The sequence below is a fragment of the Neopelma chrysocephalum genome, unplaced genomic scaffold (genome assembly GCF_003984885.1).
Source record: "Neopelma chrysocephalum unplaced genomic scaffold, ASM398488v2 Primary Assembly neopelma1_139, whole genome shotgun sequence".
NCBI lineage: Eukaryota > Metazoa > Chordata > Aves > Passeriformes > Pipridae > Neopelma > Neopelma chrysocephalum.
This window is the reverse complement of record NW_020897801.1, coordinates 16,518-86,579: the sequence shown is the minus strand read 5'-3', so window position 1 is coordinate 86,579 and position 70,062 is coordinate 16,518. Positions and strand designations below refer to the sequence as shown.

General features: G+C 43.3%; 3 protein-coding genes and 1 pseudogene across 6 annotated transcripts; 2 read left to right on the top strand and 2 right to left on the bottom strand.

Moving 5' to 3' along the window:
• Positions 1-3,199: 3,199 nt before the first annotated feature.
• LOC113975577 (aldo-keto reductase family 1 member B10-like) lies at positions 3,200-11,232 on the top strand. Of its 3 annotated transcripts, none has more exons than XM_027699747.1 (10): positions 3,200-3,352; positions 4,676-4,843; positions 5,456-5,572; positions 6,827-6,904; positions 7,463-7,585; positions 8,708-8,814; positions 8,892-8,973; positions 9,441-9,524; positions 10,031-10,148; positions 10,652-10,734. In XM_027699747.1, exons 1-9 carry the CDS (start codon positions 3,287-3,289, stop codon positions 10,121-10,123), a joined length of 918 nt encoding a protein of 305 aa, XP_027555548.1. In that variant the 5' UTR covers positions 3,200-3,286; the 3' UTR covers positions 10,124-10,148; positions 10,652-10,734. The 3 variants fall into 3 exon arrangements, with proteins under 3 accessions (XP_027555548.1, XP_027555547.1, XP_027555549.1); XM_027699746.1 differs by lacking the exon at positions 10,031-10,148 and adding an exon at positions 11,015-11,231 and having other exon boundaries at positions 3,203-3,352; XM_027699748.1 differs by lacking the exons at positions 3,200-3,352; positions 4,676-4,843; positions 5,456-5,572; positions 10,031-10,148 and adding exons at positions 5,956-6,068; positions 11,015-11,232.
• Positions 11,233-16,621: 5,389 nt separating this feature from the next.
• On the top strand, positions 16,622-26,177 carry LOC113975575 (aldo-keto reductase family 1 member B10-like). Of its 2 annotated transcripts, XM_027699744.1 has the most exons (10): positions 16,622-16,757; positions 17,038-17,205; positions 17,725-17,841; positions 19,168-19,245; positions 19,643-19,765; positions 22,970-23,076; positions 23,225-23,306; positions 23,838-23,921; positions 24,719-24,801; positions 25,542-26,177. In XM_027699744.1, exons 1-10 carry the CDS (start codon positions 16,692-16,694, stop codon positions 25,582-25,584), a joined length of 951 nt encoding a protein of 316 aa, XP_027555545.1. In that variant the 5' UTR covers positions 16,622-16,691; the 3' UTR covers positions 25,585-26,177. The 2 variants fall into 2 exon arrangements, with proteins under 2 accessions (XP_027555545.1, XP_027555546.1); XM_027699745.1 differs by lacking the exons at positions 16,622-16,757; positions 17,038-17,205; positions 17,725-17,841; positions 19,168-19,245 and adding an exon at positions 19,489-19,500 and having other exon boundaries at positions 19,621-19,765.
• Positions 26,178-33,646: 7,469 nt separating this feature from the next.
• LOC113975556 lies at positions 33,647-43,231 on the bottom strand (annotated as a pseudogene).
• Positions 43,232-49,905: 6,674 nt separating this feature from the next.
• On the bottom strand, positions 49,906-61,116 carry LOC113975564 (ubl carboxyl-terminal hydrolase 18-like). The gene is made up of 10 exons (XM_027699723.1): positions 60,946-61,116; positions 59,484-59,580; positions 58,077-58,219; positions 55,019-55,098; positions 54,049-54,195; positions 53,128-53,223; positions 51,962-52,132; positions 51,107-51,238; positions 50,650-50,699; positions 49,906-50,145 (listed from the first exon to the last, which is right to left on the bottom strand). Exons 1-10 carry the CDS (start codon positions 61,049-61,051, stop codon positions 50,058-50,060), a joined length of 1,110 nt encoding a protein of 369 aa, XP_027555524.1. The 5' UTR covers positions 61,052-61,116; the 3' UTR covers positions 49,906-50,057.
• Positions 61,117-70,062: the final 8,946 nt, after the last annotated feature.

Here is a 70,062-nt window from a genome sequence, read left to right as displayed (position 1 = left end):
ATTACAGAATCAACCAGGTTGGAAAAGACCTCTGAGATCATTGTGTCCAACCTTTGACCCAACACCACCTTGTCTACTAGACCATGGCACTAAGTGCCACATCCAGTCTCTGAATCCTCCAAGGACGGTAACTCTACCACCTCCCTGGGCAGCCCATTTCAATGTTTGATCACTCTCTCTGTGAAGAACTTCTTCCTAATATCTAACCTAAACCTCCCCTGGCACAGCTTAAGACCATGCCCTCTTGTCCTACTGGTTGCCTGGGAGAGGAGACCAACCCCCACCTGGCTACAACCTCCTGTCAGGTAGCTGTAGAGAGTGATAAGATCTCCCCTGAGCCTCTTCTTCTCCAGGCTGAACAACCCCAGCTCCCTCAGCTGCTCCTCATAGGACTTGTGCTCCAGACCCTTCACCAGCTTCATTGCCCTTCGGACATGCTCCAGCACCTCAATATCTTTCTTCAATTGATGAGCCCAGAATTAGACACAGTACTCAAGGTGCGGCCTAACCAGGGCCGAGTACAGGGGCAGAATCCCTTCCCTGGTCCTGCTGGCCATGCTATTCCTGACACAGGCCAGGATGCTATTGGCCTTCTTGGCCACCTGGGCACACTGCTGGCTCATGTTCAGCTTCCTGTGAATCAGAACCCCCAGGTCCCTTTCTGCCTGGCTACTCTCCAGGCAGTCTGGAGACACTTGGCCTTGTTGAACCCCATACCATTGGATTCAGCCCATCTATCCAGCCTGTCCAGGTCTCTCTGCAGAGCCCTCCTGCTTTCTAGCGGATTGCCACTCCCCCCCAGCTTGGTGTCATCTACAAATTTGGTAATGGTACACTCAATCCCCTCATCCAGATCATCATTAAAGATGTTAAACGGGATGGGGCCCAACACTGATCCCTGGGGGACACCACTAGTGACCGGCCACCAAATGGATGCAGCCCCGTTCCCCACCACTCTGGGCCCGGCCTTCCAACCAATTCTTAACCCAGCAATCATCCCTATTCAATTTTAAATGATGCCACAAGAGCATGAAGATCTTGTCCTGATCAAAAGTTGAATAACTTGGTATGATAAGCTGTGATTGACAGAGCAGTGCTGACAAGAACAGTTGAGTAAGACAATTTGCTTACAAACAAGCCTTAGTGGACTGTGGTCAACAAGCAATAGGAGACCAACACCTGAAACTGCTGGAAAACTGTAGTGGTATCACTGTGGACTGATTTGGTTGGTATCCTGTGCTGATATCTGGCTATTAAAAACCCAGAGTAACAGAGACTGGGGAAAGAGGGGAGACAGTGTTTAGCAGGTGTCAGATGCTACATAAAAGTACATAAAAGCATGGTGGAACTGGAATGTGACAGTGTTACGTTCTCTCCACAGGCTATTCTGTGCTGACTGACTGGCACAGTAACTGGGACAGGTCTCTGTTAACTGTAACTGTGTGAAGCTTTCCTCTGACAAAGCCTATCCCTTCCGGTGGAAGATGCAGGTGAGCCTTGCTGGGGAGTGCTAGGATAGCTAGAAAGTGTTTTGATAGCATGGCATTTCGGGTTGTCATCCACTGACAAACGTGATACTTCTTTCCCAAAGGCCCTGCCATCATCTGACAACCCCAGACACACCTTCAGGATAGAGAAACAACTGTGTCTTGGCATTTTCTGGGCAAAGACTCACACCAACAGGCACAAACAACAAAGCAAAATGCAAACCTTCTGCCCAAAATCCTCTCTTAAAAGACAAACATCTCTCATTCAAGAAACCATTGGGGAAAATTAAGCACCACCTTCACAGGCTGCAGCAAAAGCAACACAAAAATCTGATAGATTCTTGTGGTTCCTACACTGAGACCTTCTACATCTGGAGTCAAAGCAGAACACCACTAGCTTGAGCATCCAGGAAATAGGAGAGCAGAGGCAATCTGGTACTTCATCTGCCCTGAAAAAACAAATCACAGGCATGACTCAACGTTTTATTTTGAAAAAAAGAATTGTGAAGTGCATGTTGCATAAACCTTACTAGTCCTCAGCAAAATTATGTTTTAAAACAGGGTGCCTTCTGTGAAGGGCAACAATCTTTGTCAGGATAAATCTCCACGTGACTTCTGCTAATAATTAAGGTCAAGATAGAGATCAGGCATGGAAAACTGATCTCTGAGCCCAGCTAGCACCACTAAGTCCACCTCCCCAACAGTATGCACTCTGTGCAGGTGCTCTGCCCCTCTGATAACCTTAGCTCCAGTCCTTTGCCCACCATCAGCAATGCTTACCAGGAATGCTCACCAGACACAATGCCATGACTGGCACAGAGAACTTCCCTTCAGCTCTGCAGATGGACAGTGTCCATTTTTCTGAACTGAGGGAGGGACAGTAGGAAGGAAAAAAGGAAGTGTGAAACCACCTAGACTAGGATGGCAGCAGGTCTCCCATGCAAACAGCTTTCTTTTAATACTGTCATCAGCACTCCTAGTATCACAATCTTTCCATTGATTTCATCGACCTCTGAACCAAACCCCATGAGTCTGAGCATGCTCAGAGCAAATTTACAGAGAAGGAATCCTTAAAAAAAAAAAAAAAAGGCAAACACTGCATTATATAACTATTTTGTGATGTAACTGAAACATCACATCCTGCTGAGGACGGCTGATGCTGCTGACAAAAAAAACAGTACAAAGCTACAAAGCAGCTGGACATCTGCTGTGGGAAAGGCACACAGAGAAAAATGCACCATTATAGTCCAAACAATGCTTGCACCTGAATAAATTCACCAAGCAGGAGCAATTAGCAAAGTTTCTTAGGTGGCCTTAACATCATCTATTCTTCAAAAAACATCGCAAGAAACCTCTCCCAACACTAAAAATAACATTCTTCTTTAAATTTCACTGCTTTCTAATTTACTCCTACAAAGCATCTCACTTTTCCTCTCCTGTTACCACAAGCATCATCCCACCTTCCGAGGGGGACTGAGGGCTGAAAGCTCCAGATTCACACAGACACTGCGGGAGCTCTGCAAGAGCCTGGACCACCATCGCTGCCGTGGGGACACGCTGCTCCAGCCGATGGGCTCAGAGCCCTTCCTCGTCCCGAAGCTCACAGCCCACATCCGCGGAGAGAGCAGCTCCGCGGACTCGGGGAGACACGGCACTGACCCGCCTCAGCTCGGTGTCCCGGCGGCCGTAGGGCGGTGGCTGTCCCGTGTGGGCAGGTCCCGGGACGGGGCGGGCACGGCCCGGCCGTCATTAAAGGGCTCGGCGGGCGATACTACTGAGCAGCATTCCCGGCTGGAGCTATGGCGACCTGCGTGCAGCTCAACACCGGGGCCAAGATGCCCCTCATGGGGCTGGGCACATGGAAGGTAAGGGGGATCTCGGCGGTGCCCGCGGTCGCGCCGCGGTCCCTTGCTCTCAGCGGGGCTTGGGACTGCACCCGGTGCGATCTGCTCCGCGGGGGTCCGGAGCGCTCTGAATTGGGGATGAAGCGGGGGCACCACGGCTCAGTTCAGCTCGGTGACCCGTCCCCACCGACACCCCGGGCCGGAGCGCAGCGCTGTCGGTGCTCCCAGCATCCCGCCCGGGATACCGCCAAGGATGCCCTCTCGCTCCGGTCGTCCCCGCAGGCAGAGCCCCACGCTGCTTTCGAAGCTGTTTTCCCTAGCGTGCCCTCCGTCCTTGCCGTCCCCCTCCTGCCATGGGAGAGAGTTGACTCTTGGGTCTCCCCGGCCCGGGAAAGTCGGCTCCCTCCCTCCCTCACGTACCCGGCAACCCCCTCCCCACGGATGCGCGGATCCCATCCTCTCCCGTCCCGGCCAGGCTCCCGCGGCTGCGGCCTTCTGGGCCCCTCTCCCTGCCGCTCCCCAGCCCTTCCCGCAGCCAAGGCTTCCGTGCCGCTGCAGTGGGGCACTCGGATTGTCTGCTGCTTCAGTGCTGAGTAACTTTAATCCTGGGCGAGGTCACTGGGAATCATCCGTAAATAAGATAGGGCTTTAGAAAACCATTCATGCGTTTCAAGCAAGTTCTGACAAAGCGGTTTGCACTGCTGTTACAATGACTACAAAATCAGTGATCCATACAATGCCTGAAAACAAACATTGCTAAATCTGTATGAACAAGATATGCCAACATTTCTTTGTGCACAGCTCCTACCCTTGTCAGGATATAGAAACACATACAAATGCACATCTCTTCTGTCTCTGAAAGAAGCAGCTTCAAATTACAGGTGGGATGTGCCCCAGCAGGAGCTGGGCTAGAGCATGGTACAATACTCAGCGATGATGTGGATGACTAAGGTGTAGACCACCGCCCTCCCTAGCTGGGCAGTTGTTGACTGTTTCTCTTCTTAGACACAGCACTGGGAAGTGAGCACTGCTAGGTGAAAGGCACTGCAGAGCTCCCTGGCACAAACCTTGTTCCCCTGGTCCTACTCTGGCGAGTTGCCCTGGTGTTGGGGGCTCTGCTCTACCTGGCTGTTGGGCTGAGCCTGCATGTGACTGGGGCTATATTTAAATGGCTGGAGGCTGGCTTCAAACCCATCAGCTTGCATCTGTAAGATGAATCTGGCTTTAAGAACACGGCAGGGAAGAACTCTACTTAAAACCCCATTGTATGTGTTTCTTTAGCATCTAAATAACTAGGAAATGGCCTGTATGTTTTGATTTGGGATCTTAACCTTCTGTTTTCAGTCTGCAGCTGGGCAAGTAAAAGCTGCAGTGATGGCTGCCATCGATGCCGGGTACCGCCACTTCGACTGTGCCTATGTGTACCAAAATGAGAGTGAAATTGGGGAAGGGATCCAGCAGAAAATCAAAGAAGGTGTTGTGAAACGAGAAGACCTCTTCATCGTCAGTAAGGTAAGGATATAGTGACCTAGGATCCAGGGGAAGGTCTGCTTTGTGTAGAGGGAACTTCAGAGCAGGGGGAAAGGTTGTGTGCTATAGCGTGGAGTAATTCAGAACATAGTTCAGGCCAATACTGATGAAAGCTGCTTTTTGTCACTGTATTTTGTATAGAGTTATCTAAGATATGCTTCACATTCTCCATTTTCATGGGATTGTTCAAAGGATGTGTTAAGCTTAAATGGTCTCAGAAAGTGTCCTGGTTTTTCCTTGCTTCTGCTGGAAATTTTATATTTGGCTCACCACTGAAACTATTAAATTAAAAAGAGCTCTTTAACCCATATCTGCCTGTAATAAGTGGCTTTTGCATATCTTGACTAATGGAACAGGATCAGTTTTTAGTTTACAACCCTTTTTGATCACATATGCCACCACAGCACATACTGTCCTTCGTATCAGTGGCCATTGCCCAGTCCTGCTTACAGAGCAAGCCCCATCTGAAAAGAAATAGGGTGGCCTAATTCCACATCACCTTCCAAAGGAAACAGGTTCTTGCTCGAACAGTACAGAAGGGTTCCAAGATATTTAACCCAGGAGGTTACAGTGTGACTTGTTTTTTGCCCCTAGCTGTGGTCCACATTTCACGAGAAGCCTCTGGTGAAGGGAGCCTGCCAGAAGACTCTTGCTGACCTGAAACTGGATTACCTGGATCTCTACCTCATGCACTGGCCTACTGGGTTGAAGGTACAGTAACAGCAATGCCCTTGGCTTTTCCTCCTGGGAGAGCTCCTCAAAACTGCCAGTAGCACTTGCAGCTCCAGAAAGAGCATGTGTCTGGTGTGTACCAGCACTGTGACAGTGCTGCCCATTCAGCTTTATTCTGGCCACGTCAGCTACGCTCCTGATCTCTGCCCCTGAGACTGTGGCTTGCACAGCGTCCTCTGTCCTTTTGATAAGGGAGAGGCAGACCTAGCACTAAGATCAGGCCTCCCAGCTGCAAGCTTGAGTTGTGCTGCTTTACTTTTGGCTAAATCATCCTTCCCTGCTTTGTGGGAAGGAAGGCTGTACTTTGCTACCTGACAGAAATTCTTTCCTCTGCATGTTACAGAATCACAGAACAAGAGACTTCTTCTGTCTTCCATTTCTTTCTTTAATCACTGAGTCCTTAATATAGTACAGATTGAGCTGACCTTTGCTGTAGGAGTCTTAAAGTTGTTACACAGACCTCGAATTTCAAAAGGTGAGATTTTTTTGACATCCGTGTCAGAATTACATAAAGTACATCTCATACTTCATGTACTTCAAAGGAGCTGATGTCTCAGTCTGTGTCTAGTCTTGGCTTTTCCTTTCTGCTACAAAAAGGTTAAGGCCTCCATCCTATCTGTTGCTTTTGACCATGTCAACTGTTTGTCATACTTTCCAAGCTGTCATGGTAGGTTTTATTTGAACAAAGACCTTGTGTAAAAGTGTCATGGCATAATACTCTGACATTTGCACAACACTAGATGTGCAGCAATATGGAGATACGGGAATTTATTTCTGAGTTTGCACACCTGGGATTTTCTGATTTTCCAAGTGCCACTTATTTAAACTGAAGCTCCCCTCAGAGAGACCTGTGTGTTTACACAATACATTTTTCAGGAGATATGGCTCACCCTAAACCTGACTTAAATGTTTCTGGGACCTTAACAGGCCCTTCAAAAAAACAGTTCTCTATTAAAGGCACGATAGAGGAGTACAGGAAGCTTGTTTGTTCCACTTTGTTCCTCAAGTGGTGTGATTTGTTTATCTGTGTGTGTTTTAGTGAGTCACGACTTCACTTCATCCTGTCCCTCCTACTAGGAATGATTGCTGGCAAAAGACCATAAACCTGCATGAACTATGTAGACAAATATTAGTATTTTCTCTACTAGTAGTTAAAGCTAATGTTGTCTTCAGTTGTCTTGCTATTAACTTCCCAATAATGAGTGTTTCAAGCATTTTCTCTCTCACTGACAGGCAGGAGAGGAGCTGTTCCCCAAAGATGACAAAGGCATGTCTATACCCAGCAACGCAGATTTTCTAGATACATGGGAGGTAAGTTCAGTCACAGCAGGAGAAGCATGTTTTCTGTCACTGGCAGTCTTTTCCATGCTTTCATTACCTTTAGCAGTCACAAAGTTATTATGTATTTATCAGACTGGATACAGTCTTGTTTTTTAAAACATACATGCTTAGTGAAGCTGGTAATCTTCAGCAGAGCTGCAGACCAGATTGCTTGACCATAACAGAAACAGAACTGTCTTTACTACCATTCTTAAACTGCTCAAATACACTTTTCTGAAATAAATTAGTTTGTGATTTTGTCCACAGCTGCAGTACAGCCCCCTGGTGCTCAGTCAACACATTATTGTTTATGATTATTAAGTAACTTAGTGTGAATTTCTGCCATTTCAAGAAGGAGCCTTTGGGTTTGGGTGAGATGGAAGACATGGCACAAATACACCAGTGCGCACTTTCCCCCAAGAGACAAACTTTGCAAATCCAAATAGTTGTCTTTCCCTTCCTGTGAAGGGAAACAAAGACAAACCAGGAATAATGTCTTCAGGCCTTGTCTTGCATACTGGATGTTGACTTTGCTCCTCTTGGTATCAGGCCATGGAAGAGCTGGTGGACTGTGGTCTGGTAAAAGCCATTGGAGTCTCCAACTTTAACCACGAGCAGATTGAAAGAATCCTGAACAAGCCAGGACTGAAGCACAAGCCTGCAAATGTCCAGGTAAGCTGCAAAGAGACTTCAGGTGACTAGTTTTTTCAGGGATTATAAGGATCTCATTACAGTTGCGTGAGGAGATGCAAGAGGGAGAAGAAAATAGACACAGCACAATAACACCTTCTGATTACTTCTGAGTATATGTAAAGATGTTGTAGATCTCCTGTGTCCAGATAGGGAATGAAGTTGTGGTACACAAATTACAACAAGAACTTCTTAAAATACAATACTTGTTCTCTTATTAGTGATGGCACCCATCTCTTATTAATAGCAGATAATTGCTCACATAACACACAGTCCTTCTCATGCAGCACGCACAATTCACTCAGTCACCCAGTTGGAAAAGGGTGGTCAGTTTTAACTTGTGCAGAAGCAGTGGCTTCCTGGTATCTGCCCTGAAGATTTTTTTATTTATATAAAATAAAACATAAAGTGTGTATATATACACATATCAAAAAAATTACCTAGTCTTTGCACACAAAGCTGCTGCCTTCTTCTATGCTACAGAACCTGCTGTAGATACTTATCTCTCCCAGGAGTATTACACAGACTCAGACACCTCTTGCAGTTCTGAATTCATTAGTTCTTGCAAGTTCACATAGAGTACTAAATTCACTCAGTCTCCAGAGCCTTTCTCTGCATGTAGTTATAGAAAAAGAGCATGCTAAAAGGGAAAAATGCATCTCTGTCCCAAACTACAGATATCTATGTAACACATTCACACAAACTCACAAGAAAGGGATTTTTATGACTAGAATACATAAGGAGTGGTTACAAAGCAGATGCTGCATGTCCTTCTAATCCCACTCCACATTATAGTTGAACATAAGAGGCATCAGGGTTCTCAATATTTGCTCAACTACTGCTTGGAAATCCAAGAAGCATCTGAGAATGTGCCTTCTTGGGGCCAAAAAACTCAGGGAAATGCTTTTTCTCCTGAGCAATAACCCAGAGATACAAGAAATCTCACTGTAAAGGTAGGTGCTGTAGAAAACTAAGACTCAATAATACCTTGCAAAGACGAGCATATGAGGACAGATACCAACCTTTAAGTGCATTAGGAGATAATCCCTGGAGTGAGTTACAGCAGTTGTACTGCTATCAATCTCTATACTCTTCTGTTGTTAGATCGAATGTAATCCATACCTTACCCAGGAGAAGCTAGTAAACTACTGTCAATCCAAAGGGATTGCTGTGACAGCGTACAGTCCCCTTGGCTCTCCTGACAGACCATGGTAAGACTGCTTTGCAAGGGAACTGGTGTGGGTTATGCTTGAAGCACTGAGACACTAAGTATCTTTCCCCTGTGTAGGGCTAAGCCAGAGGATCCTTCCCTTCTGGATGACCCCAAGATCAAAGAAATTGCAGCCAAGCACAAGAAATCCACAGCACAGGTACACAGATTCCAGACAGTGGGTATCCGTTCCTGTAACACAGGACAAGGTGGCATTTCCTTCCCTGTCACTCGTGGTGTTAGGTAGCAGTGCAGGTGTGTGTGACTTGCAGTGCAAGTGTCCTCTGACTGTCAACAAGAAACGTTTTCTTGGCCCATCTTCAGATGCTGTAATGTTTCAGTCTTCATCTCAAGTCCTCTGTTACAGAGAATAAAATCTTGATAGAAGTTTGGGTGGGTAAGAAAAGACTTGTTTGCCCCTAAACTGAATAGGAAAGGTGGTCTTTCATGGAGGCCTCCACCACTTCCCTTTTTGCTCTCCAGGCAGTGCTATCTGGGCTTCAGGGATAGGAATGATTTGAAATACAGCTCTGCACAAGAGGGTATATCTTAGGGAATATAACTGGTGGAACAGGCTCTGCTTCCTCCAGAGCAAGAACCATCCTCTTTCTGATTCTGTTCTTGCAGGTTCTCCTTCGTTTCCAGATCCAGAGAAATGTGACTGTGATTCCCAAGTCTGTCACACCACAGCGCATTGTGGAGAACTTCAAGGTGAGGCATTAGGACTGAGCTGGGTCCTGCCCTTCAGGGACAGCACAGCTTCTCCCTGCAGAGCAAACAGAGATCCTCTCTCACCTGTAGGAATAGTTATGCTTTCAGAAGAATTTGTAACAGGAAGGCTAGAAACTCATTTTCACTTAGGAAGCCTGCGAAGTGCCTTCAAGAGGGTTAGATGGTTTTTTTTCCCCTTCTACAGCCCAGAGGGGGTTGCAGAGAGAGCTATGTTATCTCTCTCTCTCCTATGCTGGAGAGAGATAACCCTAACAGACATGTACAGAGGCCTTGGGAAGGCAGGGGAGAAACAGAGATGATACTAAAGGCCCTGGAGAGGGTGGGAACTTGCCTTTTCCTCCCTAGAGCCCGGTCCTTAAATAGCACTGTCAGGAATTTGTACATTTCTTGGTGTTCTGGCCTTCTAAATAAACTTTTGAATTCTTTCCACTGCCCTGGCATTTCTGGGGATACCTGCGTATCTTACTTTACATCACCCTTCCCAGCTTCTCCTCGGACAAGAGGACGAGTTTTTGTCTGTCTACCTACACACTCTATTGAGGGCTACATTTAAGGCTACAGTTGAAAAGCAGGAATGAACCAAATTTGGGTAACAGTATGCTGGTAATTTTAGCAGTCACTTTACATGGTGTCTCCTGTTCTGCAGATGAATTGGCACATGGTGCTTGATTGGCACTTGAGTGCAGTAGCACACTACAAAAGGCTTCGCATTAAGAAAATAGTCCTGGTGTCCATAAACTGTGTTGCTCCCTTGTTAATTGACTGCAACTGGTCATTAGGGTTTCAAAATAGATAGATTGATGGATAGTCTTGTAGATGTTCCTTTGGATCAGGACAGAAAGATGCACAAGTGGCAGACACAAGTGCTTTCCAAGTGTCCTGCAACAGCTGGCATGTGTAATTGCAACTTTGGATATATTTTTTTTTTTATTTCCTCTGCTAATGCATTCTTACTAATACAGAGAGATGCCTTTTTCTCTTCCATGAAACAGTAATTTCAGCTAACAAGCTCCTCTCCCTTTTAGACGTGTTCTTTAATTCTGTAGATTTTGCTTACTGTCTCTGGTTTGTTCAGAGAAGTGATTTCCAGCTGTTTCTCTTGTTAGGTATTTGACTTCAAATTGACTAAAGAGGAGATGGCAACTATTTTCAGCTTTAACAGAAACTGGAGAGTCTATACCATGAGCACGTAAGTGGTAGCATTTAATATTTGTTTTTTTCCAAACCTTAAATAATGAATACTATATACACAGAGGTTTTACATCTAAATATTGCCTAGAATGTCGAGAGCCTGAATGATAAAGTGATTTGGATGCTCCAAATGTACAAAAACTACACACTATATGGGAAAAAATCATTCTACAGTTATAAAGTTCAGATCCCGCCTTGGTGACTTCTCTAAGCACTACTAGAGCTTGATATATTGAAAAAAAAATTATGGCTAAAATGAAGTCTTTTATTCCCTTCAGGGCCAAAACTCACAAGGACTACCCATTCAATGCAGAATACTGAAGATGGTTATATTGTGTCCTCCTTCAGAGCTTGGTTTGATATTCTTCCTATCAGTTTATCTACCTTTTTTATTGCATCTCTCCTCCTGCAGCAATGAAGTCACAGCATATGTATTTAGTGATTATATTTTGGTTGTTCTCTTTGAAAAAAAGATACAGTAAAATTGTTCTAAAATAATAAAATGTGGGCTGTAATAATTTTCATTCAAAATGGGGAATTATTAAGGAGAAAACAGGGAGAGACTTTGAACTACACCTTCACATTTATATTTTATCTTGTTTTATCTGGCTAAGGAGAATAATCAGCAGTTGTGAGCATTAGAATAAAATCTGAGAAATGTGAACTAAAGATTCACTTCCTCAGGATGAGTGAGATAACCAGCAGTTTCATCACTCCAGAACTAACTGAGAAAAGGGTTTTTAATACTTTAAAAAAAAAAATCCATAAGCAGAAAACACACAGGTGCGCAGTGGGCAGTATTTTTCCACAGGTTTTCTCCCGAATGTATGGATTTTCCCTGGGACAGCACAGCCCCTCAGCACATTCTCCAGCGGGCACCAGAGGGCAGCCAGCCCTCAGCGACCCGCCTTGTCCCCTCCCTGCCGGCCACAGCCCCGGCGGTGCTGGAGACATTTCAGCTGTCACACACAACCCCGGGGTCTCCTGGCAAGGGAGGCTCAGCCCCTCGGTGCAGAGCCCAAATTGTTGACCTCCCCACTGGCCCTGCCTCAGGGGCCAATTTCCCTGGCAGCATCTACTGCTGTGAGCCCAGGGATGATGGCCCATCTAGCTCCATCCATCTCCTCTGGCAACTCCCTTTCAGCCCAGTCACCCCATCCCACTGCTGCCCTGGCCCCACAGCCCCAGGGCTGCAGCTGGGGGCCCCAAGCCCTCTCACAGTGCTGCAGCATCGTGGGTTTGCTCATCCCTATAGTCCTATGCCCACCAACCCCTTCTGCCTCTCTCGCCCTGGCAGATCCCAGCCTGGTGCAGGGACACGCGTCCCAGCAACCCAGTGATAGCAGAGCCGAGCACCTGAGCTGCCCACACACCTCTACATGCATGGATACCCACTGTGGAGCCTGTCTGGCACAGGGGACACATGGAGAGTAGGTCTCAAGGAATTGATCCCCAAATCTCCTTTCTACCTGACACTCAAATTCAAGACATTAAAACAATCAAGGGTCCTTTAACAACACCAGGTGAGATGAGAAGGTATTTGATTTTGTGGCTGTGTCACCTTTCTGTTTCCTACTACTGGGCAGGTAAACAAATGCATAATCTTAGACGTTGCACTTGGGTTTCAAGAGAAAACAAGCACCTTAGGACCTTCTTTCCAAAAGTTCCACTTTCAATTCCTGAAAATGCAATCCAAAAACATTTGTTTGCAGCTTCCTAAATGAAGCAACCCCTAAACCCCTCAGCAATCCCCAAGCTGAGGTGAGAGAGCTCTACTGAGATCAAATACACATTTTTATTGAACAATAAAGGTACAATGCTTACTATGATGCAGGGAGAGACATGGGTTTAGACCACCATCTTTTCAGTGCATTACTTCTCCCACATGAGTTACCCAGTGGCCATAGTGACTTCAGGGGTTTCCTTGTTCAAGCATGAATCATCCACCAGCTGCCATCCTCTCAGAAGTAAGCCCTTTCAGCATGGACCTCCTTCAAAGAGTGCACCCATGTCTCCAGCAGTGTTCCTGAGTCACAGCACTGTGGGCTTAAATTCTGGCGTGAGACAGGGTGTTTATATCAGTTTCAGTGGTAGCTGGAATTGCTTCTGGCTGGCACTGAGTAGTTCATGGTCTGCACTCAGGTCGCCAATGCCATTCCCTGATACCCTCTGCAATTTATGTTCTTTACATTCTACCCTTCACTTTAATTGAAAGAAATATTAAGAATTGCTTTCACCCTTATACAAACTCCACCTTTAACATCATCACAATCTTAACGTGTATTCATTATAAACTCCATCCCTTGTCCCTGCAGACCAGTAGTTAACACCTCACCCATGTGAATGTAATATACATCACAAAGCCACCCCTTCCCCAGCAGTCCTTGTCTCTCTGAAGCCTCATTTGCAGCACATGGCAAGCCCCAGTGCACAGTCCCAACACAGCAGGACATTTCTCTATCCCATGTTTCATAGCCAAACCCTCTGCAGATCCTCAGCTAGTGCTTCTGGATCCTACGTGTGGAGACAGCGCTACACCAGGCCACTGGGGCCCAGGTGTGGAGGAAGCATCTGTCTATCTCTTCCCAGTCACCTTCCCACTCAGCAATGGTCGCCCCAAGGTCCCTCCTTTCTTCAGGTATTTGCATACTGTCTGCACTCACTCCTGGACATGTGCTGGCTGTGCCACTTCCCCCAGTGTGTATTGCCAGGATCAGGATCATGGCTCCTTCCACAGTCCTCATTACTCCAGTTTTGGGCCATGTCAGGGTATCACACACAATCTCCAACAGCTACTGTCCCAGGCAAAACAGCCTCATCTCAGGGCAATCTAAGATAATTTATTGCCAATTAACAAAAACTTTATTTCACCGATTCAGGTACTGGGGCGGGGAGGGAAGAACACAGAAGAACAAATCAGTAAATGCCTTTCTCCCCCTTCTCCAGCCTCTATTTAAGCCAAACACCAAACCCTGTCCTCCTCTCTGCTTCCCTTGTTTTCACCATAGATTACATCCAGGCCATCCCAATCCCTCCCTGAAAGCAAGGGTGGCTCGGAGGGTGATGCCGGGTGCTTGATGCTTCCCTTCATCACTCAGTCCTGCATCCTGCGTCCTAGAGCTCCTGAGTGAGCGGGCTGCTGGCCCCAGGGCTGCTGCTGCCCTGCCTGGCAGGAGTGGCCCAGCCTGCAGGCCCCTCAGCAACTCAGCCCCTTTGGGGTGAGGTGCTGCCCTCCTTCTCACCTGCCAGAGGGACTGGGGAAACACACACACAGGTGCTTCCCATCTGCTGGAGCTCAGTCACACCAGATGGCAGCACTGGCTTCATAGCCATCCAGAACTGGTTCTGGCCACCCCGGGGCAGTTCATGGTTTCCTCCTGTCCAGGTTTCCCCTGACAGAATAAACCCACCCTTCCCACACAGTAACCACCACAGGTGGATGGTAGGAGCACTTGCTCGTCCTTGCCTATGGTCGGGGCTTATTATTTAAGCAGGTGGGATTAAAGAACAAATACTAGTGTGAAGACAAAAAGCCTTATCAGCTCTGAGAAGATGGGAGATCCACCAAGACATGCTCCTAGACTGATTTGAGTTCAGAGTAAAAAATAGGCTGAGGTCTTCTATGGTCAGGGCCGGCCAAGCCCCTCAGATCTGCCTCCTGGCACCCAGAGATTGAACTGGAGCCCCCCATAGAGCAAGATAAATCTCCCATTTAAAGATTCCACTTCATTTCCCAGGGATTCAAGCTTGAAACCCACATGCTCTCACCTCCAAACCCTGGTTTAAGCTAAGCCTGTATATGTTGGTACCTCTGAAGCTGCAGACCCTCACAGCTCTCTTTCTCCCTCAGGAGTAGAGATTGATTGCACCTTGCAACTCTGTCACCTCTCTACTTTGTGCTTTTTCTGCAGGCCACTGAGTCTCTGGTAAAAACTACCCCCACAAGGACATACCCACTTCCATTATTTCGGGTCCTGTTCTCAGGTTCCAAATACTGCTGTGTCTCCAGTCACAAATTGTGGTGAAATTACAGTAACTAAATGCAAAGTCAGAAAAACAAACTGAAAACTCGTGATACCACACATCCTGTTTCAGTGCAACATCTCACACATGCATAAACAAAAAAAACCCAACAAAACAAAACAAACAAAAAAAAACCTGGAAAGGCAACAAAATCCCTCCTCCCCTGCACAGTTCCTCCTTGCCAGCTCAGTGTAAAGAAACAGTTGGCCATGTTATCAAGGACACAGTACATAAGATTTAGCAGGCTGGCTGTCACACAGTGACGCGTGCAGTACTTCTTCCTCCCTCAAGGCCCTGCCACCATGTGATGGCCCCGGCCAGACCCTTGGGAGAAGTAAACAGTAGAAAGCTGATTTCTTACAGCTGTGAGGGGGAAGGCTCCCACTCACAAGAGTGAACAGCAAAAACAAAATACAGAACTTCTACCTGAAGCATCCTGTGACAAGATGGAAGCATCTCCCTGAAGAGAAACCATCAGGGAAAAACAAACCTAAATAGTAAGAGATAAGCACCAAGTTGTGTACCAGGTAAAAACACATCCCATTCTGCCAGGGATGGCTGATGTGCTGACACTAAACAGGAAGAACATTAAAGAGGAAAAGCAATTACCTTGCTCATTCTTAGTTAAATGGAGCAAAAAATATGAAGCTGCAGAGAGCAGGGAGAGGCACCCAGAGCAAACACTCGCATCTGAAGAAACTCTCTACACGTGAATAAGCAGCAAAGCCTTCCAGGCAAGTCTGGTTTTTTCCACTGTGCTGTGACCTCTTCAGCAGAACAGCATCTGCTTGTCTGAAAAAAAGTCAAAGCCAGTTTCTGATGTGAGATCGCTGGACACTACCATGTATGATTACAATCATGCATTTTATTCTGAAATGTCCTCAGCACGTCCCTAAGGACAGAGGGACAATATGATCATTATGCCACTCATGAAAAAGTCACTGCTCCTCGTCTGCAACTTTCAAAGCACTTTAAAAAAAGTCTTCCAAAATTAAAAATAAAGTTATTTTTTATTAAACTCACTATATCATAAACTACTGAAGACAGTAGCCTGGAGAAGAGGAGGCTCAGGGGAGACCTCATCACTCTCTACAACTCCCTGAAAGGAGGTTGTAGCCAGGTGGGGGTTGGTCTCTTCTCCGAGGCAACTATCAGCAAGACAAGAGGGCATGGTCTTAAACTGTGCCAGGGGAGGTTTAGGTTAGACATTAGAAAGAATTTCTTTACAGAGAGAGTAATCAGGCATTGGAATGGGCTGCCCAGGAAAGTGGTGGATTCTCTGTCCCTGGAGGTTTTTAAGATGAGACTGGATGTGGCACTTAGTCCCATGGTCTTGTAACCACAGCGGTGTTGGATCAAGGGTTGGACTTGATCTCAGAGGTCCCTTCCAACCCAGCTGATTCTATGATTCTATACTCCTAAGCCACAGTTCGCACTGGAAGCTGCATTTGTCCCACTTGGAGCAAAGAACAGGTTCTCCTGGCTCTCACAAGCCAGACACATCGGGTTTTCTCCTGTCATTTCGCTGCATCAGCACACAGGGCCATAAGACGTCGATAAGGGGGACCAGCCTAGGACACCATCCCTGCGGCAGCAAAGGGCTCAGCCCTTCCTTTTCCCGAGGCACACGACCCGCCAACAGCTCTTAGGGCGACAGGTCTATGTCGTGCCTCCTCTATCATCCCCATCCCGGGGATGTGACTCCAAAGGACCGAGGTAATGCGGTGCGGCGGCACGACCGCGGAACGCTCTCCCCAGAGCAGGTCCCGCAGCCGCAGCCCCTCACACCGCTCCTCCTCCACCGCCGCCACCGCCCCGGGTTCGGTTCCGGCCCCGCCCCGACAAGGCCGCGCCGGGGCGGGGCGGGCCGGGCCGGCCGATATTAATTGCGTTTGAACGCGCGGGGGCGGTGGTAGTGGTGTCGGCGCGGCAATGGCCACCTACGTGCAGCTCAATACCGGGGCCAAGATGCCCATTCTGGGGCTAGGCACATGGAAGGTACCGGGGCTCGCCTTCGCCGGCGGCGGGGAGGGGGGCGATGGAAGGGAAAGGAGCGCGACCGGAGCGCGGCCCGGACCTTGCGGGCGCTGTCGTGACCCCCCCGCTGACACCCCGGCCGGGCCGCCGCCAGGGCTCCCTGCTTTGCATTATTTTAGTTGGAGATTGCTTCGGATGGGGCATCTTTCTTAATTTTATCTTGCTGTGAGAAAGGCTTTCAGTAATACGTTGATTAGAATTTTGGTTTGTTTTTTTTTTTGCCGTCGCTTGTTTTTTTCAGTCCCAACCGGGGAAAGTAACAGCTGCGGTGATGGCTGCTATCGATGCTGGATACCGTCACTTGGACTGTGCCTATGTGTACCAAAATGAAAATGAAGTTGGGGAAGGGATCCAGCAAAAAATCAAAGAAGGTGTTGTGAAACGAGAGGACCTCTTTGTCGTCAGTAAGGTATGGATCTGGTGATATAGGATACCAGGAGACACCTTTTTTTCCCTAAGTAATCTCTGAGTTCTTTACTTTCCTGCTCTGGGATGCAGTATTCAGAACATCACTTAGACCGTTCCTGAGACAAGCTTCTTACTTTACCTCATCCTGTATGGAGAATTATCCAGAGTATGTGTCACAAATGTAGGTGATGCTTTCAACTTTTCCTGGCATGAAGTTATGCTGTCCTTTTTCATCCAGTATATGACCATATAGTAGGTGGTTTTTAATTAAAGTCCTAATGAACGAAACAAGACTACTTCTGCTGTATGCCAGGACATTGTGCAGTGTGCTGCCACAGCACATATTGTCCAGTATCATAGGCCAGTCCTGCTCACAGAGCAAACCCCATTTGAAGAGCTGTAGGATGACCTAGTTTCACATCACCTTCTGAATGGGACAGGCACTCTCCTGAACAGTACAGAAGGGTTCTGAGAGATTTAACCCAGGAGGTTATAGTGTGCCTTGGCGTTTTGTTTCTAGCTGTGGTGCACGTTTCATGAGAAGCCTCTGGTGAAGGGAGCCTGCCAGAAGACTCTCGCTGCTCTAAAACTGGATTACCTGGATCTCTACCTCATCCACTGGCCTCTTGGTTTTAAGGTACGGTAACAGCAATGCCCTTTGCTTTATCTGTTGTGATTGGCAGTTTAGAAGAGCTGTATGGCTTTATAGCCTAGTGATTGCTCCAGCTATTACAGATCATCACGTGTCTGCTGCGTGCCAGCACTGCTCTGCTGCTCAGCTTTACTGTGGCCACGTGAAGCCAGGCTGTTGATCCTTACCTTACCAAGGTTTATGCTTACCTGGCACCTGCTGCCCTTTTGTTCATGGAAGAGGTAGACCTTGAACTAGGGGTGGGTTTCCCTGCTGCAAGCAGAAGTTCTCTCTCCTTTTGATTATTGCCTGTGTTGCCTTCTGTGCATCCAAAGTACGCTCAACTGACAGTGGTGTGGTTCCTTCTTTGTGCTATACTTTGCTATCTGACAGAAGTTCTTTCCTCTGTGTGTTACACAGTCGCATAATAGGAGATTGTGTCTGTCTTTAATCACTAAGTCTTTTAAGACATTACAGATTGAACTAACCTTTGCTATAGAAGCCTTAGTGTTTCATAGACCTTGGATTTCAAAAGTTTGAACTTTATAATTCCTAGCTCTTTTACTGACTGCATGCAAAGGAACTGGTGTTGCAGTTTGAATATGTCCAAGGTTAGTCTTTCAGTTAGAACTTGATCAAAATCTTCTTTATGCTTCTTGCTTCTGACATAACTGTTCTCCATGGCATCTGTGTTTTTAAAATGAGTTTCACATGGATAGAACTATCGCAGTGAAAATATGTTGTTGTGTAATAATGTATCAGTGGAAAATAACTGTTTTGAATGAAGTTGATACTTGGCATGTAGCCCTAACTGGGACACAGGCTGCTCCAGCATTCTCTGTGCCAGCAACTTAAACACTGAGTCTTCCCATGAAAGAGACCTGTCAGCAGGTCTGATCCAGTATAAGCTGAACATATTCCAGGTCTTAAGTGGGTCCTGTTTGTGCATTCCAATAAAACGCTTCAATGCACCCAGATACAAACTGTGTATTTTTGTAAACTGGCTATAGTCCTACTTTCTGTATTACAAGTGGAGACTTAAGTTTCATCATTTTGATTTTGATGAGCCATGGGACACAGTGTGCACCACAAGTACCTGTCCTTACTGGGTTGACTGCTAGCAAAAAAAAAAAAAAGCCATAATACCATGCAAAAACAAATGAAAAGACTGGAGACTGTAGATAGTGACTGTTAGTATCTAATAAATTAGTGTAATAATAAGTATTACTTGTCCTGCAGTACAAATTTGTAGTATGTTCTTCATATTACAGTTGGCCATGTTACCAACCTCCCCATAAAGAGTGTTTCAAGCATTTTCTCCCTCACTGACAGGCAGGAGAGGAGCTGTTCCCCACAGATGACAAAGGCATGGCTATCCCCAGCAACACAGATATTCTACAGACATGGGAGGTAAGTTTAGCTGCAGCATGAGCATAATGTGTTCTGGTCTTAGCAGTCTCTGCCATGTTTTCCTTACCTTCAGCAGCCTAAACTGTCTTGTATTTAGATCTGTTTGTAAGGGCTCACTGGCACAATAGTGGTTTGTTGAGTATAATTTCATTACTTGCAACTTCTAACTTGCTGTGAATATCCCCAGTCTCAAAGAATGAGGCTTTTGAGCATTGGTGACAGGGGAGACAAGGCACAAGTACAAGAGTTCTCCAGGTGATTTTTCCCTCAAACTTGAACTCTGAAAATCTGAACACTTATTTCAGGCTTCTCATGAAGGAAACAAAGCCATATCAGGAAGAATGTGTTCTTCAGGCCCTGCCTTGTGTGCTAGAGGCTGATTTTTTCTTTCTGTTAGGCAATGGAAGAGCTGGTGGATGCTGGTCTGGTAAAAGCCATTGGAATCTCCAACTTCAACCATGAGCAGATTGAAAGAATCTTGAACAAGCCAGGGCTGAAATACAAGCCTGCAAATAACCAGGTAAGCTGCAAAGTGACAGCAAGCAAATGTTTGGATGGTGGTGTTTTTTGTCGTATGGTGGTTTCCTGGTTTTTTTTAAGAATGACTAACATCTCGTTTTGAAATAAGGTTATAGTAAGAGATAATGGAGTATACACGGCATATTCTTTCTGACTGAGGGAATTAATCAAGAACATGCTTTATAGACCCCTCACAGACTTAATGAGGGTTAGGAGGAAGGAGGAAATCTAGTTGCAAGGTAGGCCACAGAGTAGAAGTGTCCAGGTACATAAGCAACACTTGAATAAAATCTTAGGAAAATTCAGACTGCAGGAGACCTTGGGAGATAATCTGCTCTAATTCACAGCTCAGAGGAGCATCAGCTGTGAGATCAGACCAGGTTGTCCAGAGCTTTATCCATCTTGAAAAACTACAGGGATGGAAACCGTGCAGCTTCCCTAGGAAGTGTGCTCTGCTGCCTGACCCCCTGCCTTGGTTGTATGGTGGAGGGAGGGAGTTTTCCTATATCCAGTGTCAACCTCGTTTCAGCTTGTGTCTCATGCCTTCCTCCATGTAGCACTGAAGAGCTTGGCTTGTCTTTGGATGACCTTCTTTTAGGTACTGAAAGCTGCTACTAGCAGGCCTGAAGCCTTCCCTTCTCCAGGCAGAATAAGCCTGGCTCACTCAGCCTTTCCCAGGACAGCAGGTTCTCCAGCCCTTAGCCATCCTGGTGTTCCTCTGCTCAATTCATGGCAGTCTGTCAGTCTTTCTTCTACTGAGGGGGGGGGCTGGGAATGGGGGGAAAGCTGGACACAGTATTATGGAGGTAGTCTGACAAGTGTGAGTAGAGACGGATGATCACTTCGCACAATTTACTGTCTGTGTTCCTACTGCCAGGGCTCCCTCCTGGCTCATGTCCAGCTCAGCCTAATATGGCCCCCAGGTTGTTTCTAGCATACTTGCTTTGCAGGCAGTCAGGCTCCAGCCTGTGTTCTTGCCAGGAGGGTTTTATTTCCCAGGTGCACGGCTTTGGGCTGTTCCTTCCCAGGTGCAGGTCTTCGTGTGCGGCCTTAATGAATTCCTTAAGGGTTTTTATTTGCGTATTCTTCCTGCCTGAATGGGTCCCTCTGAAATGGCATCCCTGCCCTTGTGTGTATTGACTGGTCATCCCCCAGTTTGGTGTTGCCATCAAGTTTGACACGATTGTAGCATGGCACAGGTTGTTAAAGAGGACAGGTCCCAGGATAGACTCCTGTGAGGTCTACCTAGTCTTGACCTTGGTTACTGTGGTGTTTGAAGGACTGCAGTCCCAGTTATTGATACCTCATTGCTAGAACTGGGTGATTTATTGTGGCAGCTTGAACATGTGTACTGAAAAGAGGGTTTAACACCTTTTTTTTCAGAAAGCTTAATAGAAGTGTTCTCTGGAAGTCTATTCAACATAAAACTGAAATGTTCTGATGAGCAAAAGGAATGATTCTCTAATGTGTCTTTTCATTATCAGTCCCAATGTACTTTTAGAAAACTTACTGTAAGTTTTATGATGCCTTTCAACCTCTGCCACACTTCATTGCCACTTTCACTGTATAATAATTACCCTTGTCTCTTGCACAGAAGTCACTGACCTTGGACCTCTCCTGCTGATTACTATTACGAAGTTTAGCCCAGAGCATGAGATCTTTGGTCCGTGTCCTTCATGATTTATTGCTTCTGGAAAAAAATTGCTTGCAAGCCTGAATGCTTATCTGTTATTAACACTTATCAGTTGGCCTAGTAGTGATAGTGCTTCCTTGAAAACACTTTCTCTGTGCAGATATTTCACATGTAATCTACTGTCTTCATGTCATTCCCATTCTTAATTTCAATGCAATCAGGATGTGTGTTGGTTTCATTTGTGTTGAGAAGTTAATTTGACAAGGTAGTAATTACATTACAATGATACTAGTACTTAATTCGTAAGGAAATCTGACTCTTAAGTACACACATGTACAGTGTGGGTTGCAGTATCTTAAGATGCTTGTTTAAATGGACATCATAGGCTTTTCATCCTGGTTCAAATGTAATATTAGGTCAGAAGTTTTTCAATGTGAGTGCCAGTAAGGGTGACTTTGCCTTACTTATGTCATATAAATTCTGCCTATTGAATGCTCTCGAGTAGCTGTCTTTCTGGAGCTGCTGAAGCTAAATAAACTTTTCCCAAAAACTGAGCTACATGTTCTGTTTAATATTCCAGCATGTCTCAGAAGGGAAACAAGCATGCAGGCTTCTGATAACAGCAAGCAGCTAGAACCACAAATAAAGTGCTTGAGGCTGTAAACTGATCCTATGTTTTGCTCTCTCTTGTTTCACCTGCCAGCAGCACAAGTTTCTAGGGACCTCCCTCAGAGTGCAGCTGCAGGAGTCTCGAATGGCAGCGTCATCAAAATGGTTCTTGATGTTGTCTGCTGAAAGAAAAGTAGTACTCCCTGGTGTGAAAACTATCCTGAAAGTCCCTCTGTGCAAAGTATCGAATATTCATGTTCATTCACTGCCTCCTGACACATGAGTAGCTTCTGTTCCATACTGCATATCTGTGCATTCGCTTGTCAGAATGCAGATCCACTGTTAAGGAGTCTGTATTCTGTCATGTAGTTATTCTTATGGAAATTCATGTGAAGTACCCATGCATTTTTAAGAAGTCTGTAATGGACAGTGGGTCGAAGGTCTAAAATCTGTAGCAGGTAGCCATTCTCACCATTTGCAGACTGGAGGTGTTCAGTGGTGAGTATTGACACAAAGCAAACAAAACCAAATTAAACAATACTAGTATTGAAGTTAATGTGGTAGCTATAAAAAAAAAATATTATGGCATGTTTAATTAAGGATGAAAAGAGAACTTTATACTTCCTGATCTGCAATCCTGTTGCTATGATTTTACGGTTCTCCTGTGTGTGCATTTTACTGAATTGTCTCATTGAAGCAATTATGTAGCTGGTCATTCCATGTGTTGGAGATGATCTGCATCAGCAAAGTTAAAAGGAGTTTTTCTACAGCCCTTGAACCCTTCATTGCAAGGAGAACTACAAATAGTAGAAAAGGGGTAGTGGCATACAGAAAACAAAGGCTGCATAATACTGTTTAGAGACTCCAAGGTAAAACAAAAATTAGCCTTTGATTAAAAACTAATCCCTGGAACGTGTTAAAGCAGTTAAGTCACTGTCAATCTCTATACTTCTATGTTGTCAGATTGAATGTCATCCGTACCTTACCCAGGAGAAGCTGATTAAGTACTGCCAATCCAAAGGGATTTCTGTGACAGCGTACAGTCCCCTTGGCTCTCCTGACAGACCATGGTAAGACTGCTTTGGAAGGAAGCTAGTGTGGATTATGCTTGAAGCACTGAGACTACATGTGCAGCATTAATGGTTCATTCAAATACAGATCTCTGCTAGGTTAGATCTATGTAGATTTCTTGCCATTCATCTTCTTTCCTTTGTGTAGGGCTAAGCCAGAGGATCCTTCCCTTCTGGATGACCCCAAGATCAAAGAGATTGCAGCCAAGCACAACAAAACCCCAGCACAGGTGGGTAGGTGCCAGAGTACTGCTTCCTGTAGCACAGCATGAAGGACAATTAATGACAATGTAAAGGACAGGGTGGTTTTTCCTTCCCTATCACCCGTGGTGTTAAGTAGCAATGCAGGTTTACTGTGAGGCCTTCAGTGCACGCTTGCAAAGGCACTCTAACCATCACAAGAAAGATATTGTTGACCCATCTTCAATTCTTGCTATGCTTCAGCCTTCCCGTCTCAAGTCCTGTTGCAGAGAAGTGAACACTTGAATAGCCTACTAAAAGTCTTGGTGCGAAGCAAAGGAACTGAGTATTGCTAAACTGCATGGCAGAGGAGAAAGGAGACCTATGTGGGGCTCCACTACTTCTCTATTTGCATTTCAGAAGGTGCTGCTTAGAATTCAGGTATGATTTGAAATGCAGCTCCAAGTAATGGGTTAATTCTGCTGAATTGTACTGTTTGCATCAAATGACTGCTGGAACAGGTTCTGCTGGCCTAGAACAAGAACCATCCTCTCTCTTACACAGTGATATGCCTCTTGCAGGTTCTCATTCGATTCCACATCCAGAGAAATGTGATTGTGATTCCCAAGTCTGTCACACCACAGCGCATTGTGGAGAACTTCAAGGTAAGGCATTAGGAGTGAGCTGGCTTCTCCCTGCAGAGCAAACACAGATCCTTTCTCACCCTTCCCAACTGATACTTTAACAAGAGGACTAGGCTTTTTCTCTCCATATGTTTGCCTACTGTCTAATGAGGACTGAATTTAAGATTACAGTTGGGGAGCAGGGGTGAACAAAGCTTTTGGATACACTGTCCTGGTGATCCGAGCAGTCACATTACATGATGCTTCCTGTTCTATGTCATGTGAATGAGTCATCTGACAGCTTGTTTGGGGACTGAATGCAGTAGCACACCACAAAAGACTTCTGTAGAGCAAGCATTATTAAGAAAAAGGTTTATGGATACCAGGACTATGTTGCTGCTTTTGATTCTGTGATCTTGGACTGAAACCAGTATTAGGATTTTGCTTCCGAACACTTAGTTGCATTCAGTGGAATATTGAAGTCTTGTAGCTGTTTCTTTGGAATAGGACAGAAGGATGCATCTTTCACAGATAGAGGATGGAGGCATTGTGCAATGCTTCAGTGCTCTCCAAACTTCTTAAAATAACCGATGCATGTGACTGCAGCTTGATTTTTTTTTTTTAATTCTTGCCTCTCCCTGCCCACCTCCCTCCAGAGGGGTATCAGAAATCCAGAGAGCTGTCTCTTTCCTTTCCAATCACTTTTTCTAACAAGCACTCTACACTGTGGACTTGTTCTTTAATATTGTGAATTTTTTGTTTGTTCTGTTTGTTTTGTTTTTTTTGCTTACAAGCACCGATTTGTCAAAGAGGTCATTTTCAGCTTTTTCTCTTATTAGGTGTTTGACTTTGAATTGACTAAAGAGGAGATGGCAACTATTCTCAGCTTTAATAGAAACTGGAGAGCCTGTGAAATGACCATGTAAGTAACAGCTTAAAGAAAAGAAACTGTCAAGTTATCACATAGTTCAGTATATGAAGTTATAGATAGTAGGCTTAATTGAAATTCACAATATGCAAACTCAGTTTCCAAAGGAGTCATGCTCAAAATAACTTTCCAGAGTAAGATTTTTCAATGTTCATTTTATGAACTAAAAAATGGTGAGCATAGACGAAACCTCTTTTTCAGTTCAGTTTCCAAGAAGCTTTTAGTAGCTGGAATTGCAACAGGAAGCTTCTTATTCATATTGGAGAAATGAGCATGATGCAGGCTTAAATTCTTGATTAACTTTGCTTGTGGTATTTTGTCTTTATGCCGTGACCCCTAAGCATATTACAAAACCTGTATGCTGTTCAGGAGTTGAGAAAGTGGACAAACACTCAGAAAGCAACAGGAGGATTTACAACTTGAAAGCCTAGAGCCAGATAGGAAATCTTTGTTGGAAGGCTGCAAAAAGAGGTCTTCTGTCAGTAAACAGCAAAATTTTGAGTTAGTTGTCTACAAAGTACCTAGGTCACATCGCCTGAGGTGCTTGGAGCCCAAACTACAGAAGGCACTCGAAATCTTTTTGTTTGCAAACACAGCGTCACCAAGGAAAACGGAGGAACTGGCTCTGCTTTTATAGGGTTCATCTCCCCCCCGTGGTGGTTCTTTGAAGTGGTTACAGCTGCATATAACGTCTTTCAGGCATGAGATAATCTTTGCTTTTTGATTTCCTCCAGGTGCAAAAATCACAAGGGCTACCCTTTCAATGCAGAATACTGAAGATGGTTTCCTGCATTTCTCCACGTTCTCAGATATGCTTCTACTGTTGCCTTTGAGTTGTCTATGTAGCTTTTTCACTGCATCAGACACCCTTCCACACCCCCAATGTTTTTCCTTTTTTTTTCCCTGCAAAGATGCAGTATATGTACTCAGTGACTTTGTGCTGTTTTCTTTTTTGGAAGAAGGAAATGCTAAAATGGTTTTGAAGAGCACACTGTGTGGACTAGTAGATTGTTTTTGCCAAACAGCATGTCTGGAATTGGTAAGCAGAGAATATTGAGCAAACTTGAAAAAGCAATCACTTTTATTTTGGAATTCCGTGAATTGGAGCTAGTGCCTATTGTTTTCTGGAAGGACCAGGATATTGGCAGATGCTACATAATGAGGTCTGCTTTTTTCTGATTATTTTTGTTGATTGGTTTTGTTTCTTTGTAACACTCCATACTTTTTTTCTCTAGTTGGAAGTACAAGTTGATTTCGAAGTACAGCAGTTTCTATGTGGGTAGCTCTTTGAAAAGTGTGTAGGTCGTGGTTTCTTGGTGATATAAATGCTGATTTTGCTTATAATAAAGTAGTTTCATTACTGCGTGTAATGAGATGGTTATTTCAGCAATGCTCAAATGATAGTAATGCTGGAGTAGCTGGATTATATCAGCTGTCTCTAGAGATTACATGAAAGCAAGGAAAATTATCCCTCACAAAGTCATCTGGTGTCAGTGTTAAGTTCCTGTGTATGGCAGCTGTCTGCTGCTACATGTAGAACACTTGAGTGTGATGAACTTGTGACCAATGAGTCTGAGCATCTCTTTAAACAGAGCTGGTTTGGTGTGTCTGACAACTAATACACTAATGTTTAATTCAGTTTATATTTTGCTGAAGTGATAGTATACTTTGACTAGTAGAAAACTTAGTCCATTGAAGACTTGAAGCCTATACAGCAACCCATGGGATTTTATTAAGCAGTAGAAACCTTGCCCTCTCTGGTAGGCATGGTAGGCAGCACATAGTACAGGAAGGAATTCTGTGCTTGCACAAGGTACCATTGGCAAATATAGTAAAAATGAGTTTCTAAGAAAATCCTGCATCATGATCTTGCAAATTGGAAAATTAATGCTTTGTTCTGGGAGCACAGAAAAATACACTTATACTGGGGTTTTTTTGGTATGTGAAGTGTGTTTGTCCCTGAGGGCTCTTTATGATTTTCATAATACTTGCAGGTAGTGGCTTTAAAGTTGTTTCTGTCTGAGAGCTGCTTCAGACTATTCACAAAATGTATTTGGGCCCTGGTAAAAGCAGTGATATTCTTCCATGTTCCTGTAGTTTTGTTTTGTTCTGGGTTGTTTTGTTTTTTCTGATGTCTGAGTAGATCTGGAGTATGAATATTCCTCTGAAGGAAGTTGTGTAGGCCTGGCAGAAAGAGGGTTCTTTCTGAACACCCTGGATGAAGGGAGACACCAGAACTCTAAGTGCATAACAAATCTACATGGTAAATGTAAGGTAGGATTCTGATTGTATAACTGCATAAGTATACCTTAAAGTGAACTCAGACAGGTTAAAATGTAACATGAAGGGAGTTGTTCTGCAAGTATTTATGAAATAGGTGGTTTGTTTCCTGGTTCTGATAAGAAGGTATTAAGGAGTCATACTAATTTAAAATTTTTATTTCTGATAAATACTAACCATTACATTGAGAACATATTTTGTAATCTCAAAATGCTTCTTTTAAATTATTCCACTATCACTAAGACCAGATTGAACATTTTTGGTTGCAGTACTTTACAATAGACCAAACAGAAAAGATTGAGTTAACTTAAAACAGAAGGAGGAGAGAATTGGTGTCTGACTCCAAGCAATATTCTCTTCTAATGCTGATTCTCCTAATATAAATTGATTATAATCACTTTAAATTCTGGGCTTTAAAGCAAATACTAAAAGCTTCAGCTCTGCAAGTGTTTTTGTGTATCTCTAATGTGATAAGCAAAAGCCCAAGGGCCTCTAAAAAAACCAGAATGGCTGATGTTCTTTGCTTAGTCCAAGCTGTGAGAGAAAACTACTTGGGGCAATGTTGAATGGCTGGGAAATAACACTTTTGTGACAAGTGTGTTCTGGCAAGAAGTTAACATTGAAGGTCTGATGTACTAAAACAGTACATCAGGTTCTGTTAGTTTCCTCTGTTTTCATTTCACTGTAACTTTTTATGAAAGTTTGTGCCTGAAATTTTCCATTCTCAAAGTAGGAATTTTACTGGAAATGACTTTCAGACAGGCTGCTCTGCAGCAGAAGGGAGACTGTCCAGCACTCAGTGGAGTGGTATTGTAACAGGCTCTCTCTGTATTTCGCTGGATGACTTAGCAGGGAAGAATTTGAAAAGGGTCATTCTGGGACAGAGTGCAGCACTTAACCAGCAGAGGGCTTCGATCTTGGTGAAATGTGAGAGTGGGAATAGAGGGAAAATAGAGAAGCATCTGAGTGAAGGGGAAGCAGTGCACAAGCTTGAACAGAAAGCAGGCTGTTGTCAGAAAGCATAGGAAGGGAGTGATAGAAAACCCTGTCACCCATAATGTTTTTTGATTGCTTCTTCAGGGGCAGATATAATTAAATAGGACTGACATAGAGGAAGAGGCAGACTAGACTGTGGCCAAGTCTTCATTTATTTTGGATTCATCTGGGAATTGCTACGGTAAAATAAATGTCTGTTGTACCCCCATATTGTACCACACTCTCTACCTACAAGAGCAGAGATTTCCTTTCATCTCCTAAAAGGTGAAGTGGAAAGATCAAAGAGTTAGATATCCGGAGCTTAGCATTCCTGCTAACTGAGCTCTTCCTGCCTAGAACTGTTCACAGCATTTGTTTTTGTATTGTGATTTGACAGATCTCTGGGTACCTGATCAAAGAAATTAAGGACAAATACAGTCTTGTAGCTCTTCCAATGAAAAGTGGCTATGTTTTGTTTTGTGTTTTTAATTTAAGAACTTGTATTTCAGCCCCACCTTGACAGCCTTTTCCTAGACATTCTCAGGGCTCTGCTGCAGCAGCTGAGCTACTGTGATACTGTAGCACACCCTGTAAAGAGGATTTCCAGTGTACAGGAAAGATTAAGAGCAGGAAACAGAAAACCCACGTTCCTGGGACTGGTAGAATCAGTACTAGTACAAAAATTGTTTCAAGTCCACCTGCACTTGCTGCTCCAAATGATATCAGATTAGCAGGCCTTTATTTTGTGTTTAAAAGAAAATGGCTCTGACAAAACAGATCCATTTCCGTGGTAGCAAACTATGATGGTGAACTGATTTATCATTGAAAATGGGTAGAGAAATTTGGCAATTATCTCATTGGAGAAGGCATGATACTGTTTTTGGAAATTTTTGGAGGTAGTAGGGGAGAATACAAGAAGTATCTAGAATTGACATCTTGCTGGTGGAAGGTAGGATAGCACAAATAATCTGACAGGCACAGTATGTTTCAGGTTGCAGTTGATGTTCCTTTGAGAGAAAATAGCCTGACTTCTAGTATTGCAACAAAAATACCCAAGCCTGCCTGGCTGGAATCACTTTTTATGATACTCTGTAACTTGGTGTTTGTTTCCCTCTGGGAAAGGGAGACAGGATCTCTTCTCTTGCTGAGCTCACAAGATTGACACAAGTGTATATCGTAGCGTTTTGTGCAGAGTTGTGAAATCTGGGGCACAGGAAACTACATTATTCAGAATGGGAAAATAAAGTTCTGTATGTGGATTTTTAATCTATATTCCCTATGTTGAAGATACAATTAGAAATCTAGTGTCTTTTGCTTAATTCAGGCACAGAACAGTTGACTTGGGACAAATTAGTTTCTTTTAAATAATTTAATAATCCCCTAGTTTGTCATCTATAAACTCTGTCAGTAACTATTTGTCATGTCTCCATCTGCCTTGTCTTTGGCCACTTAAAAGTACAGAGCCCTGCCTTTTTCTGGCAGTACCTTGTTTATTTGGGCTGTGAGGGAGCTCTTAAAACTCTTTAATAGGCCACTTTGCTCTTGCATTTTAACTTGTAAAAGTGCATGGTACAGGACCACTAGTACAAACATCTGCAAAACTCCATCTTTTTTCCAAATTCTTAAGAAAAAATTAAAAAAGCTAAATGTAGAATCTGGCTTTTCTGAGCAGAAATAGGCCTGATTACAAGCCAGCTGATAGTTGCTCATAAGAACAGCTGAATTGAATCAGACTAAGTATACACAAATTGTAGCATCTTGTCTCCAGCTGTGGTCAAAATAAGTTGCTGAAGATGAGTAAGCTGAGCATTGCAGTGGTGTGTTCTTTAAATATTCTAAGAGCAGTTTGAGGTCTTTTGTGTTTAACACCCATCAGTTAACTCTTTCCTGTTCAGTTAACTTCTGAATCTATTTCATTCCAAGGGAATGATACTTTACTCTCACATGTTGTCAAGAATTGCCGTTTGTTTTGGGCTTGTCTGCTGCTGGATTCATTTGATGCTGCTGGTTTTTACAGATAGATGCCAACTGGTCTGTTTCCAGTCATGCTTTCCAAGCTGCCCCACATTTGATAAGCTTATGGCATAGCTGCTCCCTGCACTTGTGTCAGGTCAAGGAAAGTCTTGGTTTCCTTAGTTGCCACCTGTATAAATTATTCCTAGGCCATTGATTATCCTGGTCAGTCTTCTGTAAATCTGTAAGATACAAAGGAAGGCAAGGACCAGTACTACTTGTCCAGGATTGCATGCAAAAAGTTAATGAAATAGGTTTGTATTTTACTGTTTCTTTTGCTTCTCATTCTATGTGCTTTTAGATGATATTGACCTCAATATGAGAGAGCTTGGAATTCTAGTAGATGGAAACCCTGAGCAGCAATGATAAGCAAAGAGTTTTGAGTTTAACCTATTGTTCATTACCTACATTATCCTGTTTTCCCTCTAAAACATGGACATAACACTTTACTTTTTTTCACCCAGTCCCTTTGGAACTCTTCATGAAGCTTGATTCTACCAGAATGCATGAACTCCACAATCAAAAGCTCAAGTCACGGGACAATGTGTTTGTAATACAAAGACAAAATGCCAAGCTAAGGTGTTTTCATTTTACTGGGTTCAGTCCAGTGGCACAGATAATCTCACTGCTCACTAGGAAGGATGTATGTCTGGATTTGGTTTAAAGACTGTTGCATAGCTGATGGAAACTGAAAATTATTTGGGGATACTATAAACCTCTTACTGTAGTTCCAACAAAAAGCTGAGGGAAGTAGGCACACAGGAATAGAAGCTGCTAGTCCTTCAAGAAACTTACTCTACTCCTAGAACTGGTCATGGTGACTTTAGCCTTGTGCTGCATATATGACACTGAGACAATATTCTTGTTCTTTTCTTGAGACATATTGTTTGTAGCATGGCATGTTCAGTCCTGACTTCAAGAGATGGCCTTGGCACTTTTAGATCTGTGAAGTACTGGACCCTGCTAGTATCTGCTCCTCATTTTAGACATTTATTCTACCTGAGGATTAAGTAATGGCAAATGTTCCATGGGCCACTGAAAAGTACGTGGGGACAGCTTTGTCACTGCCTTGAGGGCTTCCTCGATAGGTGCATGCAGTTAAATTAATTACAACCACACAAAGGGAGGTTAAATGGCCATCAGTGTACTTATTCTTGCTTATTAACACAGGGTTCTGATGAATTTGAAGATGGACACTAGAAAGTTTCCAGTACTTGTCAGTGTGGCAACACCTTTGCTGCTGGTCCCTGCCCTGACGGAACTAAGCTCTTCAGAAGACAGTTGTAGCTTGTCCCTTCTCTTCTGCTGCAATGATCTGACCAGCAAAATACTTGTTTTTCTTTAGTCAACAGAAGATTAGTTACATAGCAGTAAAAGAAACTCAAGTTTCTAGCCTGTCATGGTAATTTTTATTTTCTTAACAAGTAGGTTCTATGTAAAGCAAAGTCTGAACTCACAAAAAAAACCACAAAAGGCTGGAAGATTTTTGGAATCCACAAAACTGCATACGACAGAGGTCGTGCTTTGTGGTGTTCTCTCTACAGATAGCGGATGCAGTTGGAGCAGTGCCCTTGTGGAATGTTTATCGGGGTAGGGGAAGGGGTGAAGCTGGCCCGTGTGCTTCCTGAGCAGCTGATGGCAGCAGGCCTGCTGCTGTGGTAGCTGTGAGGCAGCAACGCTCTGCTGGACAGGCACACTGTAAATAGGGCTGCAGCTCTGCTGCAGAATAGAAGGTACTTTATTCCCCAGTAACTGACACCACCCAAATTCTTCTCCTTATACCTTCGCTAAAGCCTCTGCAGCTGAAAAAGATCTATTGTCTCTAAAACAAACACACGATCTCTGGCTTCTAACTTGTTTTGAATTTTTTACTATTATACGGCTGCTGTGATCATCTAGTCTGACTTCCTGCCTACCACAGTCTATAAACATCCTGTAAATAGCTTCAAGTCTGATAGCTGTGATTAAATTGGAATGTTGTTAGAAAATTCCTATGAAGTAGCAAATATGTCAAGATAAGCTGCACACTACAGCCTTAAATGGGTATTGCTCCTACTACTGCAGATTGAGCCTGTGGTCAGGTTGTCAATGCCTGGAAGCAGATCACCTTCCATATAGTACATTTTCTAACTGCATCTAGAATGATATCCTGGAACTGACCTTTTCAGTTTAATATGTTCAGGAGGAAAAAAACCTAGAGAATACCTATTACAGGCACCTTCCTGTCCATAGCACTGCACTACAACTGTTTGGTGTCAATTCCTGATACAACTTTCAGAGCTGTTTCTTAGAAGAGTTGCTGTAAGAAATCCAGTTTGATGGGAATTGCTTTGCTGTTTCTAGGGCACCTGTTATTCAAACAACTTGCAAAAGTCAAAAGTAGCTCAGAGATAGGTCATTTCCTTTATTAACTACAAAGAAAATCAGTTGGGAAAGGATATCCATGAAGTGTGTATCCTAACTGTGAACCTTAATTACACAATTGTCCTTCCTCTCTGCAGGCAGTGCTGATTCACATTGTTCTACTGGGCTGGAAGAGCCTAAAGCATGTACAGGAGTTTTGAGTCATGTGCAAGAGTTCAAGAGCAAGAATTCTTGATTAACAGATGCCTCATTAAAACACCAGTATAGACTGCAGCAGCACTGACTTTTTTTTTCTTCTACCAGAGAAAACAGCATCCCTGGGCATCCTTTGAGTCAAAACACAAGCAAACAGTGTCTAGGGAGCAGTACAGGAGAGCGAAAATCTATGATTGGCTTTTATGAAGCTGCCCAACTTCTGTGCTTGTTAAATATGACAGTTGCCAAACAAAATAATTCCTGTGTCTCCTTTATCAGACTTTGGATGTGCTAGGAGACATTCACAGTCTTAACTGGAGCCACTCTACTGATAAAGGCAGTATTTATATACTCTTGATGATACTATAAACCAAACATACAAATCTCCTACTAGTTTATTAGTTTTCAGCAGTTCATAAATATAAAACCTCATTAAGAGAAGAACTCCTGAATCATAATTAAGTGATGTCCTCCAAGGAGTTTTCAGTCTGTTACACTGAAATTACTGAACTAAGAATCTCAAGCAGTATATTGTCTTATCTCATAAAGATCTTTTGATGTTGAATGGATTGTCTTGTGTTGACAACTAAAAGATAGTGTTATGTTTTGATCTGTCCAATAATACAACTAATAGGAGAATCTAAATTTCTATAAACTTTGTCAGGATTTCTATTTATGACAAAGACCGCTTTTCATAAATCCCAAAGACCCAGGTTTATTAAACTTTTTAATCGTTACTAAATGATAAGAGAATATACATTCTGCTGCAACTGAGACTTGTGTTACAAGAGCAGAGCAAAGATACAGATAAAGGACTGATATAACTATGGTTGATAATAAGGGAAGCAAATGCATCCAGGCTCAAAGATTACTTTTCAGAATGCCTGTGAGCTACCTTCTCCCATCTTATACTACATATTCCACTTCTATCATGAGTTAATACACAAAATATTGCAAATTGCTTAAAACAACAATATACAGCCCCAACCCATGGAGGATCTGAAGATGGTGTCTATTTTAATCTTCCAAAAAAGGAATAGTCCTTGTGATTTTTGCATCTAGAAACTAAAACTGTGAACTACAGTAACACACGTCTGCTTAGTGTACACAGGGCAGTGGAAGTGAGTGCTTGGTAACCTTCACATGTATCAGTGACCTCGTTCTCAAAGGATAAAGTATCTTTTGCTTAGCTGAATTGCCAAACTTCCCTGAGATACTAAACAGCTCTCTTGTGAACTCCCAAGCCTAAGTATGCTGTTAGGTAAGTGGGTAACCCAGGAAAACAGAATAAATTGCACATCTTGGTAAGTCTGTATCTAACCATTCTGTTATCTAGATACTACCTAAATAACATTGGCATGAGTACATAGGCACAGCTCTTCACTTCAAAAACACAACTCTCATTCTTAAAATGGAGTTTATTTACACTGACTGTCCCTTATGTAAAGGAGCCAAAGAAAACAGAAAAAAAGTATTGCCACTTATTTATTTTGGAATTTCCAGCTCATTTTGATTTTCAGATAGCAGTTTGGTATGCATCCAGTACAAGATGCCTTAACATACAATGTGCCTGCAGAAATTCCAGTGTTACCAAGCTGTACAGGATGGGCAATGCTCTAATAAACCCAACTGCTGGATTCCAGCAGATATGGATGTGATGAGGTAAAGGTTCCCTCTCCTTTTATTTTCCAGTGGGGCTATCAAATACTATCTGTTTAGAGGATATCCAGTGATAATCCAATCTTGCTAAAGCCTGGAGGAGGAGGAGATACTTGCTTAATGCACAGATGCATTATCTTGAAAGCAAGGACAATTTCCATCTCCTCTTTGGTCAATTCAAAGTCAAACACCTGAATAAAGCTCCCAAACAGTCGGGTTACTTCAGTTTGCAAAGAGACAAGTAAGATCATTTGCAGAAAAAATACCAAAACCAGTTTGAAGCCCTAGGAAGTGTACAATAGGCACATTTGTGGAGAGCAATGAATAAATGTCATAAGTTACAGTGCTGGTGGTGTCTAATTGCATCATCTCACTGTGTTCTAACGAAGAAGACTTGGCTCCTTTTAAAGTAATTTTTTTGCATTCATAAGGAAGTAACCTACTTGGTTAGGTTACTGACAGACAAAAGGTTTTGCCAGTTCTGACTATGAAGGGGATACTTTGTGCCACTGGCAGAGTAGGTTCTTTTCATGTATAAAGTTTTAACACCATTAATGATTCTGTAAGGTACCTTTTACCTTAAAATTTTCTTCAATATGCTTATGTTGATAGCTTTGGGAATTATATGCATGTTTCTTTAAATCTGAAGCTGGATAAGCATGTGTGAGAACAGACAGGGAATTACACATGAGAAGTGCTGCCTGTGTTCTGAAAGCTGAAAACCGTATGTGCCTGTGTGGCTACATGGAACAGGTAGTCAGAGATGGCTTACATAGGAGAAGCACTATAATAAACCCTTCCTAATTACTACATGAGCTTGTTAAATCCTTATCAGTCTCTGAAGCTGCGGTGACAACATGGGAGTGCATTGAGCAAGAGTTCAGGATTGGCAGGGATGTTGTGTAGAGAAGTGGCCAGTGTACCCATTAAAGCCCCCAGAGCCATTGGTAATCTTTTGTTCATCATTAAAATTAATGCAGAGAGAATATTTTTTAAAGCATTAAAATGTGTACGAGACACAGCTGGAGCTCAGCTTTCCATGATACGTGTGTAAATAGTTACTTTAGCCCAAGTGGGAAAACTGCATGTCACCAGGGAAAATACTGTGACCAGCATTAGCCTGAGCTGGGGTTTTGTTGTACTTGAGTGTGATTTCCTTGATTTGAGGATCATCAAAAAGGGAAATATGTTCAGGTTTGGACCTGTGAAAATAAAAAGCAGACTTCAGCAGTCAGATGCCCACTGTCTTCTCCCTCAAGCATAAGAATATTATTGAAATGGTAAAAAAGCATCATCTTGCACACTTTAATTTACCATCTTTTTGTTCCTTCAGTCCCTGCCTTCATTCTTTTCCTTTTATAACTAGTGCGCACATGAGAAGAGATTTGTAGTTTCTAGTAAAACAGGTCCTTTCAGTCCAGCCTGGGAATTTCTTTGATCTCAATCCCCAAAATTTCATCTTGTCCTTCACAAGTACAGCTGCTCTGCTAAACACCCTGTCCAAGGTTAGAGAAAGCCATGAAGACTGGAGTAAAAGCAAAATTTCTTCAGGTCATCTATTGAAAAACCTAATCCCTTAATCTCAGCAGGACTGTAAAGATATTATTTTTGTAAGCATCTGCTGTTTTGGTTTTTTGGTGGTTTTGTTGTGGGTTTTTTTTAGTTCGGAAGTTCTCTTATATGTTTAGTAAGCCCACCCAAGCTCAATTAAGAATTCTCTTCACTGCTTTCATCGACCAGTTGATCCTTCTAAATATGAAACCGCAGTAACAGCAGTTAGTGATGGAATATCACAGTAAGTGTGAGAAAAGTTTCTGTATGTGAGATTTTTAATTGAGTAGTAAATCTTTTTCTAATTACATTAGTTTTACTCTGTGAGGGTTCATACACATCCTAAGAATGGTTTAGTGCATTGACTCCAATCTACCTCGAGGGAAGAAATCTCACAAAACATTCACAACCACGGCCGGTGGGGGGGCTCCAAGGGCACAAATGCAGTGACAGAGATCCCTTTGGATTGGCAAAACTTAATCAGCTCTTCCTGAGGAAGACGGGTGACTCTCAATCTACCAAAAAAAAAAAAAGTTAAAGTTTCACCTCTCAGAAGCAGAAGGTACTCCAAGGTTTAGCATCACTATAGTGACATTCCAAGCCCCACATCAGCTTTGAAAAGGTGATTCTTTTTGCTGCTATGGGGTTTTTAAGGGAGTTAGCCAGGTTTTCAGATTGGTTCCCCTTCTTCCCAGCCCTGCCTCCAACAAGGCCCAATCTTTACACGTTAATTTCTCTTTCTAGCTGCCCACCTCATTTTTCATGACCTCTCACAGGCCCCATATCAATGGGCTCCAAGGTCCAGTTGTGCACATCCGGCTGAAGCACCCAACTGTCATGTCATCCCATGATGACCTTTCTATTCACACAACCTTTTTCCTTAGGAGCTGTAGGAGAGGAGAAAGGTAAGCCCTACCATGTTCTCTATTGCAGAGCTCAGTGCTTGCAGTCAGAAGAAAGGCAAAGGTTGCACTGTCACCCCAGGATTGCCACAGGCTTGTGTGACTGTGGCTTCCTGCACAAGGACAGGCACAGCACGTTCTGTGCTTCTTGTTACTTTACAATTTAGCCAAATACAGGTGTATTCCCACATAGGTATGAAAAAGCACAGCCTTAACAGAGAAGGTATATTTTACTGCTGGAGTTGTTCCATCAACAGTGCAGCACCCCAGACAGGTATGATGTCACTACTGAGGAGTTGGAGAACAATTTACCTGATTATTTGCAGGTTTGTGTCTTAGGCCTGGTTTTCTCAGGAGCCAGTCTGTCTGTTTGCAGTTGAAGTTGGAGACTTCAATAGCCTTCACTATCTCCACATCCACCAGCTCTTCCTTAGCCTAGAAACACTACAGAATCAGACTACCTACTTCTTTTTTTCTTAATGTGGAAAAAATGCCTGCACAAAGACTTCAGTGGTAAAAATTATCATGACTGGGGTCCTCTTGTGCTGTGCCATTAGTGCAGTACATGAACAGTGGGGCTCTGGTCAGACTCAAGCTCTCACATCTTGTGTCATCATACAGATAAACAGCAGCATTATTTAAGGTGAACAACTACTACACTATTAATATTTCAGTAGAATATGACTATTTTGAAATATCATCCCCAGGCAGACCTTCTTCTTATAGATAAAAGAGATTCTTTTAGGATAATTCCTCAGCTAACAAAATAATTATCCCATAATTAAAAGCTCATCATTTGGAACAGTGCAGCTCGACAAGGAGCTGTTCTGGGATAGCTAGAACAGGATGGATACCTGACCATCAACACTCATTAATTTCCCAAGGACGATGTACCATTCAGCAGTGGCATTATGGTATAAGCAGCGTGTGTTCCCCCCCCCACTGCCTATTTTCTTTCACACTAATGAACAATGAAACAACCAGACAGCCCTAATTAGATTGGCACCTCCAGCAGAACAGAAACGGGAGAAAATAATCTACTACCAGCCTTCAAGGGCAGAAAATATCTCTCTTCCAAAGCAGAAATCATTTGTATTTGAAGTTTCTGTCATAAGTAAGAGCCTGAAATGCCCAATTTTCTCCTTCAAATGAGCAATAAAAATGTACCTTACTGCTCATCTGACAGAAGTTTTGAAAAAGCAACAGTGAATTCTTCTGGCTCTGGTCAATGGCAAGTTGAATATGAGTCAGCAGTGCCCTGGCAACCATGTCCTGGGGGGCATCAGGCACAGCATCACCAGCCCGTCAAGGGAGATGATTGTCCCCTTCTGCTCTGCACTGGTGTGACCTCACCTTGAATACTGTGCGCAGGAAGATATTAAGCTATTAGGGAGCATCTAAAGGAGGGCAACAAAGATGGTGAGGGGCCTTGAGGGGAAGCCATATGAGGAGCAGCTGAGATCACTTGGTCTGTTCAGCTGGAGAAGAGGAGACTGAGGGGAGACCTCATTGCAGTTACAACTTCCTTGTGAGAAAGACAGGAGGAGAAGACACTGATCTCTTCTCTGTGGTGACCAGTGACAGGACCTCAGGGAATGGCCTGAAGTTGTGTCAGGGGAGGTTTAGGTTAGACATTAGAAAAAGGTTCTTCACCCAGAGGGTGGATACTGGTGAGGGACTGGAACAGGCTTCCCAGAGAAGTGATCACAGCACCAAGCGTGACAGGTTCAAGAAGAGTTTGGACAATACTGTTGGGCACATGGTGTGACTCTTGGGGATGGTCCTGTGCAGGGCCAGGAATTGGACTCAATGATCCTTGTGGATCCCTTCCAACTCAACATGTGCTGTGATTCTTCTTTTGACCAACCCTGAGATTAGCTCAGGTGGTTAGAGCCTGGTGCTAATAATGCCAAGGTTGAGGGTTCGACCTCTATATAGGCCATTCATTTAAGAGTTAAACTCAATGATCCTTGTGGGTCCCTTCTAATGCAGAATATCCTGTGATTCTGTACCTAGCACGTGGTGAGGGTGGAGGGGAAAGGAAGCTCAAAGCATCAACCAAGCAGGAATTTGAGCCTGCACCCAAGCCCTGCCTCCCATGCAGCCTGTGCTTGTGCCTGTGTTGCACACAGAGCTTTAGCAAAGGACTTTGGCCAAGTTCCACTGCCTTCTAGAGCAGGAAATTTGGGTTCTCTGGGCCCATTGGCACAGGCATGTTGGCTTTTCTGGGGTCTGGACAGCTCAGGTGCAACTAGAGGTGAGCATGGCTACAACTAAAGCCACCAAAAAATGCTCAGAGAGTGGAATGGGGACTGAAGTGACAGCACGTCAGCTCAAGGCACTGCAGGGTACACACACTGTCAAAGATTTCCTCTTGCCATGCCCAGCCAGCAAGTTTAGTAAGCAGTAGACATAAAAATATGTAAATTTTGGCAAGGTAGCACAAAAAAGGAGGCTAAGAGAAATCAGCAATCTGAAATACTTTATACTGGAAATTCTCTCAGAACAGTTCCCAAAGTGGAAAGTTTAAAGTTTTCAGGCTGTTATTGCAAACTAGCAAGAATTTTTCAGCCTGTCAGTGAATGTACCTCCCACATATCCAGAAAATCTGTATTGCTGGGAATGATCATGCCATTTTTGTCTGCAGGAAATGGCTCCTCTCCTGCCTATCATCACAAAAGAAAAGTGAGTTTAAGATAAGCAGAATTGTAAGTAGTTAAGGAAATCACTTAGAAATTGAGCAAATGAGTGGAGCTTGAGACACGCTGGATATCCTGACTTATGTTTGTGTTGGGGTGAGATGTGGCCAAAACCCGTAATCTGTACCAACAGAGTAATCTTCAAGAAAATCTACCTCTTGAGAATCTGTCCTGCAGGCAGAGGAAGGGCAGACGGTTTTGTGTGCCTCAGTCAGGTTGGGGGAAGGCCAGAGATGTGACACAATAGGGAAACAAGGATTTATTTAAGCTGGGGGTACAGAGAGAAGAGAAAAATAGGAACTAAATAATTCACAGCTGTTTGATCTGGATAAGCAAATGACAGCTAAATCCTATGCTTTAAGACGAATGTGATCCAGATGGTAATTTGATGCATGACATAGAAATGCTGAGCAGGGTAAAATAAGGTGATTTTTGTACTACAAGACCTAGTTTAAGCACCCTTCCTCCTGGTCACTCAGTGCAGAGGTTTATCATTATGTCCTAATGGGGTTTAATGACCCTCCTCATTAGAAAGGACTAAAGGCATGTCTGGTCCCAAAGGCAAAAGGGGCAGAGCTCTGACAGATGGCTCCCAGGAGTTAAAGTCACAATACCTTGAATCCCATGGGCCAGTGCATCAGGTGAAGATCCAAATAATCCAGCTGGAGGGCAGCAAGTGTTTTCTGACATGCCTCCTTCACCAAGGATCTCTTATGAAAGGTGGACCACAGCTGTAGGGGTAATGCAAAGCCTGGGAACTGCTCTCCTGCCCTCACTGTGGATGAGCATCCCTGGCAGGGAAACATGCTGCACAGGCACAGAGACAGTATGGCACAGCTTCTCATCTTGAGGGAGTGCCACTTTTGTGCACCTTATTTTATTTCAGTACCGTCAACTAAATAAAATGAGAATGGGATACTCTAACATTCCAACAATTATTACAACAATTAAAACAAAGAAAAAAGTGAACCTGGTGAAAATCAATCTGCCAGGTTCCAGCAGATAGAAGTTACTTTATTTTTCCTACCATTGTTGTTCGGGGGAAAAAACAAAACAAAGCATAACATACAGGAGTTAACAGGCTGAGGCCAACAGCACAGCGGGAGTGACCACGAATACAATAGCTCTGTTTCCTGTCTTGGAGGCAACCGAGAGCACGGCCTCAGTTCCTGTCTCCATGGCTGACAATGGACATGGACTATAAAAAAAAAACCACTCTCAAATCAAGCCTTTTGTTTTTCAAGGGCTGACCTATTCCTTCCCCCCAACCACGAGTTGCTTTGCAGTGAGAGAGAGGAATTCATCCCCTGACACTTTGCAGGTTGGGACCTTGTGTCTCCTTCTGAGAGCTGGCTTCATGTGAGACATGTTATCCAAGGACATACCTTACTGACAATAAAGAGGTCTTCTTGCCTCACAAACCCCTCCTCAATTTTTTCTGGTAGTGCATCCCTGCTCTGACTCCCATTCTGGTACATGCAGGCACAATCCAAGTGGCAGTACCCAACATCGATGGCAAACTTCGCTGCAACTCTCGCTGTTCTTTGGAGAGACTGAAACCAGAAGTCAGTAATTTGGTAAATAGCACATTAAGAAGTTTGCTCTTCTCCAAATCTGGAGACTTTAAACCCTCAACTGGTGAAGTGTTCCAGTCTGGATCTTGCTTTCATTAGTTTTCTGAAATAAAATGGCGAAGGGAGTCACTGACAAGTTGCCTGAGCTGATCTGCCCTTTCCTAAGGATTGAGCGTTCACTTTCAGACACGAGGCTATCTTGAAATAAGTTCTTATTTTCCCTGAAATTAATAGCAATTTTAGTGGTGACATGAGGAAACGAATCACCTCTGGAATGTGTGCTGGCCCTGCACACAAACAATCCGTCTCTTGTTGGCACAGGACAGGGAGGTGAGAGGATGCAAAACACTACAGACAGTGCCACCTCCTGGGCAAAATACACAGCCATGCTACTTAATAACAAAGTAAATCACTTCAGATTCTTGGCTTGAAGACACCAAAGAGTTGTTTGATGACTGAATCCAGAAAATGGCACTCCAAACAGAACCATGATTCAAAATCATGACCACCTCCTGCATTTAAACTTCATTACAACCCCACCATTTTTTTTTTTATGATTTCACTTCTCCAAGTTTTTCCAATCCAAGGGTGTTTGGTTGGTTTGCTTAAATCAACAACAACAACAAAAAAAACCACATAGAAAATGCAGCAATTTTTCCCCCCCAAGGCTGCACACAACCAAACAGCCAGTTTTAAAGTTTTACAAGTCTTCCTTTTTGCAGCCCCTTTCCCCATCCCACTCCTTCCTACGTGTGAATGCTGCAGCTCCCAGGGTGGCATGGGGAAGCAGGCTGATGGTGACCAAATGCTAGGCATTATGTAGCTCTGGAAAACTACCATGCAGGAGTGATCAGCATCGCTTTTGAATTGGAAGAGTTGGTGGAGAGCGAAGGAAACAACATACTCTGTGATTACACAAAACTCTGTAACACGAGATTTTTTCAGAAAAAAATAATCCTTTTTTTCATTTTACATGGTATTCACTGAGCAGGGCTTCAAGTCAGAGCAGCAGGGTAAAGGAGAGGCTCAGTTACAGCACGAAAATCCTTGAAGTTGCTGTGGGAACCTTGAAATTAAATAGCTTTGAAAGCAGTGGGTTTGGGCCATGTTTTCATTGTATTAACACAAGAGATTGATTGTGGTGGCAGGTATCATGTGTCCAAAATATTCCTTCTATTTAGTCCTAACCAGTTGCTCTTAGCAGCTTAACGTGTTCCTTCAGAGAGCTCATCCATCACAGCATTGGTGCCCTAAGAGGCCCCCCACAAGGCACACTTTGGTTTTTAAAGCCTACTTTGGTTACTAGTGTCCTTTGTCATAAGAAAAATCAAGACTGAAAGGGTTAATCAAACTCAATCACATTTGTTTATGTAAGTTATGTGCTGGTTAGCAGCAGCTGACCCAAAAATACAGCAAGAATAAGATACTTTTATGCTGACTGGAAAGTGTTTCATGGAGTTGGCAAATTGTAATTCAACATATTTTGTTTCCAATCTCAGGGAAAAATCTGCTTTTTTTTCTTAAGAACATCAGTTTCTTAAAATTTTCAGCACATTTCCAGACTACTTTTACATTCAGTATATCCTTAAACCTACTCTCTTACTGAAAGTCCATTAGGTAACATTGCAGGAAAATAGTTTGGGCGGTTCTTTACCTGCAAAAGTGCTGTGTACTCATGCACTGCCATAAAAATAACTTGTTCACAGGCTCTAAGGAATTAATGTAAATCCTCATTTCCAAATCCACTCATTGCTACTTAAGTTCCTAGATCTACAAGCACTCATTAAAGATGACACCTGCATGACATGATATAAATACTCAGTGCCAAAAGAAAAAAACAAACAAACAAAAACCCACAAACTGGGCAGAAGTTTTTACTTTTGTAGTATGTAATTTTTTTCCCATAGCTAAGAAAAATCTCCTTCTACCTGTTCTCTGCTATCACTCACATGATTTCCTGAGGGGCAGGGATAAATACTTGCATTAAGTGAAATATTTCAAAAGGCAAGAAACACTACACAAAGAATTTGCTGCATTTTCCTGACCCGAAGAGGAGATTGATGAAAAAGTCTACTGTGATTCTCAGCAATCTCCTGGTGTCACCTGCCTGACCAGAGGCACAAGGATGAGGAGAGGTCCTCAGCTCCAGCAGGTCCCCAGTCCCAGGATGGGCATCCTTTGCATGGGTGGGCAGCTCCAGATAAGTGGCCATGTACAATCTCCCAGCACCTCAGGCAAGGAGAGGCTCCTTGCAAAACCTTTTAAATTGACCTTGCCCCTCCCTTCTGCCTGCTGACTGGCTCCAGACAAGGAAAATATAGGCAGAAGTGCTATGATAAGCAAGAGGAGGCAGGGATTTTGATTTCTCTCACCCTTCAGAGAACTTAAAAACTGATTGCGGGCTCCTCGCATGAATTTATTGAATGACCTCATCGTGGCAATTACTCAAATTGCATTGGCTGAGCTTGCAGCTTTTTGTATACCACATAGTCTCTGCTTGTTTGCAAGAAGAGTGGCAGCTGAGGAGTTTGTATGTGCCCCCAGAAGATTTCTTATCTCACCTGTCATGAACACGTCACCAGAAGAAGTCCCAAAGCTGTTTGCCTCAGGACAGACCTATTCACAGGAGGGATCATTGTTAAAAACATTCCCAATATTGCTTCTTCCCCTAGGCACCAGGCACCCATATTTTATATATATGTATATATGTATGAGTGGTCTCTTGATTTATTGTAAACACATTTTTTCTCAGTTTTCCATCACACCCATCTTTGTCATTCTGCAACTCCCCAGTCCTTACTTACCATACAAAAGTAATTTCTAATATCAGAAAACACATTTTTAAAACTTTTCATCCTTAGATTAGGGATGTAGCAGTCCATTGAGGATGTGAATTAACATCTTCATTGAAGACACACTTAAGTTTTCACCAGGGTTTCTTCATCTGTTCAGAGAACTTCATAGCTATGGAGAATATTTCACTCCGACATTCAGCTTTCAAGATTGAATGATGGCTTATCTAAGAATGATTTACCATATTATACAATATTTTAGGTGGAATAGTAACTTAAAATGAATGTCCCATCTGATTTTCCATTAATTTACAATCTCCCTGTGTTTCTCAGGATTAATGCTAGCATTCCTAAGATGTGATAATAATATAATATATTGTCAAAGGTCAAACAACACATTTAAAATATTGTACAACACATTTAAAATATTTTGATCCAATTTCCTTGGTATATTTAAAATAATCGAGTGGATAGGGGATTATGTGCCCATTTGACTGTTAAGGACAAACCTTTAGAAGCATTTTGACATTTCCACAGTGAGATTTGTCAAGAACCACAGGGACAACACATTTCTTATAAGCACAGGTTCTCCCTACTTGAGAGAGGAGTAAGAAAGAAATAAAGCTTTGTCTTTTGAATAGCCATTGTGTAAGTTGTGCGGGACTCTTCAAAATCAAAATTACAAAATCTGCAAGACTAATGATCATTAATGTGGCACACTACATTACACTTGTGTATCCTGGAGCAGCCACTGTGGCATTTTCTGTATTTACCCTCTCTTTGGAAGCCAAACATCTTAGGGTGTCTCGTCACTTGACACCATGTTACTGTTACTTTATGGCCCTTTCTGAATGCATGCTGTCCTACATTAGATTTTTTTACAGTTCACAACTATAAAACCTCTTCTGCCTAAACTGAAAACCCCAGTTTTATAAGGCTTAGTAGGAATAGCAGCGTTTTCTGGGAAATCCAAACTCTTCATGCAGAGTGGGTTTGACCCCAGCTTGGATGCTCCTGGGTCCTGCAGAAGGAGCTGGCATGGTACCTGGTTTCAGAGCCCTGCCCAGAATTTTGCAGGAGTTCATTTTAAAGATATGGGTGATAGGATATGATATGATATTGTCTATCCAGCCATTAATGGACTTTTCCTTCCCTGTCCTGTCTTTGCCTGTTTACAGACAAAACCAGCCCCAGAGTAAGAACATGTTTCAATCAGCAGCGCCCCAAATGCCTAGTGACCAACGGCAGGTCACTTAGTTCAGGCAGTTTTTGCTGTGTGCAGACCCTGCATGCGGAATATGCTCAACCTAAAAGCAGAAACCTTTTGGTTTGAAGCTAACACAGATAAAAGTCAAAAAAACCTAAGAGGCCACGAGGCTGGGCATGAGCACATTCAGCACCCCCATGGCAGAGAGCCCCAAAGAGCCCCATCAGTCAGGTGGACAAGGATCCACCCTGCTGCTCCCTACAACAGGTCCCCAGAGGTACCAAACTCTTGTCCTCCAGCACCAAATTTCCTTTAGGGTTTCGTACCTTTACACATTGAGCAGTTTTTCACTTGTTTCCTCAAGTCATTGCTTGTGTCTGCTTCAACCAGTAGCCTGGCCTCCCTATACCTTAGACCTCCTCATTTTCCCATCCTACAGCTTGGCAGTTGGAGCCAGAGCTGGCCAAGGATTTGGACTGAGATGGGCAGATCACTGCAGCTTTATGACAAGCCAAAGCAGAACCCTTTTAATTTTATTTCTGAGGTCAAAAAAGTCAGACCTGTCTGCCTAAATTCTATAATGAAAGCAAGGTTTAACCAGCAGCTGTACTGCTCAGGGCTGGTACATGGAGATTTCATTCACTTATGTGGGTTTTCTCCTTACCTGTGAGAAAAATGGATTACGTAGAGAAGAGACATGATGACTATGACTCTATGAATCATCCATTTGATGTCCTGGTCACAGAGGCTGCTGACATACCTGTACAGGTGGTCTGCAACCACGGACAGGAAGAAATTCCCTTCAGCTCAGTGCAGAAACTGATGTAGATTAACAACAGGCTGCCCTTCCAGCTGTCATGTCTGTGTCCTTTAGTGGTGTGTAGCCACCGCTCTAGTGGGAGGGACTTTCTCAACCTCAGCTCTGCCCATCACAAAGGCACACATGGAGAGCATTATCCCATTCCCTGCTCTGGCAGTCCCTCACACAGCAAAGCATTTTCATACGTAATCAAACTGCATCCCATGAGCTGCCAAATTTTCAGTCATGAGTCTATTTAGGAAAACAGTCATTAGCACAAAGCACTTCTTAAGCCTTTGTGAAGGTCTTCATTCACATTGCCTTTAAGTAAGTCCTCATTCAGTTTTTCACTGCACTTACAACTTTTTTCTTTAAATCGAATAGATTTACCTCATAAGCATTTCCCTTCCAGTGTTTTTACTTCATATAGATCAGAAATTTTTGTTACCTATGAAGCTCTCTAAAGGGTTGGTGGTTCTTGGGCACCTTTCCACAGACAGGTGCAAGCAGCGTTGAGCCTCCCAACTTGAAGCTGGTGAAATATGAGGCAGCCACATGGGAAATAGGAGAGTCAGAGCTAAACAGCTCTCTTGTAAAAACAAATTGCTTCATAAAATACCTTCGAAAGGTTGTTTGAGGTTTCTGTTTGCACTTGTTAGGCAAGTGCTGCTTTCTGCTCACAGCTTCAAGCCTAAGCTGTGTTAGAGAAGAAATACCATATGGATGTTACTGGCAAAGATGATTTGGGCTTGTCATCACCAAAATGTCCCTGGGAGAGGTACGGCCTCTGTCAAGGCAGGACCAGAAACTTGGCTCTAAGGAGAGGAGACCAGTAAGACAAAGGTGCCCAGAAGGCAGTGATATAGGAAATGCCGGGGCCAGCAAAGGGCCAGCACTCTCTGGATGCCAGAAGAGCAAAACTAAAGCTGTCCCCAGGTGAAAAACAGGTAGAAACTGCCACTGAGAGAATCTGCTTATCAGATCTGTTATCTGTTCTCTGTTGGAAGAAGTTGTCTTTGACAGTGCAGGAATATCATCACAAGATTTGCTATTGGGATCTATCAGACGCAACAGATTATTGTGATCCACAAAATTATCTGTAAAGGTATTATCAATTAAATTTACTAGTAGTGCCAAGTCCTGATAAATTTCACACTTTCCATCGTAGTTTAGAGTAACTACAGTTTTATCAACTCATGTTTTTTAATCTGTATTAGAATGTGCTTTTTTGGAGGTATTTTATAAATGTAGATCTCATGTGCAGCTTTTTTGTGTAACTACTAGTGAAAACTAGTTGATAAATGACCCTTGTAAACTAAAATGATACTGGAAGTAAAGTATCAAAAATTATTATTTTACTTTTACTTTCATGTATAATTTTGGTATTTACAAGATATTGACATTTTAGAAATTAGACCTGTGAGAAGTATAATTATTATATAGATTTACATTTTTTCTGGTTTTCTCTGTGCTTCTTGAAGGTGAGGAATATCTGAATCTGAGGAAGTGTCTGTCAGAGGTGAAGCAGAGAATGTGTAATTTGCTACTGCTCCTTCTCTTAAGCCATGGTAATCCTAAACCAAACAAAAAATGGAAATAAGGAGTTACCAGGACCTATACAATAATCTCTCCACACAGATACTCTTGGCTTTATCTGTGTTTTCAAAGCCCTTGCTATTCATGCCGGGCTTCATTTGCACAGTGACTCAAACACAGGACTAATAATACTGGTAATACTACTACTAATAATAATCTTGACTCCTTTCTGGTGGCTCTGTGGTGATTTTTTTCTGGTAGAAATGCAGGAGCTGTTTCCTGTAGCCACCCCAAGGCAAAGACTCCACATTACCACTGGTCTCCATGTTATGCCTGTACAGTACTGAATCCCAGGCACTCAGCTGAAAGTGGGTTTCCCTAGATGTAAGTAAACTCCTAGGGCAGTTTATCCAGTATGTGGCTGAGCTTTGCTGTGGACACAGAGGCAGCCAAGGTGACTTTTTGCGAAAGCAGCTCAGGTCAGGCAGAGTTTTTGAAACTGAGTTTTCAAACTGCCATGCAGTTTGCACACCCTCCCGCTCCTCCCATGGCCCATCTGCATCTGGAAGCAATATAAGCTTGATAGCAAATCTGAAAACAAACCCATTGTGTCTCCAGCACGAGGGTGAAGTGTCCAGGTTTACCTGCTTTTCCTTGGTTCTTGGAGCTAAACCTTAGCAGCAGCTCTACCCCAAATACTTAATCTGAGCATTCACCTCTGTGCATGTGGCCTGTGGCCTCCCACCTGCATTTACGGTGTTTAGGAACAACAGACCAAGAATAAACCACAAGACCCATTTTCTAGGGAATTTATCACACAGTATTTTATTCAAAAAACACTTACTACTTTTCATTGAGAGTAATATTTTTTCACTGATTGGAAAGATTCTTGATGTATCTCAGCAATTGCTTCTTTGATTGGTAACATCCCTGGAAGGTTATGACACATTTAAGGCATTTTTCATAAGCGTAAGTTTTAAAATTTCAAGTTATGTCTAATTAGAAATGTCTTGTCAGTCTCTTAACCCATTAATTTCCCAGTTTCTGTTTTTCTGCTACTTCACTTTGGCAAAGTGCTGGACAAAGCAAACAGGAACTTGATTTTCTTACTCATCCATTGCAAGGTGCTTTAGAAAGATTGCAACACATTCTTGAATGTGAACAGGCTGAAAATTCCTCATCCTGGTGACAAACAATACACCGGGATATTTTAACGAAGAAGGAGCAGCATAAATACAAGAGTTGAGCAGAATAATGGACCTTGCTATACAGCAAAATAAATACCTGCTACACTATGAAAGTGTAATTTCGTAGCTATGCTCCAAAATTTCTCAATTTGCCTTCCACATACCGACAGAAAACGGACATGATTTGTGAACTTCATCATCATTATCAAAATATAATTATGTTATAGACAGTTGCTATTAAATCTACATTAGTAATTTTAAAATGTGCTCAGTCCCACAAAAATAGCACCTTTGCAAAGATACAGTCAAACTGCTGGAATCCTCAATCCCTTCACAGGACGTGGTACAACAAGACTTAATGCCACCAGGGCATTAAAAGCATCACAATCAAAGTTTTTGACTTTCCTCGCAATAGAGCCTTGTGATGAGCCTTCAAAACACTCTTCTTCACACTGTCGCATGTGACCAACCTTCCTTTCTAGCTCTCTTTACATTTTCCCTCTGTGTGGTCTTGCCATGGGAGTACAGGTTGAACCAACAGCACAGAGTAACAGGACTCAACAGGAGATTTAAAAATTACCCACTTTCTTTATACAATTGTTCTCTCTAGAACATTTTCTGCTTGAGGGACATTCCCACTTCAAGGGCAGAGAGGGAAAGGCGAGGGCAAGACAATTCCAGCTGGCAACCATGAGAAGAATACTTAAGGAAAATCCCAAAAGTTCAAGCACAGCAAGGCATCTTACTTCCCCTATCACAGTGTATCCCCTGCATCGTGCAAAATCACTAATTAGCTTCAGAATCTCTGTTACTCTGAATATTTTCCTCTCTACAGGAAAGAAAATGCATATGAACACCTGATAAGTGTGTTAAAACAATAATCACCTGCACAAATATATATATGAACTCATCTTGTAAATCAGACCTGCTACCATAGCTCCTGATTTAAAACACCTCGTTGTGCTGATGCCAACTTTCAATACATCTCAGCCCCTGTAGTGATTCGTTTTCAGGGAGGTTTTAAGGAGTAAGAGTCACTGGCATGTGGCATAAAGGTTCTGATCCTTCCTGCAGCTGTTTCTGGTGACTTTTGGGGTCTCCTGCCCAGCTTGCCAGCATCTCACATGGTGCTAAAATGGCAAAGTCTCAAGCTCTTACTGGCTATCAGTGCTCCCCAGTCATACCACACACCTCTCTGGAATATCACACAGGTTTTCAGGCCAAACCCTTCCCCTGTATGGGAATTTAGGCATCGGCATTAAGGAAACTGCTAAGTCAGCAGAGACAAGGACTAACTAACTATCTTTTAAAGATGAAATGAATATGTAGAATCACATAAATATAAAAAATACATGAAAGAAAAAGTTTTAGTTGCAACAGTTCTTAGATCCTTTTTCTAGCTGAGTGTTTTTCATAAATAAATGTGAACACAGAGGTTGCTGAGTGCAAAATGTCTTTCTTATGGAACATTTGTACATGTCCACTCTTGCACAGAGGTGCTGAGCTCCATGGACAATTCACAGCTTTCCTAGACACTCTGATAGCCCTGGATAGGGCTGCTGAGGATGTTTTTTCATGTAAATCAAGAGATAGGCCGTTTCTCCCCTGTAGAGGCAAAGAAAAAGCAAAATGCGATGTAAATGTTTGAAGATCTAGGTCGCAAGTAACCTCCCAGGTTTGCTTCTGCTCAGCTTTTCGTGGTTTGGATCAACTAAGCTGACCCTTTCCAGTGTTCCTGAGAGAGCATATAAAGCTGACTCCCTGTCAGCACTTTAGCTTATAGGAGGGATTATCTCCCTCTTATAATTATCCCCCTCTCATAAGCTATTTTGTGATGCATCAAAACAAAAAGCATGGAAAAATCCTGATTGACGTATCTAACTGCAGTCAGCCCCATTTGTGACTAATCAGTAACCCTAGAGGCTCCCAGTATAGTCATATGCAGTCCCATCAGAGTAATCAGAATACAAGGATGCCTCTTCTACTCTCCTGCATACCCACTACATCCCAGGCAATATGCAATTCAAATCACTTATCTTCCCTCTCTTTGCTACCCTCATTCCAAAGTCCAGAGCAGCATTAGGTAAAAACAGAGATATGTTTGCATACCAGTGGAGGTTGGAATGTCCATAGGTGCATTTAACATCATCCCATGATACCTAGAGAAGAAAAACACACAAGAGGAGGCTGGTAAAAACTCTTAGGAGATGGACACGTTATGATACCAGTGCACCAGTTCTCATAAGAGTGGTGGAAGTGGCACTTCCAGGAACTAAGCACCTTTTAATAAATTGGTTTATTGCTTTACGAGGAAAAACAGTTCCTCTTCTAACTCAGCAGAGTACATAAAGTAGGGGTATACATCAAATGGCTGCTTTTGCAAGTCACAAAGCAGAACCTGAGGCCTTGTTTGGTGCAGAAGCAAGAGCCTGTAGCAGAGGTGCACAAAGCTCTGCAGCTCCAGTTTCTTTTCCTGATTCTGTTTAATTAGGAGTCAGTCAGACTAAGCAAGATCTGGAGGAGTGGTCAGGAAAGTACAAAAAGAAACGTGGACTGATCTCCTCACCTGGCGAACCTCAGAATCATTAAAGCAATACCATTTACACTCTGTGAGGCTTTGAATGTAGGCACAGTAATGTCCACAACTAGCTGATCCTGAATGAGCAACAACAGCAAAAAGGCCATACTGCCAAGTAGCCTGCAAAGAGACACAAAGAGTAACTTTTAGTGCAGCAATTCTCATTTGCCATTGACTGAAGAGAAGCAGCACCCAGGACAGCAAGGACGTGGATTTTGTAAGGAAAAAGGAAGAAGAGCAGATTAGCCTTGAGGATCCTGCCTTTTTTGCTCTTACCCTCATAGTTTTGCCTGCCAGCTATGGGCTGGCAGCCTCCCTGGAGACCACAGGAATGTGAAAAAGGTAGTAGAACAGCAAAGGAGTTACACTACAGACAACATCACACTGGTGACTTTTGCTTTTGCCACATTTCCCCTTTTTATTTCACAGTAAGGGGGACAGATCCACAGTGGGGCAGATCACTCTCATCTGCTTGGCAAAGCTGTTGTTTCCTTGCTAAGCTCAAGTCTGTGGCCAACAACACCGCATGGGAAATACCAGGAATGGAGTTCCCCTGCCTTGGACTGGTGAGATATGTAAAGCCTGGCTTTTGTCCTTATGGCAGGAAGGTCCAGTCATTGTGCCTTTGGTGATTGAGCACAGAATGCTGAATAATGACTGAACCAGTTAAAACCATGGGATGTGAGGCAACACCAGACACAGGTGAAAGATGTCTGTGACAGATTTTTAAGACAGGCACTTTGAAATCAGGCAAGTACTGCTGTGATCTCTTAAAATTTTGAGACTTGAGCAGAGAGGAGAAGAAAATCTTCCCTTTTTTAGACAGCCTTAGGAGTATCTCACCTTTTCATTGTCATCTGCTTGGCACTGATTTTCTGTCAAGACTCCATTGAAATCAAGGTCCCGTGGGAATGGGAGATAGTGACTAAGCTTGTGCGTGTAGCATGATTTTTCAAAGCAGAAGCGCTTTAGGTGTATGGTCAGAGTCTGTGGCAGATAGACGAGCTTCATGCTCTGTAAAGCAATAAATAATGTGATTGAAAACTAAGGAATAAACGCTGGGGAGGTAGGCTGGAAACAGCCATTGGCACCCAGTGCACATAGCATGGAGAACAGTCAGTGCTACAAGTGAATGACTGCCAATTGCATCAGACAGCAGATGCCAAACCTTTGTAGACCGTTTGCTCACAAGACACATAATGGAGCTGTGATAATCAAGTTTCTCAGCTTCAGTGTGATCAGCACCCAGGCTCGGGTGTGTCAAGGGCTGCTTCATTTCTCATCTGCTTTCCTAACCCTAGATTGGTAGCACTAGGTAGGGTGAGGAGAGGCAAGCCAACTTCTTTGTGACATGTGACCACTGGAGCTCCATGAAGGATGTCAAGCTGACAGCTCATTTCTTCCAGCACTGCCTGTTGCTGCCACGGCTGCCACTAAGACATATGGATTCATTGTGGCCTCACAGGCAGCCCAACAGTGAAAATGTTTTCGGAAGTTCCCTCCAAGCCTTGTGCTAAGGCATTCTCCCTCACACTGCTCTCTTTAATGCACCTGCCTCTTCATGAAACAGCTAATTCATCATCTGGCACAGACTGATACTCTGAAAAACGGGGAGCCCAGTGGAGAGCAGGGAAGAAAGGAAATCCTCCTACAGTATCCTACTTTTAGGTGTATGCACAGTTCAAGTAACATATTTTTGTCCACCTCTGCAGCTACGCAGCAGTAAAGGCCCACAGCGGACACACAGAATAAACCAACAGAAGCTCCTCTTCTCTGTGACAGAGTAAAACTCATGAAATCCTTTGTAGCAAGAGCTATGTCTACAGCAGGAAACTTCCTAACAGGAGGAAAGATGCATGTGGTTTATACCTTGCTGATACTTCTGTGCTGACAAATCTGAGTTGTTGATCTCCTCTTAAACTGATATGGTTGAGTCCTTTCCCCACTCTTCCCGTCCTAAAGAAATTTCTCTGTGTGAGAGACTTATGGGAAAATAATTCTCTGATTACCTGCAAAAAAGGTGTTTTCATTCCACACTGTTGACAGAAACACATGTTTTGACCAGTCAGCTGTTCTGGATGGAAAAAGTACTGTAAACAGTCCTCCTATGAAGACAGAGGAGATTTCTTTCAACTGAATTCCGTCAAGCTGGGTTTCTATTTCTACTTTATTTCACAGAGCACAAACAAACAACAAAACTACAGAAGGCATATTTTATTCAAAGGACAAAAGACTGCCTAGCAGCCTAAAAAAAGGTACCCCGTTTTTCCTAGCTTTTATTGTGATTGCACTAGTTGGGGAAAAAAAATAGGGTACCACATTTTTCGCAAAGCAGATGTTGATGTATACGTGTCTTTTATACCTACTTCAAAGCTTTAGAGGTTTTCAAAGAGTAATGATGAAAAAGTATAAAGTGGTCAGGTGGTCCAATGGTGAACTGGCACCTCAAAAATCCACTATATTTGTGGCAGCACCTACACAGTCACCAGCACTGCTCTATCTGCAGCACCGATTCAACAGTGAAAGAACACTGCACTGGGCAAACGCAGTGTGTCTGGCCAGGGATTCCAAGTTATCTAGGGCACCTCACTGTGGTATCTAAGGTCTCACAGGTACACATCACTGTGTAGTTTAAGTCTTTGAGTCTGTTACAGAGTATTTAGCCAACACTCTTTTTAGAAAGGTGATTCACGGACTTTATTTTCCAGCCCCTAAATCAAACAAATTTTTTGAGACCTCTAAAACTCTTCCAAACAAATAAGAAATGTGAAGGAGAAAAGACCACCCCCTGGTGGTCTCAAACGCTCTATAGAAATCTTGCAGAGATTCTAGATACGACACAGGAGACACCAGTGCTGCAAGGAGATGGCTCCCACAGTGAACAGAGGGGAATCTTTCTCCTAAGGGAACAGTGTTGCCACTAAACTTACCAGAGTCTTCAGCCTGTGAGAATTGGAATCCAACACCGGCAGTGGAAGGGTTAACATGTTGCTGTTGTTCTTTATTTCAAAAGAGCAATTCTGACAGGCCAGATGCTCCTGTATGCAGATAGTGTACAAATCACTCAGCTCTTCAACCTGGAGGGACAAAAAAAGGCCAAAACAAGGTTTATGAAGATGACAGACAATGTATTTCCTTGTGGGTGGAAAAGTCCACGTGCACATGTTATTTCAAGCCAGGTTACTGCTTTAATGTTTGAACCAAGATCTAACACTGACTTATGCTGGCAGGCCACTTCCCACAATTTAAAGGAGGACAACTCCTTCCCCTCATCCCCTGTTAGAGGGGAAAGACAGCCTATAACAAGATCAGAACACTTAAATGTCTGCTTTGATGCAGAATTGTACTGTTTTGTTTGAAACTGCAAAAGAAGCCTGTCGTCTGTATGAATAAAACTATGACTGAGTCAAGGAAGAATCACTTTTCTCTTCCCAGTCTGATAGAAGAAACTGTCATATATATAACGTACTAACAGTGACTAATTAGAATGAAATGCACATGGCTGACTTCAAAAAATGGAAAAGCTGTGTCAAGGCATGCCAATAAATGCTTACAGAAATTTGGGGGGAAAAAAACAAATGAAAGAAAACTAAATTTGATGTTGCAAAAAGATCAATTTTTTACATATTAATCAACTCTCCCATTAGAATGGAGACTCTGGCATACCCTAAAAGTAGGAAGAACAAACATTAACTGTAATTCAAAATGTTGTAGGTTATGAGATCAAGACTTCCTCTCCCATTTGAAAGATGTGAGGAAAGACCCAAACAGGGGATGGATAATTTTAAGAATTTAACTTAAGACAATTGTCAGTGAACGGGATCCTTCTTCAACGAGCAGAGGAAACAACACATGATAAGGGCCAAAGGACCTGGTGTTCATTTCAGTTACCATCCTTACCAGCTCTAGCTTTTTCATCTGCTTCTTTATCAAGTTCCAGAGACGCAGAAACAGCTGAGCAGCATCATGCTGCACGAACACTGGACAAACAGAAAATACAACCCCAATAAGTACTATGAACAGCACCAAGCACAGACTTCCCACAGATGGCAAAGGGAGAGTTATTGTCCCCCATTACATCCAGTTTCTTGTCCCTTGCCACTCCCTGCCAGGGACAGAACTTAGACTGGACAAGAGCTGCAATCTCTCTGTGTGACCTGAGCAGGCAGTGGGAAAAGATAAGAGGGCTTGCACCACCCAGTGCTAAAGTTGTGTACTTGACACCACGTGCAAGGCCAAGAGTACACCAAATACCTACCAGAAAACAGGGCTCAGGTGTCTCACTGATTTGAGAGCTGTATTTCATAGCATCATAGAATGGTTTGGGTTGGAAGAAACTTAAAGGACATCTCTTTCCAACCCCCCTGCCATGGACAGGGACATCTTCCACTAGAACAGGTTGCTCAGAGCATTTTCCAACCTGGCCTTGAACACTTCCAGGCATGGAGTATCCACAACTTCTCTGGGCAAACTCTTCCAGTATCTCACTACCCTCAGAGTAAAGAGGTTCTTCCTAATATCAAATCTAAACCCAACTTCTTTCAGTTTAAAGCAATCACCCCTTGTCCTATCACTAGATATCCTTGTAAAAAGTTCCTTTTGAATCCTGCTTAGAAACAATACAGGGAAGATTCTGTTCTCTTTTTCACCTTTATTACATCACAGACCTTTTTCCACCCGTCCCCTAGTGAAGGCTATAATTCTCCTGAGTGCTGAGATAAAAATACGTCTCACACACCAAATAGTATAAACCCCTTGATCTCTATCCAGGCAAAAAGCATATGGTTTCAGCACAAGAAGCCAAGTATGATGAAGTGACATTATGCTTTGTCTTTCCACTCTGGCTAAATTGGCATATTAGGAAACCTAAGGTGGTGGGATACAGCTCAATGCACAGCTTGCTTAGAATGGCTCAGCAGGGAATTGCTTCAAGATTAAACTTAGGGGGAAAGAAAAGAATCTACATCCTTGAACGTGAAGAACTGATTTTATCAACTAGTGATGAACTCAAGATTTAGGAACTGGGCAAAAATTACATGTGGTATAGCAAAATCATAGTATTTCTGGACTACCTTTTTGCTTGATCATAGGTGGAACAAATTTTGTAGAATAATCCAACAACCTGATACGGAAGTGCTTTCAACTTCCCAGCAATGCAAGTGTGCAGGTACTGACTTCAGTTGTGTTCTAGTAAGATTACAGACATCTCTGATTAAACAAAGCTCAGAACATACACCTTTCCTCATGTCTAATAGCACATTCATGATCCAGGAAAAGAACCACTTTCTGAGATGTTGGAGTTTAGGAACCACACCTGAATTTTAAAGAAGAACAAGGTGGGAAATAGTCAAGCTTTACAAATTCCCTTTGGGCATCTCTCTTTGACAGGAAGAGAGAAGGCAGACTGCAAAGCCATTCAGAGTAAGGGGGGAAATTAGGCAAACAGAAATATTTAGTTTATCTTGCATTCCTCCTTAAGAAAGATGGCTGGCTACCACCTCCCCTTTCAGTGCTGTCCTGTTTGGGCAGGAGAGTTGGGCTGATTCCAACGGGACGATGTGCAACAAGGCCAAGTGCCAGATCCTGCACTTTGACCACAACAACCTCCTGCAACGCTACAGGCTGGGGACAGAGTGGCTGGAGAGCAGCCAGGCATAAAGGGACTTGGGGGTTCTGATTCACAGGAAGCTGAACATGAGCCAGCAGTGTGCCCAGGTGGCCAAGAAGGTCAATGGCATCCTGGCCTGGATCAGGAACAGTGTGGCAGCAGGACCAGGGAAGTGATTCTGCCCCTGTACTCAGTGCTGGTGAGGCCACACCTGGAGTGCTGTGTCCAGTTCTGGGCCCCTCAGTTCAGGAAGGATATTGAGGTCCTGGAGCAGGTCCAGAGAAGAGCAACAAAGCTGGAGAAGGGACTGCAGCACAAGTCCTGTGAGGAGAGGTTGAGGGAACTGGGGTTGTTCAGCCTGGAGAAGAGGAGGCTCAGGGGAGACCTCATCACTCTCTACAACTCCCTGACAGGAGGTTGTAGCCAGGTGGGGGTTGGTCTCTTCTCCAAGGCAACGATCAGCAAGACAAGAGGGCTCGGTCTTATGCTGTGCCAGGGGAGGTTAAGGTTGGATATTAGGAAGAAATTCTTCACAGAAAGGGTAATCAGGTATTGGAATGGGCTGCCCGGGGAAGTGGTGGATTCTCTGTCCCTGGAGGTTTTTAAGATGAGATTGGATGTGGCACTTAGTGCCATGGTCCAGTAACCACGGTGGTGCTGGATCAAGGGTTGGACTTGATGGTCTCAGAGGTCCCTTCCAACCCAGTTGATTCTATGATTCTATGATTATACAATAAAGATCAGGACATTTGGATACACCCTGTGAATTTGTACACATAGACAGACTCCCAGCATCCTACTGTCACCAGTCACCCATGCATTCAACAGTCTCTCTCCTTTGGGACTTTGACCAGTTGGGAGATTAAGACAGTAAATTCTTCTCTCTGCCCTTATAAAAAGGAACAGGAAGTATATAGTTTCTATTCCCAGGGATCTGTGTGAACTTATCTTTTCCACACTATCGCTTTCTTCTAATAAGTAACAGCAGCTATTTCACTATTATGATGCCAGTACAGCAAGACAAATCAAGCTACAAGCTGTCTTCTCAGCCCTGAACAGCCCTTTCCCTTTGGTCAATATCTGTAGCTGAGTCTTCCAGCAGTCTGATAGACTGCTCTCCCTTTGGACATCAGCAAGGACATACAGCAGGGGCTTTTTTCCCCCCTCTTCACAAGCAATACACAGCATCGCACTCACAAGTGGGAAGCAGCTATAAAGAGCACTACATCATCATGTACCTAACTCCTGACATTTCTGCATGGAGATGCTGGAGTCTGCACTACTTGTTAGTGCTGGGTAATCAACACCCTGGTTTGCAGGCAGAGGTGAGCACGAGGCAGTGCTGCTTACATTCCACTCTGTGTGCTGAAAGGCAGCAGGCGAGTTCCGTGGGACGAACAGCTTTGCACTTGCCACGTTGCATCTTCTCCAGCAGCAGGAGCATTTGGTACGGGACATTGTTCCTCTGCGCAGCACACGGTGGCACTGTGATCCTATAAAGGGAAGAAGCAACACAAATGGTCATCAAGCAGCACAATGGAGAAATATTAGACATCACACCTGAAGGAGCAGAGGTAAGTAGCCCAGCTAGCAACTCAAGAGGAACCAAAATGGGTATATTTTCAGCGAAAGAAGGAAAAAGGGGAAGCAGTCACCTGCACTAGCTCACCCCACAGTGCAGGCTGACAGTTCTAAAGTGAAAAGCCACAATGTTAAGTTGGCCTGCTCCTGAGTAAGGGACAAGCCAAGTAGGACCTCAAGTGCTTTCTGGGCTATAGAAATAACATTAGTTACAGCCAGTTTCAGAGCTGTTCTTCCCTCCCACTGATTCATGTCCTCATTCTCAACATACCCTCAAAATTTCATGGGCACAAAAATCATAATGCTTGTATTTCAACTATATGCCAACTGAAAAGTTCTTTATCCTCCCTAAATTTATTGCAGTTCACAGGTTTTTCTAAGTCTTTCTTCTAATAACCGTGGTAACCTACTGTCTACATTATTTAGCTTTGCCCATTCATGACACTTCGCATCTCTGCACGTCTGTAACATCTTCTTTCACCTCTGCACAGTAGTGAGCGTCTAAGAAATGTAGAGAAAGAACTGAATAGGAATGATCCACTTAGATGATTAAAGCTGCAGTGAACTGAGTAAATTGAAAACAAATCAAACTAGTTATTATTGTAGTTGGTAGGGAGGCAGAAGCCCAAATCCTCCTCACAAACAACCAGGGAGAACAGTCAAGCAAGACAAAGTAAAGCCATGTATTCTTGATCTGCAACAACATTCTTAATCTTCTCTATGAGGTGCTAACCAGGGCAATCAGGGGCCAGAGGCTGAGGATTACTAAATGTTTATGTTTACATGCTTAAAGTTACAAAATTAATAGTGGATACGGTTAGGCACAACACATCCTTTCTTAAAAAGGCCTATGAGTAAACCTGGAATAAAATCATATCCTCTTTTGGAAAAGAGAGATACAAGTCATAAAGACTCAGTTCAGGACTGCAGCTTACTGGTCTGCAAAGGGCACACACATCAAAGATGACTAACAAGTCAGAATACTGCAACTTCTAGTTTTGCAGGCCCTAGACTATGTATGACAGACACAACAAGGCAGAGACCTTGCTGAGGGAGCTGAAAGCACCTTTGATAGCCTCGATGATCTAATCCTTCAAATGTACATCCCATATGAAAAAGAGGGAGAGGCAACAAAGCAACAATGGAAGTATCTCTGGTAGTTCAAACAAGTGGTACCTTCGAAGTATCCCTGTGAAGTGTATATTCATGAGGAACACTTGGAGCAGAGAGTTCAGACAGCAGCTCTGTCCAAGGTTATACAGTCCAATAGCTCCTGTAGGAATAGAAAAAGAGGAAGTGAGGCCTGGAGATAGGTACAAGAAAAGAAAGTGAAAATTATTTGAAAGTGGAAAACTCCTCTTGCCATTCAGTGATAGAGGTCGAGCATCTTGGTCAGACCTGAAAAAGTGCTCGGTCTATTCTGTTGCTCAAGTAGATAACATTCGGTTTTGTTTGGCGATTGACAGGAAAAATCCAAGTAAGCCTGGATAATGATACTCAGATTTCTCCCAGTTCCTCTATTTTCAGTCCTCTGAAACCACCTGAAACACCTAAACAGAAAATAAAACCACAGGAGGCAAAGGCTGCCTGTACGAGGACTTTTTAGTCTTTTACACAGCAAAGCCTAACAAAAAAATGAAGAGCTCCATGTGGGACGAGATCCTAGCTGTCCATCACACAGGATTCAAGTTTCCCCTTCAGCCTGTCTCTGGTATGGTTTTTTTCAGTTTCAAAGAAAGGAACTAGCCTGAGAGAAGAAGCAAGTCACAGCTGTTCCTGCATCTAAAAAGGTGGCATGTTCTGTGCCCCACTGTGTAGGATCGTGACCAAAGCAAGCACAAAAAGGGTTAACGAAGCAGTGGACATTTCCAGAACAGAAGAGAATGTGGCAGAAGGTAGGAGGAAGTGTCTACAAGGTGTGTGGAGCCAAAGGTCGCGTGACCCAGAACAAGAAGATGATTGAAGAAAAGAAGAAAGCGTGTTGAAAGCTGATAGCTATAAAGATGGATGTTAGTTGTTTAACAGGTAGAAATATGCACACTGTAATTTTATAGGGCCAAGTATTGCTTGTTGATAGGTTGAAGAGGCTTAGCTAACAGACCAGAAACGAAACTAGTTCCTCTATAAATAGAGGCTTGAAACAAATAATAAACGATTCTCTTGCTGACCAGCGAGGGTGTCCGTGCCTCGGTCGCTACACCCCGCTGCAGTATACGTAACTGTGGTCAGAAATTAGAAATTTTGCTTCTGAAGTCATCACCAAAGAGAGAGAGGACATGGAATGGAAACCCAGAACACCTCTGAAATACATACAGTCGGTGGTAAGGGTGGGCCTAGTTCATGGTTTAGGAAATCTAGAATCAATGCTGGCTCTGTTTGGAAAGAGACAGAGCCACCACCTAGACCTTTTGGGCTGCAATGGCCAATTTGAGGACTTAAAAATGGGAAAAAGCTATGAGATCCTCATGCAATCCATTCCCCCAAAATGGTTATTTGGCAGGACAAAATGGGAATCATCTGCATATTCCTCAGTGAAGAAGTAAGGAATAGGAGAAAATGAAGCCTGAGGACAGAATATAGAACAGCAGCCATTAGAAACAGAAAATATTACAGCTAAGAACAGACAAAATATTTTTACCATTTTTTAAGTCTGCCACACCAAAGACTGATGTGAGCCTCCGTTCTTTGGCCTTCAGCTCTTTGACTTCATCTCTATTACTTTGTACTTCAGCTTCTGCCTCCATGGTCTCACTTAGTGCCAGATCTGGTTTCTTGCCTCTTTCTTGACGTCCACTGTTTTACCCCATCTACAATATTGTAAAAAGACAGAAGGATGTCAGAGAGACACAGCAAGATCAGAAAGAGTGGGAGCATCCAAAACCACCGGATTTGTCTGTGATATTTTCATTATGAAAAAAGTGAAATCACAGAATGGTTTGGGTTAGGAGGGACCTTAATCTAGTTCCAATCCTCCTGCTACAGGCAGGGATGCCACCCACTAGATCAAGGTTGCTCAGGGCCCCGTCCAGCCTGGTCTGGAACATCAATAAAATAAGTAAGATTACTGCAACAGCATTTGGTGTATTTAAATAACATGGGTATTGTAGCTGTGCAAGGTAACAGGGCTTAATGGCAATTGCTCATCCTGTCTTCCTCTTGAGGCTATATAAATAAATGAACCTTCAGTTCCACAGAAACAGCTCCATCTAACTAGAGAACTCCAGATATCCCTGTTAAAGAAGATTTCATAAATAAGATGATTAAAATTATCCCAATGGCAGATGTTGCAAAACTCCTATGTTTAGTAAAAGCAACATTTTATCACCTGAAGTACCCCAAGTATTCAAAAGGGCAAATTTCGCCTTTTTTTAGCCTTTTGACCTGATAAGCATGTTTGGTTTCTGTGCTGGGCTGTCTGCATTGTTTTTAAGTGCCTTAGTCACAGCTCTACTGTGGCACTTTGGACTGCAATTTTGAAAGACATTTAAGAACTGAAATATCAGTTTCTTTTTCTGTTCCTTCAAGTGATCACAGGCAAAGCAACTGTTTACGCAAGGGAACCATTATAATACCTTGACTGTCGACAGACCATTACTCTGAGACATTCTCCTGTGACTCAGCTACCGACTACTAAACCAAAGTAAAAATACACAAGCAAAACAATATGATAATTGTTCAAATGCAATTATACAAAATTGAAACTTTTTATAAGCCCACCTCCAACACAAAGAACAGAATTAGAAAAAAGTGGATATGCTTAGGGCAGCATTCACAGGTGAGGAGGGAGGACCCACAAAACAAATGCTCAGATATTATTATTTTACAAATATTAAACAGCACATAAAATGAACCTAAGGCCAGGTGCTGAAAGAATGAAGAAAAGCTACCAAGAAAGGGAAATAAGCAAAATATCCTGATTCCGCCTTTCACAAAAAGAAAATCTTTGTTTTAAAAGCATGTTTTCAGGTTAGCTGTGCCTAATAATGTCAAATATCAAAGCTCCTGAAGATTGAGGCAGAAAAACTAGAAATGGATTTTTTCCCAATTATTACCTTTAAGTTTAAGTATAATTATTTCCAACTGTACTTTTGAAGATTACTTTTGAACTCTGTCATACACTCATATTCACTAAAAATTGTAGAATTTGCTGAGAAGTTTATTTGGGAAAAAAACCCCCAATTCTGACAAAGATAGATTGAAGAATATTACTTTTTATATACCCAAAATCCAGTGATTAGAACAGCTATGGAGGAAAAGAGAAATTTTATTTGATTTCTTCCTTGGCAAAACAGTCTGAACACACACTGCCTCTTTCCTTGGAATTGATTTAACAGTGCATTCAGGTTTCTGAAAGCCCAGCTGGTGTGGGAGCCCATCTGGGCCTGTACCATGAGAACCACTCGGTTTAGCTGGTTGGCCTTAGCCAAAAGGCAAGGGATGCTCACAGTCAGTGAGGATGTCGAAGAAGACGGAAAGGAGAGGGACAGGCAGCGCAGAGGTAGCAAAAAAACCAGCTAGGGATGTAGCAGGGATGAGGCAAACCAGCAAGACATTACTTTTGTCAGGAAAGATAAGATTAAGGGTGGGATTAATAAGTAAACTCAGAGCTTTGGGTGACTTGAGAAATAGGCAGAAAAATACTAGGACATGAAGATGCAGGGGGATACAGAGAGAGGAGGACTTGGGTTTCTGGTTCAATGAAACTCTCTCCCAGGCACCTCTAGCAAGAACCCGGGTACTGGAGCAGGGACACGAATACAGTTTCCCAACCCTGGCATGGAACTGCCTCACTTTGGCTGGCTGTCAGCAATAAAGCATTCCTAAGATTTGCACTTGACCATCTTTCCCTTGCACAAGTGTATAAAAAAACTGGTGAGTGAGCTGAGGAACTGAGGAGCAGACTCCCCTCCTGCCCCCAATTTCTCCTCTCTCACCAGAGGAGCAGGGTTACTTAGTTTTTTTGCAGGTAGGACTCAGTACCTTCAAGTATGTGGCTTGGCTTCACCAAGCAACTCCACTAGCACTGGGCATCCTGTAATCATCTAACCCTCTACTTGCTCTCCCTCAGCCAAGCCCATCATTCTCCCTCTCATCCTGGACTGTTCCACAGTCCCTCTGCCCTCCCAAGACACTGGCTTCTCACAACAAACCCCCAGTGGTGCCTTCACGCCCTGTGCCTCGAAGTGCCCCTCTGCCTGAGGAGCAGCCCCATCTCTGCCCCTGGTCACCCCTTCCCCACCATCATCATCTCCTTTCCCCTCACGGGCATCTTGGGGCGCAGGTGGTGCTGGGGTGGGCGGTGGGCTGCAGGTGGGAAGGCCGGGTTGGATGAGGCTCTGAGCAACGTGGTCTAGTGGAAGGTGTCCCTGCCCATGGGAAGGGGGTTGGAACTAGGTATCTTCAAGGTCCCCTTCCAACCCAAACCATTCTATGATATTATGACTCTGTGATGCCCCGAGGTGCTCCTCGAAGGGCTCCAGCAAGGACTCAATGTGATGACCCATCCTCAAGGGGAAGTACCTAAGAGCGCATCACCTCCACACTTCTGCGAGATGTGACTGAAAGGAGACTTCCCACCCTGTTGTCGAACTATTCTCCCTTATTTCCCTCTCTTTTTATTACCTTCCCTCCCGGCACACTGCCCTTCTGCCTCAACCTATCTCACAGACCAGCAAAAAGACTTCTTACCAATTATCGCAGGACCCAGCAGCACTTCGAGCCTCGGCCGGACCTCACGTTCATACCGCACCTGGTGACGAAGGGGGCAGCGGGGGGCTCGGACAACGCGCCTGCCGCACCGGAGCGGCGCGGAGGAGCCGCTCACCCGGGGGATCCGGGAGGGCAGCGGGAGCCGGCAGGGCTGCGGGAGCCGGGAGGGCAGCGAGAGCCGGCAAGGCTGCGGGGCGGAGCGGGGCCGTCCCGCCGCTCGGGCTGCGTCAGGCGGTGGCAGCGCCCGCCCCGCAGTTTTCATTTCCCGCTCGGCCGGGAGAGGGGACAGAAAGTGAAACTCAGCGCCGCCCTGGGCCGCTTCCCGGCACGGAAAGGCAGCCGAGGGACCAGAGACCTCCCCCAGCTCAGCGGCCGCTCGCGGGGAACTGCTGAGGGTGGCACAGCACTGGAACAGGCTGCCCAGGGAGGCCAGTACTAAATAAATACTTGAGAAAAGCAGCAGTGCTTGGTTTTGCATTAAGGCTAAAGTATTTTTTTCCTGCTTTTCGAAAGCTGCTCAGGATGAGGAGAAATTGCTGAAATTCCCTCTGAATCCCCTAGCTGCTCGCTGTTGTCCAGTCTCGTGAAATGTAAGTAAAAGCAACTGCAGACGCTAAAAATGGAAATCTTTCACCCAGTCTGTTCAGAAACACACATTTGTAAAAGATTCAACAACACTGATATAAAGCAGAAGCAAGCAACAGCAATAAAGCCATTTGAAACCATTACAAGGACAATTTTAAAAAGTCATAAAAATAGAGTAAGTACAAAAATACATGCAATTCTGTAGTTCACTCAGCAACTTTTGTGTCACATTCAGTTTCATGAAAAACAAAGCTGATAGAACTATTGCTCAAGAAACAAAAACAACATAATAACCTACTTGCATGACAGTCTGATTTGATGCTTGGCATCACAGTTCTCAATAAACCCATACACAACACAACTATGTTGAAAAAATTATTCTATTAAAGCTGCTAATATTTGCATTAGGTTATCCTGTTTGCAACTTGCCTCTCAGAGTTCATAAGTTGATATTCAGTGCATGATCAATGACTCTCTTTTTCCGTTTCATTTTCATCCATGAAAAATACAATATTCTGAAAACCTCTCATTTTTTGAGGCGAGTGCCAAGTTTGATTCTGCATTTTCTCTAAGAGACAGTAAGAACAAATATAGAATTTTAGCACACTTCAACAAAAGTAGTAATGTATTTGACCTGTATTAAAGACTGTATCTGACAGAAGACACAAATAGCAGGCAGCCATCCATTCATAAAGAAATTATTCAGCATTAACATGGCCATAGCCTTAATGAATTCTTAATGAGATAATGCTGCTTACACTGATTTTCCATGAACAAAGTTTTTATGGCATTATACAGTGGACAGGCATATAATTTAAGGAGCAGCTGAGGATAATAAAGAGATGAAGCCCTCTATTTACCCGCCAGCCAGGAAAAAAATCACAGAACTCCATACATTCTTGTGATGGCATGATCTCTGCAGTGGCAAGACACAACTGTCACACTGTGTTACCATAGTGCACTTCCTCCATGAGGAATTACAAATGTCACATATTTAATGTGCTTTAGATGTGATTACAGCACCCAAGTTCTACCAAAACAGTATACGGTTTCCCAGTATTTTCATTACAGGTTTCTATTTCCAGGTATGTTTGGAAGTGTTTTTAAAAAATGCAGTTTGCCAAATTGATACCTGGTACAGAAAATGAGAGTGAAAAATCTCTTGTTAGGTATCAGTGTGAGACTTAGGGAGTTTTTTGAAACTATTCATTAGATGTTGCTTACAGGACAATCAGTAGGTCATTTTCCACATTAAAAAGAACAAAATTTCTTTTTAAAAAAATGTATTCTAAATAGGGAATCTCGAATTCACTTCTGGAAACAAAATTAAATTTGTATTTTCTTCTTGTATAGGGCTTCTTCTTGAACTAAAAATATTTTTTAATATCCAGGTGTAATCTTAGTTCAATAGGTGAAAGAAAACTCCAAACTAATGTCTGAAAAGTGGCATTATCTACAGAGGTCCCTCAGCCAACTTGTCCTTTATATATTAAATCCTGTAATTATGTAATCATATGATAAATCACAGTAAATTTGAAGGACATTATTTTAATCAATGAAGGACATAATTTTAATCAAATAAAAGATCTAGTTTATTTTTTGACTGAAGCTTGCATAATGAAGGAAATAAACAGGTTATTTTCTATGGCCCTGAACACTTGCAGTTTCTGTTTGTGTTTATGAGGTAATTGAAACATTTTAGCTGTTGTTTAACATCTAAGCTTCAGTGAGTATACATCAAGACATCACTTATTATCATTTTAAGTAGATTTTTGTGCTCTTTTTTCTTATATGTGTAGGCAGAAAATATAAAACCTGATTTAAATTAATCACCCTACTGTAAATTCAATATAGTGTATAAGTAAAACAAGTAACTTCAAACATTGTGGTGGATTCAGATTACAACTCAAATGAGAAACAGAAACCTTTCATGTCCAAAACAGTCAATCTAATGATCAAATTACAAGAATTTTTTTTAAATAATTCATAATGGAGACAAATTTTTCTATAGTTCATGTTGAATTTTCTACTTGCGTTCCTAATGCGGGGGCCACCAGAATGAAACAGGGTGAACTGTAAACGTATTGGTTGCACTGGTTTCACGTTTGTCTCCAAGTGTAAAGCAACACTCTTAATACATAAAAGATTTTCTGTTCCACAACAAAAAAATCCCCCACACAAACCAACAAAAGAAGTGGAACTCAGAAACTGTAGGTAGGCAACTCAAGCACAAGGAAATTATTTTCAGAGTGATAGCCACCTATCCAAAACATAGTGTAAAACCATTAATGTTTCCCTAAGCTTCAGTGAAACTTCAGAAGGAAGTCATAAACTCCATTTGAGATATTCTATGGGTGTGGCCCTACTGGGATGACATTTTAATGATCCTAATTAACCTCTTGGTTAGTTGTTTTAATTAATCATAGATAGCGTGTAAGGCCTTAAATCACTTTAAGCCAGCATACACCAAAAGTAAACACACTTCCAAACATTTCAGAAGGCCACCTCTGACCTCCAAAAGTTGATTACGTTTAGAAGTTGCTCCAAAACAAAAGGTACCAGGTAAAAATAGTGGTTGCTCTCCCTTTCATTCCCTGAGCACTCTATCAGAAAGGTCTCGCTGTCCTGTATCTCTGCTGGGCAGACAATCATGTGCAGTACCAACAGTAGGACTAGGTGTTTCCTTTCCATTGGAAAGTACTGTCATTCACTGTCATTCACTACCAGGGACTACTCTTGCAGTCTGCATCTAAACGGAAAAGTTTCCAGCTCCAGTTTGCACAGAGAAATGTGTGAGAGAAAAGCCTGTTCGGTCTCCTGCTCTGCGCTTTCCACCTCAGCTCTAACTACAATTACACATGAATGCTGAAAAGTGAGGCTGAAAGTGTGTGATGGTCCTTACAGCTGCAAAGGAAGGTGGGACTGCACATTACAAACTGTAGAGGAGAGGACTGTCACTTGATTGTGGTGCAAATACAAGGTTCCGAATAGAAGGGGCCATGTGAGAGCAAGCTTTTTGTCCCAACACATTTCTCTCTCAGAGGCTTATGGAGCATCAGGCCCTTCTTGGTCTCGTCAAGTACAAAATGTCCATGTGCCTCTCACACAGAAAAATGTGCTAGGAGAGAAACAGTATAGCAAACTGCTTCTGTGGAAACATGCTGGGGCCTTGTACTTTCTTTCTCAGCTCTTCAGTGTACCCCATTCTGTCACTCTTGCAGCCTGAATCTAAATCAAAAACTGTCCGGCTACATCCCGCATAGATAAATGTGTCACAGTAAAAGGCTTGCTCAGACCTTGATACAAGATTGGAAACTCCATGATCAAGTGGCAGTCCTTTCCCCTTGCAGCCTATGAACTACAGTCACTCCATGGAGCTCTGCACTTTCTTACTCAATTATACATACCATGAAGCGCTTTCAGTCTTGCAGAGTCTGATACATTTCTAGCACAGAACACAGTTGCTGAATCTCCCCTTCACCTTGCAGCCTTCCATGTAAACACCACACACTGGGGCTATGCACCTTCCTTCTCAGCTGTATGAACTGTCACATTTTTTCACTGTCAGATCCAAGTTTCAACCCTTAAAATGTTCTCATGCTCCTATTAAAAAAAAAGGTACCAGAACAAAAACACAGGGTTGCCATTAACCTTCCCCTGCTGCCGATAAACTGCACCAAATATATGTACCGCTGCTCTGTACTTTTCTTCTCGCACCATCACATTCTTGCAGTCTGAATCCAAACTGGAAGTTTTCCAGCTACAGCTCACACAGATAAATGTGACAGGATAAACAAACACACTCTGACCTTGCACTTTATGTTTGAAAACTCTTATACACATCCCTATCAAGTCGCTTTCCACTTGCAGCCAGTAAACTGCGGTCCCACTGTGGTTCTCTGCACTTTGCTACTAAGCTATATGTACAAGCACGTACCTTCAGTTATGCAGAAAAAAATGGGCTGATGTAACTACCAACAAAAAGGTGTGGCATAACAGAAGAAGTAGCCAGGTAATTTTTTGCCATGGCAGCATTTCTGGAACAAACAACACTGCAGCTACACAGCTTCCTTCTTATCTTTTCACTCTCGCAGAGTTTAACTTAAAACCTTAAAACATCCCTCACCTGCTCCAATACGAATGGTCAAAGAACAAAATCCCAGAGCTGCAAAAACTGCTGCAACGCATGTTTCTCCTCACCATGACTTCACATTAAATCGCACAGGGTGTAAAGCTAAATGGAAGTGTTTACATGTAAAGCTTGAATATGAAAATGTAACAGCACAGAAAGTTTTGCTGACCTTCCCCCTTACAATTAATAACTTGAAATTCAGACCACATTAGAGTGGTCCAGAGAAATGTGCTGGGAAAAAAACTTGCTCACCCCTTGCCCCTTCTATTCAGAACCTTGTACTCCCACCAGAAGTGACAGTACTCTTCCATAGAGAACTTGTAAACTACAGTCCCACTGCAAGTGCTCTGCAGCTTCCATCTCAGCTGCAAGTACCGTCACAAACTTCCTAGGCTCACTGAGACCAAAATATTTATCCCCCTCACACTCGTCTGTGCGAGTGCTACAGCAAGCCTCCTTAGGCACTGGGAGATGGCAAGTGTGTGATGTTGGTTAGAGGTGAGATAGAATATTCTGAGCAGGAGTATGAACAAGAATTCTCCCGCCACATTTCTCCCTGCAAACTGAAGTTGAACACTTCCCGGCTAAAGGCACAGTACAAGAGAGACAGAATAGGCAAGTTCGAAGAGATGAGAAAGAAAAGTACAAGGCACCGGCCTCCTTTCAAATAACCAGTCCACGATACTGCTTCTGTCCTTACACATATTTTGGTGCAAAAAACATACTCCATATTGTGCACCAAGAAAAATGTGCTGGGACAAAAAGCTTGCTCAGCCGTTGCCCCTTGCCTTCAGAACCTTCTATTCACACCACAAGCATGTGACACTCCTCTTTCCCAGAGAGGTTTTAAACTTATGTCCCACTGCAAGTGCTCTCCATTTTCCTTCCCAGCTACAAACACTATCACACACTTCCCAGGCTCACTAAGGCAAAAGTGTTTATACCCGTCGCTCTTCTGTGCCAGAGGAATATCAAGTGTCCTTGGGAGTTGGATGGCCAATTTCTGCACAGGGATCCTGTAAGTAAATGACTGCCATTCCACCCAAGAAAGAAAGTCCTTACCCTCCGTATCTCAAGTGCAGTTGGTGGGCCACTCTTGGCCCTCCATGGACACATGGAGCTTTCTGTGCAGGCACCTTTTGCCTGGGAGGAATATTCATCCGTATGGAATTTTGGGAGTCGGACTGCCAATTCGACTGCAGGGCTCTTGTAAGTGAAGGACTATTTTTCCACCCAGGAAAGAAAGGCCTGACCCTCCATCTCTCATGGGCCGTGTGTGAGCCACTCTTGCCACTCCATGGACACATAGAGCTTTCTGTGCTGGCACCT

Bases quoted from the DNA above. Each gene is read 5' to 3' on its own strand.
- LOC113975564 (XM_027699723.1), bottom strand. From the start codon at position 61,051: ATGGAGGCAGAAGCTGAAGTACAAAGTAATAGAGATGAAGTCAAAGAG. The intron at 58,220-59,483 runs GTACCACTTGTT...TTCCCTTTATAG, and splicing joins TTCACAGGGATACTTCGAAG to GATCACAGTGCCACCGTGTG. The intron at 51,239-51,961 runs GTGAGATACTCC...GTCTCTTTGCAG, and splicing joins AAGCAGATGACAATGAAAAG to GCTACTTGGCAGTATGGCCT.
- LOC113975575 (XM_027699744.1), top strand. From the start codon at position 16,692: ATGGCCACCTACGTGCAGCTCAATACCGGGGCCAAGATGCCCATTCTG. The intron at 17,206-17,724 runs GTATGGATCTGG...TTTTGTTTCTAG, and splicing joins ACCTCTTTGTCGTCAGTAAG to CTGTGGTGCACGTTTCATGA. The intron at 23,922-24,718 runs GTAAGGCATTAG...TTCTCTTATTAG, and splicing joins GCATTGTGGAGAACTTCAAG to GTGTTTGACTTTGAATTGAC.
- LOC113975577 (XM_027699746.1), top strand. From the start codon at position 3,287: ATGGCGACCTGCGTGCAGCTCAACACCGGGGCCAAGATGCCCCTCATG. The intron at 8,815-8,891 runs GTAAGACTGCTT...TCCCCTGTGTAG, and splicing joins GGCTCTCCTGACAGACCATG to GGCTAAGCCAGAGGATCCTT. The intron at 10,735-11,014 runs GTAAGTGGTAGC...TATTCCCTTCAG, and splicing joins AGAGTCTATACCATGAGCAC to GGCCAAAACTCACAAGGACT.